At 44.6% G+C, this 72,089-nt stretch overlaps 1 pseudogene; it reads left to right on the forward strand.

The window, feature by feature from the left end:
• Window positions 1-9,446: 9,446 nt before the first annotated feature.
• Window positions 9,447-46,518, forward strand: LOC116779974 (annotated as a pseudogene).
• The last annotated feature ends 25,571 nt before the right edge of the window (window positions 46,519-72,089 follow it).

A 72,089-nucleotide genomic window follows, 5' to 3' on the forward strand; every position in this document is an offset into this window, starting at 1 on the left:
CGTCTGTCTCCCTTCCCCCTCCCCGTCTCTTTTCTCTACTCCTTCCCCTTTCTTTTCGCCCCCTCCGAGTCCGTTCTGCTAGCGGAGTTCTATCAAAACCACATTCTCGCTCTCTCTCTTCCTCCTCATCCGAGGACGATTCTAGTGGGGGCACGGTGGGCGATCGTGCCCTCCCACGTGAAGAGAAACTATCTCCCGGGGGCGCACTTGGAGTTATGCTGGGGGAGACTAACAAAGACACATCTTCCTCTGGTTCTGAAAACCGTATTTTCTGCTCTTGACATCCTATACATTTATCATCCAGTTCTTTCAACACCAACATACCACATTCCTTTTGCCATCCAGTCTTATGTTTCAAATAATAAAACAAATCTAAATACGGTATTTCATCCCACATCTCATTCTCTCGTAAATATTGCATCAAGGGGGTTATAATTTCCGAAGTTAATGTACCATTCCTAGGCCACTGCATTCCTTCTGTTTCATATTGAGGCCATACATTATTACAATAATCAATCGTCTCTTACTTAACTCCTGTCCGAAATTTCCTTCCTTCCAATGTTTTAACAAGCAACCAAGCGGAGAATCACTAGGAATATCATTTTCTGCACAAGATAGTGCCTTAAAGGTTTTAAAAGGCATCATAGTCACACACACTGTACATTCACACAATAAACAGTACAATACGAACAGCAAACAGTACAATACAAATAGTAAACAGTTCGATACGAACAGTATAAACCAATACCTTCCTATACCAACTTGTCAAGTCTCACTACGAGTGACAAGTGCTGGTTCAGCGCGGCTTTCGCCCCGTCTTACGACCAGCGCCTAGACTTCCCAATAAAACCTTTGCCCAACCCAGCGGGTAAACTCACGGTCCCGTCTTATGGGCAGGCTCCCAACCAACAAACCTGAAAGAATAAAGCACCTCCGGGCTTACCTGGATGGTTGTCCGGCGGGCGCGGGGTCGGGCACGGGTCGATGTCTCCCCAGAAATCACCTGGTTGCCGGCATGGAGTGGATCAGCTCGTGAGCCGCCCCAGCTACCCCCGGAGCCCCATCTCAGGTCGCCAGAAAACTGTTGCCCGTAACGAAAACACAAACCAACAGAGTGCCGGTTTATGGGTGCTTTATTTTAGGGCCCGGGAACCTGAGGACTAGCGTCCCAAGTCAGGATTCCAAAGACCCTCATTTTCAGTTCAGCTTTTATACCTTTACACAAACAAGTTTACGTGCAGTTTCTACATGAAAGCAGTTGCACTTAGTTACACACACAAACTCATATTTCATACTGATAACAATTAGTAATCATCTACTTTTAATCATAAATCTGTTTAAGTTGTCCTACTCCATAGAAACCCCATAGAAACTGTTCAGCAGACCCTTACTGTATCTAAGGTAACAAATCGTTATATACATGCTTGGCTAAATCTTTTTGATTATTGTTCCTACCTCTTCAGTACATTCCATTCTCACGAACAAGGCTGCTAACCTACTACTTTGGAGTGCTGCTCTCTAGGCCTACTCTCCTACTAAGCCTTAGCCATTCTACTACTAAATTTGAATCATTCTGCAACACAATGGCCCTTAAAAACATCCAAACCTGTTTAACAAGCTTTCTTAAACTAACATCCCCAAAGCAAAACAGAGACATTATAACCAGCAATAGCCCAGACATTTAACTCTGTTTCCATTGGACCCACTGAAATCACTCATTCTGTAGAGCAGAGACTGCCTCAGTCAAAGAGGAAGTCAATTAACAACGGATTTTTCCCAAAGGCAGCTTTATTACAGCTAAACCCAGAAGTGACCCAAAAAACAGGCAACCCTAAATTAATAAAACAAAGACCTTTCCTTAAAACAGAGGTGATGCATTTACACACACTACTAGAAAACCATATAAACACAGCCTTGCTATGTGCAAAAACCCTTTCACTAATCTATCAATCTCTCAAACCTAGAGAAAGATGGATTTTCATGCTTTTTACCCTGTCTCAGAGTGGGAAAAGATTAGAATTTTTGAAAACCCAAGATTTTACAACTTACTTTTTAGTTAAAGAAAAAGGGAAAAACCACTTCTTGCATAATTGCCTTTGCAAAAAAAGAAATAATGTTACCCCTCAAACATAATAATGGTTTCCTACTTAACAACTGGGTGGAATTAGATTTTGTCATCTACCACTATTCCTGTTCCTATAAAAACTTTCCTACTAACTCTTTGGCTAAACAAACAAGTGACTTGCCTTTTGGTGAGGAAAATGACAAACAAGCCCCTCTCATCTCACTCAAAATCTCCTTTCTTACATAATATGGGAAAAAGAAAGCAAAACATAGCGAACTAAAACTTTATTAACTATTCACTCATACCACTGCATTTTAAATTTTCAAGACAATATAAATTTTACTTGTAACATTTGTGAGTTTTTTTTGTTTTCAAATCAGTTTTCTTAAAAGTACTGTAAATTGTTTTCTTAATAGAAATAAAGGGTAGAAAATAGATTAAAAACATTTACATATGGAATAAAATTTAGTACCTCACCATTTTAAAGCCCAATATATTCATTAATTCGTATTTTTTAAATATAAAATTGGCCAATACAAAACTTTTGTTAAGTTTAACAGTTTCATATTCTTCTAGCTATGCTAAAGAATGCAAGATAAACCTTTTATCAATCAGTAAACAAAATTGCTACACATATTATAAAAACTGGAGCAATATAAGCAATTTACTAGGGAACTAAATTTGAATTAAATAAATTTACCCACAGATTGTTTCAGCATAAATTGCATGCTGATTACCAATCAATTGCTGGACTCAAGATGAAAAAGAAGATTTGAAAACTTCTGTTCTTAGTGTAAAGAGAGAGAAAAATTCTCTTTGTTGCCTAAAAGCTTTTGCTATTGCCTTTCACTATGTAAATTGGTGTCATATTAACCAAGAACATTTATCTCCACAAAACCAGGACACTACAGCTTTAAAATTTTTTTCCCTATTTTTTCATTAATTTCCCAGAAGCCTTACTTGAATTATTAAAAATAAAAGTTATTAAAAGTCATTAGATTCTCAAATGCATCCACATACACGCAATTATCATAACAATGTTATTCAAATAAGTATAAATCTTAAACATCCCCACATTTGTTACATTCAAACATTCTCAAAACATTTTGCTATTGCAGAACAACATACGTAATGTCAACAAGAGTGCAAAATAGCTGCTTATAAATCGCAACCACCTGAGAGACTGAATTAAACCTGGTTACAGTTGCTCTAACTGATATTATTAAGAAATGAGGACTGTAAAACATTCCAGAAAAAATTTAACAGGACCAACAGTGGAATCTCCAATACAAAGAAAACTACACAACAAAAAATCATCCTTAAAACCTTCAACCAAAAAACAAAAGACACTATAACATAGAGTAACTCACCGCTATTGCTTCAAAAACTACAGATTCACCTGATCCTCACATCTGTTCCTGCCCACTTTTCATCATCATCATCATCATCATGGCCAGGCTTCGCAAACGAAGATTTGGGAAGGGCTCTACCCACGTTTGTTGCAAGCGCGTTGGTGGCTAAAAAGGCCAATACGAGATAGGCATGACTGGTTGCAAAAGGCACAGCAGAAAGACTCCTTAGATGGTGTATTCTGCAAGGCACGATTCTTTCTGCGTTGTCTTTTTTCCTCAAGGGTGATCCTGCGTGCTTCCTCAAAAGCATCTGCAGCATTATAGATGGTGTGTCTCTAGGCCTCCCGATTTGAGGCCAGAGTAGACCAGTTATGGTGATCAATATGACCAAGGCTGAGATGTTGTTTCAGGGAGTCCTTGCATCTTCTCTTTGAGGCTACTCTCTTGTGGCAGCCAGTGGCGAGTTCACCATAAAGCAAGATCTTCGGGAGGCGGTGGTCCTTCATCCTGGAGACATGTCCTGCCCAACGCAACTGAGTTCTCAGCAACATGGCCTCAATACTTGTGACTGCTGCTTGTTCTAGAACAGATGTATTGGTCACATAATCTGACCAGTGGATGTTTAGGATTGTGCGGAGACAGCGTTGATGGAAGTGTTCTAGGAGACGCAGGTGGTGGCGGTAGATGATGCATGATTCAGATCTGTATAACAGAGTAGACAGCACTATGGCTCTGTAAACATTGATCTTTGTATTTTCTTCTGGTGTTTATTTCACCAAACTCTTATGAAGCTTTCCGAAAGCACTGTATGCCTTTGCTAATCTGTTGTCTATCTCTCCATCAGTCTTACCATCCGAGGAGATGAGGCTACCTAGGTAATTAAACTGCTGGACTGATTTCAGCTCTGATTGACCAATGGTGATATGGGGATGAAGGAAGTCTTCCTGAGGTCCTGGTTGATGGAGACCTTCTGTCTTCTTTAAGCTGACTTCCAGCCCAAAGAGCTCAGCAGCATCTGCAAAGCAGGATGTTAAACGCTGCAGAGCTGCTTCTGTGTGGGCAACAAGGGCGGCATCATCAGCATAAAGCAACTCCTGGACAAGATGATTTTAAGGTCTTAGTGTGGGCCTTCAGTTGCCTTAGGTTGAAAAGGCTTCCATCAGTACGGTACTGAATGTAGATACCGTCCTGATCATCAAGGTCTACCGTGGCCCTTTGGAACATCACGCTGAAAAAGATTGTGAATAGGGTTGGTGCTAGAACGCATCCTTGTTTCACACCATTAATTATTAGAAAGGACTCAGAAAGTGCATTGCCATATCTGACTCATCTGAAATAGACTGAACTGTTATTGACATATTTGCCAAAATTGTTTTAAAGGTAAAAAACGACTACAAGAAATAAGTAAATGGGACACTAAGACCATCTACATCTGGACCAGCAAAAGAAGACAATGGAACAATAAGGTACAAACCGTGGACTGGGACTCTATATAAGTTTTACAACTTACTCATATATGCAAGACATTTAAATTGTTTTGTAATTAACCTATGAATGTTATAATTGATTCATGTTATACTATAGAGTTACTTTCACATCTTGAAGCCTCCTTCCTTCGAGATTTCACTAACCCTCATTTACCCAGAAAAATAAACACCACATAATTCCTTTTTAGTCACACAAAATCTAACTCTTACATAATACACATCTGTCATGGGGTAAATTGTCGATAGGTCTTGGTCTGAGAAGAAAAGAACACACATGACACACAACAGGGTGATGAGACAGAGAGATGTCTGCCTGTTCAGCGTAGCAGGCAGCTTTTAGTCAGATCGCTCGCTTCTATTTTCTCACGCATATAATATAAACATATTCTTGCAAAAACATTTAAACATGCAGCACCTGCACTCAGCCAAACAGCTTTAACCTTGTACTCTTTATAACTCAAGGCTGTGTCCTTGGGAACTATCTAATTAGCTTTACTGTTCTCATGGAAAACGACCTAACACTTTGTAATATTCCAAACCCCTCAAGCTTCAAAGACTTCATGGGGCTGCGACTTCACCCCACACACACTTCAAATAGAGTAATACAACAACACACACTAGAGAAAAACAAAGGATACTACCAAATACTAACTTCATTGTTTTGCAATTTCTGAAATTCCAAAAACCATAAACACAAACAATGATCCTATATGTTGTTCAACAAAAACTAAAACATATCTCACAAATCAGAAGAAATTCCATTCCACAGGCATACCGCACTGACCCACAGGACAAGCAATTGTAGAAAGAGCACACCGTACACTAAAAGAAATGCTTCATATACAAAAAAGAGGGGAGTTGGTTCATAGCCCCCAGGAACGCTTATGGAAAACATCATATGTTCTAAATTTCTTAAACTGTGATGATACAGACCGTAGCAGGTATAAATACCAACATAAAACTCAAATACTTTAATCTTCCAAAGCACCAGTTATGATTAAAAATCTAATATCTAGGCAATGATCAGGACCAGTAGATCTCATCACTTGGGGGAGGGTATATGCCTGTGTATCCAAGGGTACCAAATTACAGTGGATCCCTTCTAAATGTGTCAGGCCTTATATTAGCCCTCCCCCACAACAGAAACAATCACCAGAAAAAATGAGTGAAGAAATTGGATTTGAAGAAACATAACCAACAATAGTAAAAGGAACACACCACACATTGAGAAACATGCTATAAAAACACAAAAAAGGGGACTAAAGAGATATGAGTCTGGTCCCTATATGTGTAAATCTACATGAACACTTCCTCAAAACAGGAACAATCACGAAGCAATAAATGATACAACAACCAAAAGAAACACACAAACAGTAACCAATACAAAACCAAAACTCCATGATTCAAACACAGTAAAGGGTTTAAGAATGCATGTGTGAGGAGAGAATGAAACGATGGCCACCGGAGTATGAATGAGAAAGTTGAGTGGAGATATGTACATGTGTGTGAATGCAAATACACTTTATGGCAAGACATCTTAAACACTACCACCACCAACACTACCTCAAACAACACTACCTCAAACACAACATCTACAACCCAACACATTTCCCTTTCAAATAAAAATGATGCCTTTACCTAATCACACAAAATCACCCTCAGATAAAAGGTTTTACACATCCACAAACCCTGGGTAAAGTTCCTTGAATATTGCACGAACCAATAAAGTTATAAACACTTCAATAAAGGCCTTGTGATGATAGGCCCTGGTTTTTATAAACAATTAAGATAAGATTGGTTATGACAAGAATGTTTAAAAAATGTATTGTTTTACAACTTGTTAATTATTTAGAGAAGGGGGAGATGTAACAAGGAATTATGGGAGTTGTAGTTTTTCAGGTTCTCACGCATGCTCAATCAATACTTGATTGTCATTGGTTGGAAGATCATGTGATATGTTTAAGTGCTGTATTTAAACCAAAGTGTTTTGTAATAAACCTTAATTCTACCCTGGCACTTGATTGTGTCACTGGTGGGGTTCGTGCCTTATTCACTACCTCAGGAAATTAGGGTAAAAAAGAGAGCTTACCAATTATGGAAAAAAAGACTGGCTACTCATGAAAAGTTTAGGAATATAGTTAGATCATGTAGAAAGAAAATTAGAGAGACAAAGGAACAATTTGAACTCAATCTAACCACTTCTATTAGGGATAACAAGAAGTACTTCTACAAATACATCAGTAGCAAAAGGAGGGGCAAGAAAAATATTGCTCCAGTCTCTCGTAGGCAAGACTCCAGATGGTACAGGAATGATGATACATCTGATCCTCTTGAAGGGACCTCCAGTTCATACTTACAAGAAGAGCACAATGAGTACCATGACCAGGACTAGGGGTGCCCTGCCTCTAACCAGGTAGAGGAGAGGGACAATCGAGTCTATTGGACAGTGTGGATTCGGTGACCTGGCACATCAGAGCCACAAAGATATAAGGCCTTAGAGAACACCAGCGCACAATGTACTTTAATGCCATCAAGATACGTAGGGGTAGAATCCATCTCTATCTCTGGGGTGACAGGGGGATCCCAACAACTGACTGTACTGGAAGCTGAAGTGAGCCTGACTGGGAAGGAATGGCACAGACACCCCACTGTGACTGGCCCAGAGGCCCCGTGCATCCTTGGCATAGATTACCTGAGGAGTGGGTATTTCAAAGACTCAAAAGGACTTCGTTGGGCTTTTGGCATAGCTACTGTGGAGACAGAGGAAATTAGACAGTTGAACACCTTGCCTGGTCTCTCAGAGGACTCCTCTGCTGTGGGACTGCTGAAGGTTGAAGAACAATTGGTACCGATAGCCACAGCAACAGTGCACTGTCAGCAATACTGCACCGACCGAGACTCTGTGACTCCTATACATAAGATGATCCGTGACCTGGAGACCCAGGGGGTGGTCAACAAGACTCGCTCACCCTTTAATAACCCTATATGGCCAGTGCGTAAGTCCAGCGGAGAGTGGAGGCTGATGGTGGATTACCGTGGACTCAATGAAGTCACACCACCCCTGAGTGCTGCTGTGCCGGACATACTGGAGCTCCAGTACGAGCTGGAGTCCAAGGCAGCCAAGTGGTATGCCACCACTGACATTGCCAATGCCTTTTTCTCCATTCCTTTGGCAACGGAGTGCAGGTCACAATTTGCTTTCACTTGGAGAGGTGTGCAGTACACCTGGAATCGACTGCCTCAGGGGTGGAAACACAGTCCCAGCATTTGACATGGACTGATCCAGACTGCACTGGAAAAGGGCGAGGCTCCAGAACATCTACAGTACATTGATGACATCATTGTATGGGGGAACACAGCGAGGGAAGTCTTCGAGAAAGGAGAGAAGATAATCCAGGTTCTCCTAAGAACTGGTTTTGCCATTAAATGAAGTAAGGTCAAGGGACCTGCTCAGGAAATTCAGTTCCTAGGAGTGAAGTGGCAAGATGGATGCTGCCTAATTCCAACGGAGGTGATTAACAAAATAGCAGCCATGTCCCCACCAACCAGTAAGAAGGAAACACAGGCTTTCCTAGGAGCTGTGAGCTTTTGGATGATGCATATCCCCGAGTACAGTCAGATTGTAAGCCCTCTCTACCTTGTGACATGGAAGAAAAATGATTTCCAGTGGGACCCTGAACAACAACAAGCCTTTGAACAAATTAAACAGGAGATTGCCCATGCGGTAGCCCTTGGGCCAGTAAGGACAGGACAGGACTGAAGAACGTGCTCTACACTGCAACCGGGAAGAATGGCCCTTCCTGGAACCTCTGGCAGAAAGGGCCTGGGGAGACCCGAGGATGACCGCTGGGATTCTGGAGTCGGGGATACAAAGGATCTGAAGCCAGCTATACACCAACTGAGAAAGACATCCTGTCTGCCTATGAAGGAGTTCGAGCTGCCTCAGAAGTGATCGGCACCGAAGCACAGCTCCTCCTGGCACCCCGACTACCAGTGCTGGGCTGGATGTTCAAGGGAAGAGTTCCTTCTACGCAGCACGCCACCAATGCCACATGGAGTAAGTGGATTGCTCTGATCACACAACGAACCCGGATAGGGAATCCTAATCGCCCTGGGATTCTGGAAATTATCACCAATTGGCCCGAAGGTGAGAGTTTCGGACTATCCTCTGAAGAAGAAGAGGAGCAGGTGACACGGGCTGAGGAGGCCCCACCATAGGACAAGCTACCAGCAGATGAAAGGCGATATGCGCTCTTCACGGATGGCTCCTGTCGCACTGTAGGGACAAACCGAAAATGGAAGGCAACCGTATGGAGTCCCACATGGCAAGTTGCAGAAGCGACCGAAGGACAAGGTGGGTCAAGTCAGTTTGCAGAGCTTAAAACCGTTCAGTTGGCTTTGGATATAGCTGAACGAGAGAAGTGACCAAGACTCTATCTCTACACTGACTCATGGGTGGTGGCCAATGCTCTGTGGGGATGGCTGGAGCAATGGAAAAAGGCCAACTGACAGCGCCAAGGGAAACCCATCTGGGCGGCAGAGATGTGGCAGGACATTGCTGGCCGGGTAGAGAAACTGAGCGTGAAAGTTGGTCACGTAGATGCTCATGTAGGCAAGAAACAGGCTAATGAGGAGCATCGTAACAACGAACAGGTGGACCAAGCTACCAGGATTAAAGTCTCTCAGGTAGATCTGGATTGGCAGCACAAAGGAGAATTATTTCTGGTTCGATGGGCCCATGATGCCTCCGGTCACCAGGGGAGAGATGCAACATACAAATGGACTCGTGACCGAGGGGTGGACTTAACCAAGGACATCGTCTCACAGGTCATCCATGACTGTGAGACATGTGCTGCCATCAAGCAGGCCAAGCGGGTGAAACCTCTATGGTATGGTGGACGATGGTTGAAATACAGGTATGGGGAAACCTGGCAAGTTGACTAGATCACGCTCCCCAAAACCCGCCAAGGTAAGCACTATGTACTGACCATGGTAGAAGGAAGTACTGGATGGCTTACACCCAGGAATGCAACACCTGCAGTTTGTTATACAACTCGACCTTGCACTGTCCAGCTCTCAGGGTTGTTTCTATGGGAATGTGCAGTTATCTCCACCTTTCTCAGGGGAACAGTCTCACTCCCCTCAGCGCCTCCAGCTCCTCCACTTCCAGGGGACCCGGGGGTTCCATGGACCTGCCATCTCCCCCCACAGTTTTTTTATAGGCGTATCGTGAAGTTGTAAGGTATCCAAGTTCCAAACTGGACTGGGTACCAGGGTCTTTTTTGGCTGGGATAAGGGAAATATAAAGTTCCTAAAAATTAAAATCTTTCTGGGCCATTTGGCAAATTCTGAACACAGGGGTTTCTTTTTCCCTCTGGACTAAGAACAAAGGAGGTCCATCATTTTTGACAGAGGACGCCTCACAGGCAATTGAAAGGAAGGGACAACCACTTTTTGGAGAAAAAGGAACCTTTTTAGGCAAAAATGAATATATTAAACTTATCTGAAAAAGAGTGGGATTTTGTAAAACTATAAAATGCATGAGATTTAAACCCAAGGGGTCTTTTCTCCCCGGAAACTTGGTGAGAGGAAGACCCAGTGCGCTGAATAAATTCTTCCTTGTTGATACAGTTTCTTTGTTCCATGAGTTTATGCCTTCTTTCTAAATTTAAAAGAGGAATTTTTTTCCCACACTTACGTTCCCCTGTGAGTTTTCCAGATGCTAGTAGTAGCTCAATCCCAGACCGGGCAGCTCGCTTAACCATTTCCTTCTCCGTTCTATCAAGTAATGTATCCACCATGACTTCCAGGTCATACCAGTCCGGATCTTGTGTTCTTATTGCTCTTTCCACATAATTAACCACCTTTTCTGGGTTTTATGCCCCCACTGAGGCCTTCCATTGTTGCAACTCAACCAGAGAAAAAGGAACTTTTATCAAGACTGGTCCTTGGTTACCCATGGCCTGTCTCAGGGGAGCCTCTATGACAGTTTTCTCCTTTCTTGTCCTCGTTCTCCTAGCCACTGGGCTTGGAGCCGACAGAGCCTCATGCACTCTTCTCCCCCTTCCCCCGGCAGTTGCTGTGGAAACCTTCACCTTTGTTTTTGGTTTTGCTACGGGAGCTTTTTCCTCCTCTGAGGTACTGTCTGATTCGTCATCAAAGGCTTCTGTACCTGTGTCAGTGAGATCACTGTCTCTAGTTTTGAATTTCGCACTCGAGGGGTAAAAGGCGGGAAGACCCTGCCTTTACCTCCTGTTGGAGGCTGAGAATAATCTGCTCTTCTTTGGCATACCCGTTCCCTGATGATATGGGGCAAAAGCTGGAAACGCCCCCGGGTACCGCCCCCCCTTTCAGAATGGGAAACCCTGCATATCAAGGGGGGGTAGTTGGAATGACCGCGCCCCCCCACGGACCCGGTGGGAGGGTATGGACCGTAAGGGAGTGGGAGGGGTAAAGGGGAAGAGGCGGTTCCAGCTCCCCCCATAATGGTTCCAGTGCCGATTGGGGCCGGGACCCCAGCTGCAGGCACCGCCCCCGCTCCTCTTCCTCCTGCAGCTCCGGTAGGAATTTTGTCCGTAGCTACCGAGGTCTTGTGGGCAACCGTGTCCGTACCGGTCGCAGCCAAGGGGTGGTCTGCACCTGCGCCTGCCGCGGTTCCCGCTCCGCCCGTTGGAGGCGCGGTAACTCCCATTGCTGGCGACCATTTGTCCCGTAGTGGTGGGTCCCACCACCGCCCCCGTGGAGATGGCTCCAGTAGCTGCCGTGGCCATCCCCACCAGTCCCGTAGCTCCTGCGATCCCTGTCGCTACTGCCAGACTCGCTGCGGTGTCTCCCATGCCAGTACCAGACCCTGGTGGTCCTGCGGCTGGACCCGTTCCCGCTACGCCGGCGGCAACTTCTACAGTCACGCCTGCAACCCCTGTGACCGCCTGACCAGCATTGGTAACCACCCCCTCCTGTCCTGCGGCACCCACTGGGCCTGCGGCAGGTCCTGGTGCCACTGCTCCGGCAACGCCCGTGGCGATCGCTCCAGCAGGAACGGCTCCCGGGCTTCCCCCTCGCAAATCGGGGGCCATTAAAAGATCTAAATCCTCGTCTGTTGGGCTTTTGACATAAACTTGACTGATGGGATCACATTTATCACGATCTTTCCTCTTTCCTCTCTCTAAAATAATTTCTGAGAGCTCTGCCTCTACCAGGGTTTTATCTAACTTATACTCTCTCTTCCATCCCGGACAGTTTAAAAAAGCCAAAAACAATTCAGCATACGCTACTTCGTTCCATTACTCCTCCTTATGAAGGGTCAACATAAGTTGTGTTCATTTGATAAGAGCCAAACTTCAGCCAAACCTCCCCTTTGAGCAACCCGTGCAAAGGCCACAAATTTATAGAGAGCCTGCATAATTCCTGCCTCTTAAAGATGTTTCAGGGTCAGTCAAATGCCTCCAGTGCCACAAAACCAGGTTAAAGGAGATCCTTTTGGGATCTCCTCCTCTTGGGACTCGACACAATCCATGATGACAACTACCAGGCAAGAAAAAACTTCCCCGCGCGAGATATGAACTCATGACCTCGAGTTTACCACGTGAGCTCCCACTCCAAACGCCACCGCCGACTTCAGACCAGGACGGGATATTTTAATACACGGAAAGGCATCCCTCTCCTCCCGGCTGTACCAAACCAATACGAAACCCCTGAGTAAACACAGTGGTAGGCTCCACTGTCCGTGCCCTGCCTTTACTGAAGCCGCAAGGGGGGGGGTCCTCCACCCACTCCCCTTTAACTGTCCTGGGCTTCCACCTGCAGAATTCCCCACCTGGGGAATTGGGACTTTGTTTTGTTTCTTCTGAAAGGTTTTGATTGCACCATTTGTTGTTTATTCACATTTTGTTAATAAAAAGCTGGTTTTTTTCCTTTTCCACACTTCCACATGAAGTTTCTTAATTTCTAAATTGTAATCTTGTTAAACTTAGACAAACAGCTACTGGAATTTTCAACAGAATGCTTCACCCTGTTATTGATATTAACCTTTTTACTTCTCATTCTAATAATTGTATTGTATATTAAAGTTTGGGTAAATATGAAACAATTAGCCCATAGGTTACCTCCACTAATACTGGATGATCCCCTATGGTATAAAATCATATCATATTGCAAAACTATAATTAGAATATTGTGGAGTTTGAGTGACTATAGTCATGGGGTAGAAATTGTAAGGTGATAGATAAGACCACACAAAAGAAGAAAAAGACTTCTGATAGTTTCCTGGAAAAACCCTGAACCTGGGGAGACAATCCCAGAAACTGATAAAAGGATTAAAACAAATAAAGGAGTGATATGGAGATAACATGGCCTTTTTTCCCAAACATCCTGGCTACTGGGAACTCAAGTGGACCCTTGGGCTTATTTCATCTGTCTATCACCCCAAAATTAGTTTATTGACTATAGCCACTCAAACTGCCCAAAGAAAAAGGTATAAAAAGAGATTGGATATAAGCAAAAGTTGGGGAGAAGTTCCATCAACTCTGCAGAGGTAACTGACGGGCTGCCTTTTTCTCCCTCCACCTTCTTGGGACGCCTTGGGTGAGCGATTGCTTTATACATATAGCCTAATTTTACTTTATCTCCATAGTACTTTAAAACTTTTACTTATTCTTTGTTAGTTCTTTTGCTTTAGGGCGTGTGCTTAAGTTTTTGCTTTACTTATTCTTTGTAAGTTGTCTTATTTGTAAGTTGCTTTTGCTTGAGAGCAAGTACTTAAGTTTTTCCTTTAAGTTTGTAAGTTAAGTTACTTCAGAGCATGTGCTTTGTAAGTTGCTTTGCCTTTGAGCATGTGCTTATGCCTGGCCTTGTTGTTGCTACATGGTTTCAGTATAACTTCTGCAGTTAAACGTTATCACCGATGACACAAACTCTATAAGTTGTCACACATTTGTATTAATAAACGTGTTATTTTGTGAACTGTTAGAGTGAATTAGTTTTTAGGTGCTGACAATTTCGTCGACGGCAAAATAACTCATAGGAGAAGCCTGCTGAGGGTTTTTCCTACCGCTATTAAGTGTATCAAAGGTATCAAATGTCCTGTCTGTCTCAGTGAATCTGTTAAGCGAAGGGTCTCATTAGGTGAGATGCTAACAGACTGTTTTGGACATTAAAAGGCTTTGATCTCCTGGGGGGACACACTGATAGACAAAAACATAAATTAATACAGGCTGGATAGAAAATTCTTCTTTTCTGCCCCTTTTAATGTGACAGTAAGTAATAAAAATCAGAACATGATAAAAAGAATCCAACATCACCAATAAAGCCCATTCCTCAAAATAATGAATATAGAGCATGTGTAAGAAAAAATACAGATCCTAAAAGCTATATTAATAATGAAAGAAGCTATTCAGAGAACAGAGACACAAAGAAACATAATCTTAAAAATAATTCAAGATATTTTAATCACAGACTTACAAATAACAATGAGCTTGTAAAAGGAAGCTTTACATTTGATTCCCCTCATTGTTGCATGACTATTGAGAGAATTCCTTATTGTTTTTCATGGAATGATTCCCTAAATTCTTTAGATTTTGATGGTGATGATGATGTTGACCTTTCAAGGGAGAAGGCAGAACTGAGAAAAGGAAAAGCAAAGAGAACCTGAAGACTGCACTATTATAGAACAGTCTTCAAATCAGCAACCAAGCAATAGGACACAAGTTTGTCAAAAACACCCAACAGGTCGAAGCCAACCTAAAGCTTTCTCAGTCAACTAAAGGTATTCCAGACAGAGGAGTAACTACAGATAAGAAAATGTAGAATTTTGCTATCAAAACCACACCTGAGTGTTTTTCTCACAACTCATCTCTTAGTTTCCTAAGTGATATTGATCAAGAAAACAACAACCAAGAAAGGGAACCTGCAAAACAAACTGAGACTCCTGATTCACAGATAAAATCAAATAGATCACAGACTTCTAGTTATGCACCTAAATCATTTCATGTTGAAGATCTCCTGTATGTTTCTCTAGAAACAGTTCTCTCAGTTCTTAATATTGACTCAGAAGATGATCTGTTGCAGCAATGCGTTAGTTCTGCTATACCTAAAAAGAAAAAACCCTCAAAAGTAAAGAGTGAAAATGAAAAAAATAATTCTAGAAATATGGGTGATATATTGATAGTTTTACTGCTGAATTTGAGAGACATACAGAGACCAGATTCAGAACATGGTTTCTCATCTGATTCCGAGAACTTTGATTGGAAAGCTATACAAGAAGGTGTAAATTCTATAGTTAGTAGCTTGCATCAAACCGCAGCTTCTGCATCACTGACCAAACAAGTTTCATCAGACTCTATCTTTTCATTAAAATCTGGTATTTCTATAGGGTTACCATTTCATCTTACCCCAGATCAAGAAGAAAAGCCTGTTACTTAGTAATAAAGGTCCAAGAATTCGTAAGCTAGGGGAGAAGAGTACATTGGAGTCTAAAAAAGAAGATTCTGAAAATAAGGGAAACAAAAGAGGAAAAAAGTACATAAAAGTATAATTACAGGAAGAGCTTGTTCTGATTCAGAAGATTCAAACCAGTTAAAGCAACCACAGCAAACAAGTACAACTTCAATTTCATGTGGTAGGAAAATGATTCATATTCCAGGAGTTAGAAATAGTTCCTTCTGTTTCCAAAAAAGGTCTCTCACTAAAAAACATAAATTCCAAGAGTCTCAATGAAGGCCAAAGTTTCATTAGTTCTCCAAGAGTGTTGCAGAATAATTCGAATTTAGTAGTAGAATGGCTAAGGCTTAGTAGGAGAGTAGGCCTAGAAAAACAACACTCCAAAGTAGTAGGTTAGCAACTTTGTTTGTGAGAATGGAATGTACTGAAGAGGTAGGAACAATAATCAAAGGATTTAGCCAAGCATGTATATAACGATTTGTTACCTTAGATATGGTAAAGGTCTGTTAAGCAGTTTCTAGGGGTAAGACAACTTAAGCAGATTTATGATTAGAGTGGATGATTACCAATTGTTATCAGTATGAAATATGAGTTTGTGTGTGTAACTAAGTGCAACTGCTTTCATGTAGAAACTGCACGTAAACTTGTTTGTGTAAAGGTATAAAAGCTGAACTGAAAATGAGGGTCTTCGGAATCCTGACTTGGGACGCTAGTCCTCAGGTTCCCGGGCCCCGAATAAAGCACCCATAAACCGGCACTCTGTTGGTTTGTGTTTTTGTTATGGGCAACAGTTTTCTGGCGACCCAGATGGGACTCCGGGGGTAGCTGGGGTGGCTCACGAGCTGATCCACTCCATGCCGGCAACCAGGTGATTTCTGGGGAGACATCGACCCGTGCCCGACCCCGCGCCCGACGGACAACCATCCAGGTAAGCCCGGAGGTGCTTTATTCTTTTAGGTTTGTTGGTTGGGAACCTGCCCATAAGACGGGACCGTGAGTTTACCCGCTGGGTTGGGCAAAGATTTATTGGGAAGCCTAGGCGCTGGTCGTAAGATGGGGCGAAAGCCGCACTGAACCAGCACTTGTCACTCGTAGTGAGACTTGACAAGTTGGTTTAGGAAGGTATTGGTTTATACTGTTTGTATTGTACTGTTTACTGTTCGTATTGTACTGTTTACTGTTCGTATTGTACTGTTTATTGTGTGATTGTACAGTGTGTATGACTACGATGCCATTTAAAACCTTTAAGGTACTATCTTGTGCAGAAAATGATATCCCTAGCGATTCTCCGCTTGGTTGCTTGTTAAAACATTGGAAGGAAGGAAATTTCGGACAAGAGTTAAGCAAGAAACAATTGATTGATTATTGTAATCATGTATGGCCCCAATATGAGACAGAGGGAATGCAGTGGCCTAGGAATGGTACCTTGACTCCGGAAATTATAACCCCCTTGATGCAATATTTACGAGAGAATGAGATGTGGGATGAAATACCGTATTTAGATTTGTTTTATTGTTTGAAACGTAAGACTGAATGGCAAAAGGAATGTGGTATGTTGGTGTTGAAAGAACTGGATGATAAATGTATAGGATGTCAAGAGCAGAAAATACGGTTTTCAGAACCAGAGGAGGATGTGTCTTTGTAAGTCTCCCCCAGCATAACTCCAAGTGCACCCCCGGGAGATAGTCTCCCTTCACGTGTAAGGGCACGATCACCCACCATGCCCCCGTTAGAATCGTCCTCGGATGAGGAAGAAACGAGAGGGCGAGAATGTGGTTTTGATAGAACTCCGCTAGCAGAACGGACTCGGAAGGGGCGAAAAAAAAGGGGAAGGAGTAGAGAAAAGAGACGGGGAGGGGGAAGGGAGACAGACGTTTCGCTCTCACCCCCTAGACTGATGGCCCCTTTGCGGGAAGCAGTTGGAGCGGATGGGGGAAAGGTTATGGTAAAGGTTCCTTTCTCACCTAATGATTTGTTAATTTGGGAACAGTCAGCTGGGATATACAGAGAAAATCCAGAGCGGGTGGCTCGTATTATAAAAATGGTTATAAAAACTCAAAATCCGGACTGGAATGATTTACAGGTATTGTTAGATACAATTCTAGATTCAACAGAGAAAGAAATGGTATTAAGGGTGATGGTGGAAAGAGCGAAAGAAAGAATTCACACTCTGCCCCGGGCAGTGCGGGGAACAGTAAATGATTTCGTGCCGCGGGAAGATCCCGAGTGGGATCCGAATGTGTCTGGAGATTATAAAAGGTTAAGAATTTACCAGGAATTATTAGTAGAGGGAGAGCTGACAGAATTTAGAATAGATACTGGAGCTAGTTTTTTGGCAATGAATAAATTGATGGGGTCATTAAGTGATTCAACTGCATGGGTGGTAGGAGTTTCAGGACAAATAGAGGAAAAAACGTTTCTACGACCCCTAGATATCAAATTTAGAGGAAAAGAATTAGATCATCAATTTTTGTACATGCCTAACAGTCCTGAATGTTTACTAGGAAGAGATCTGCTCTCAGCCTTGCAAGCTAAAATTATATTTGAAAAAGGGAGGGTCAAGATAGAAATTCCGGAAGAGAACTTAGCAAAAGTTTTTGTTGTGAAAGAGGTAGAAAAGGAAGAGATACCGCAGGAAATAGAACAGGCTGTAGTACCTTGGGTATGGGAAACAGGGGTCCCTGGAAAATCTAAAGCGGCTACTCCAGTTAGAATAGAACTAAAAGAAGGAGCACAACCCGTTAGGGTGCGACAATACCCAATTAGTTTAGAAGCCGGGAAAGGAATAGCCCCGATGATCACACAGTTTTTAATTTTAGGGATATTAAAAGAATGTGAGTCAGAGTTTAATACTTCCATTTTTCCAATAAGAAAACCTAAAGGTAAGTACAGATTAGTGCAAGACTTGAGAGCAGTAAACCTCATCACAAAAGATATCCACTCGGTTGTAGTTAACCCTTGCACCTTGTTAACATCTGTTTCTGAGAGATTTCAGTGGTTTACAGTGATTGATCTAAAGGATGCCTTCTTCTGCATACCACTGGCACGGGAAAGTTGGAAGATTTTTGCCTTGAATGGGAAAACCCAGAGACTGGACGGAAGCGACAGCTTACTTGGACTCAGTTACCGCAAGGATTCAAATATTCACCTACGATATTTGGTAATCAGTTAGCAAAAGAACTTGAAGAATGGAAGACTACTCAGGTAAAAGAATCTCCTTTTTCACATATAATACTGCAATATGTAGATAACATCCTTTTGGGGGCTACAGAACAAGGACTCTGTCTAACCATTGAACTATTAAACATGCTGGGGCAAGCAGACTACCGGGTTTCAAAAGAAAAAGCTCAACTAGTAAAGCAGAAAGTTATTTATCTGGGATGTGAAATTTTTCAAAGAGTCCAGCGTTTGGCCGCAAATCGTATACAAGCAATATGTGCTATCCCAGTACCCCGAAATAATCAAGAATTAAGATCTTTTCTAGGAATGGTCGGATGGTGCAGGCTGTGGATTCCTAACTTCGGAATAACTGCCAGACCATTATATGAAGCAGTAAAAGAGCCCAAGCTGACCTGGGGGACGAAGCAAGAAAAAGCGTTCCAGGAACTGAAAGGAGCCCTTCAGGAAGCACCTGCCCTGGGACTACCGGACCTAACCAAAGAATTCCAGCTCTATGTCTGCGAGAGACAACGAATGGCTCTAGGAGTACTCACTCAGCGGTTAGGATCCTGGAAAAGACCAGTTAGGAATTTCTCCAAACGGCTGGACGCAGTAAGTGGGGGATGGCCAGGGTGCCTCAGAGCTGTGGCAGCGACGGTTATTCTAATTCAAGAAGCACGAAAATTGACTTTGGGGAAACACATGGTAGTGTACGTGCCCCACATGGTCATAACAGTTTTGGAACAAAAAGGGGGGCATTGGCTCTCATCTAACCGCATGTTACAGTATCAGACTTTGCTAAGAGAGCAAGATGATGCTGAACTGAAAATCACTAACCATCTCAACCCAGCAGAATTCCTTAGGTCTACACAGGAAGAAGGTATCCTGGAACATGACTGTGTAGAGACCATTGAGCAAGTCTACGCGAGGAGAAGAGACTTGAAGGATGAGCCATTGACAGATCCTGACTGGGAGTTGTATACCGACGGATCTAGCTTTGTGGAAAATGGCACCAGGTATGCTGGGTATGCAGTGGTCACTCTACAACAAGTGATAGAAGCAAAAGCACTACCCCCAGGTACGTCTGCACAAAAGGCCGAAGTATGGGCATTAGTGAGAGCTTTAATATTAAACCAAGGAAGGAGATTTAATATATGGACTGACTCCAAATATGCCTTTGGAGTAGTTCATGTTCACGAAGCACTCTGGAAAGAGAGAGGACTTCTTACTTCTCAAGGGTCATCAATTAAACATCGAGAAGAAATTTTACAATTGCTAGAGGCAATATACAAGCCCTCTGCAGTGGCAATAATGCATGTCAGAGGACATCAGACTGATCCCGGACGAGAATTTCAAGGTAATCGACAAGCTGACCAAGCGGCTAAACGAGCCGCAAGAGAGGTATGGACTCAGATGGCTCTTTTACCCGTTCAGAATAATCCAGCAATAGCATATATGAAAGAAAAACCATATTATTCACAGGAAGATGAGAAATTAGCTCAAATAACAGAAGCAAGGAAAAATGTTAAAGGGTGGTACATCACTCCTGCAGGACAAGTAATTTTACCTGTCAGAATAATGAAAGCAGTACTCGAAACGGAACATAACAAGTGCCACTGGGGTGCAGAAGCAATGGTAAAATTTCTGAAAAATGAGGTTCTCTCAAACCAGATGTTAACACTAGCAAAAAGGGTAAATGCAATGTGTCCCATGTGTATAAAAAATAACCCAGTGGTCAGAAAACAGGTGCAAATGAGAAAGTTACAGATAGGACAGTTACCAGGAGACTACTGGCAAATAGATTTTTCTAAGTTGCCTAAGGCCCAATCCTATAAGTATTTGTTAGTATATGTTTGTACCTTTTCAGGATGGACAGAAGCCTTTCCATGTAGGACTAATCAAGCAAAGGAAGTGGTTAAGACTCTTCTAAGAGAAATTATTCCGAGATTTGGGATACCTCTAGGGTTATCATTTGATCGAAAGCCACATTTTACGGCATGGATAGTGCACGAAATATCCGTTGCATTAGGAATAGCGCGGAATCTCCATACATTATGGAGACCGCAATCCAGCGGGCAGGCAGAGAAGATGAATCAGACATTGAAAGGTCAATTAAAGAAAATCTGTCAGGAAGCAAAAATTCAGTGGCCCCAAGCACTACCACTTGCCTTGTTGAGAATCAGGATCAAACCCAGGGAGAGAATAGGAGTAAGTCCATACGAAATATTGTATGGCAAGCCCTATCATGCAGCTACCTATCAAGGGGATCCTCATGTGGTAGGTGATCAAACAGTGTTTAACTATGTGTTATCTTTAAACAAAACTCTCACAACCCTCAGAGGAGCACTGCAGCGGAGTCGACCTCTGCCCCTAGAGAATCCGGTTCATGACATTTCTCCAGGAGACCAAGTCTATGTGAAAAACTGGTCGGTGGAACCATTAAAGGAAACATGGGACGGTCCTCGCCAGGTGATAATGACCACTTACACGGCGGTGAAGGTCGAGGGAATCGACAATTGGATCCATTACACCCGAATCAAGAAGGTTCCAGTCTCGTGGTCGGTAGAACCTCTCTCACCTACAAGGATGGTATTTTGAGCCAACTATTGAGGATTGTAGTATTCCTGGGGTTAATGAGTTTAGCAGAGACCACCGTGAGAATTGAGACCCCAGATCCTTATTTATTTGTACCAGAGCACACTGATGTGAATTTAACCCGTTTATTTTCTGATGACCAGGGAGCTGAATTAAGAGATGTCAACGTCAAGTGGAGATGGAGAGATCAAGATCAAATCATGACAGAAGGAGTGACAACAGTTTGGGATGCTACACAACAAAAGGGTTACACCGTTCTGCAGGTACCCAAGGTGTCTAAAGCTATGGAAGGGACATATATGTGTGTAGTTTGGATTTGGGAAAGTTTTGATTATGGAGATATAGAATTACACACGATTAACACAACTCAGAAAACGGTGACCAAAGTGCGAGTTATGCCCACTAGGAAACAATCAGACATGTGGGATGGTCCTCCCTTAAAAATCAATTGTACCTTCCAATTTGATGATTGTCAAAAATCAGTTAAAGTAAAATGGTGGAAATTGAATATGGCAAATCAATCTTGGGAATCACAAAGTCAAGGAGTTAGCTGGTGGTCAAATAGTGAGGGAGGTAAGGGGTGGCTGAATATTTCTAATCCCAGAGTAGGAAAGACAGAAGGTACATTTCTTTGTGTGGTCTCATGTGGAAAAGAAAAAGATTACGGGATAAGGACAGCAGTAACCATATCACATCAAGGAGTGAGAGTCAGACCAGAATACAGTGTTTACCCGGCCCAGGAAGGAATAGATTTGATTCTAAGTTGCAAAATTCCAGAAGGACAGTACTCTGAATATGGGTGGTGGTTTAAGGGACAGAATTTGAAAGTCGGGAAGAGACATCAGATTGAAAAGAGGGCAGATGCAATAGTTTTGAAAATCAAAGAAATACGAAGAGGAGAAGATGAGGGCCAATATACTTGCTGGATAAGTAGAGATGACTGGTGGGATACAGGAATTACTGCCGTCTACATAAGGACTGAAAGAATAACCCGGCAAGTAAGTAACCTGCAGATTCCAGATAGAGAAGTAGAACAAGAAAACCTAGTCGTAGGCCTAATTCGTGATTTTGGGAAAGTACAGAATGTCACAAAAATCACTGCATGTCTCCCTATGCCTCATGCTGCAGGAGACCCAATTCCATGGGGAATAATTCCAGTACCAGAAATCCCTAGAATGTTTAAGAATACTACATGGAATTGCAGATTTGTAACCAAAACATGGAATGAAATGACAGATGCATGTTTATTAAGGGACAAAATGGCTAAGAAACAATGTGAACAAATGCCTGGATATTTCCGTTGGATAGAAAGTGGGAAAATCGGAAAGTTAAAAGGGAACTGTTTAGTCTCAGGTTCAGTGATCTACCCATGTTCTAAAGTACAAGTTCAAATAAAACAAGAAAACCAAGAAGAGGTATGTCAAAATATTACTAGCTCTACAACCATGGAAGAATGGCAAACAATTTGGGGACCCAGCCTACTAGAGACTTATAGTTATATTGGAAAAGTACAGTGGTGTATTCACTGGAAAGGGAAAAAGAATCAAACTTATTCTACAGGAAATAGAGGAAATCATAATTGGAGGACAGAAACACGTACAAAGGAGAATTGGAATTGTGCTCGAATATATACATGTGACACCCCAGATGACGAAATAGGATTAATACCAGTCAGGACCCTCCTGCAGTTAGGATGTGAGTGTCGAGGATATAACCATACTATTAAAGGACATGTGAAAAACATTGATTGTCACACTACTACAGTTAGAAGTCCAGGAAACCTAGTATGGGTCATGGGACATGGCCAGTGGACCACCCATATGCCCATAGATGGGCCAGTTGTACCTGTCACATTAGGGATACCTACTCTCTGTCCATTTTGGAAGCAGGATAAGTTAACATCAGTAGAAATACAACCACGAAGAAAAAGAGAAATTAGTAAAAATATTGATGACTTGGGATTAGGAGATTGGCATGAACCATCAGCAGGAGTTAAATTTGGATGGACATTGGAGTCTTTGTTTACACCAATCTCAACATACCGTAACAGGGAGATGTTGTTTAAATTAATGGGACAAACCGAAAGGTTAGCAGCAGTTACTAAGAAAGGATTTAAAGATTTAAATTTGCAATTACAAGCTACCACTAGAATGACAGCACAGAATCGAATGGCTCTAGATTTAATCCTATTAAAGGAACATGGAGTCTGTGGATACCTGCATGCAAAGGACGAGCATTGTTGTGTGCACATCCCAAATGTCACTCAGGAAGTAGAGAAAGATATTAGTCAATTAGAACAAATTGACGAGAATGTTCATGAACTACAAAAGGAAGCAGAACACAATTGGATAGGAGAATTATTCAGCTCCCTAGGTCTTCATGTGTCAGGATGGATATCTTCTGTTATCCAGTACGGAATATTGATTGTAATAATTATTGTCATAGCCATGATTGTTTATAAGTGTCTTTTAGGAATGATTGTAAAAGAAGGTCAACATACAAGATGCATCATGAAAGCTATAACAAGAAAAGAAGTAATCTCACCGCAAAATGGATCACCTCCTGTCTATCAAGAAACTGCAGCCTGAAGATTGCTACATTTGAGCATCCTTGCAGGAAAAGCCTGAAGAATGCTCAAAAGGGGGGACATGTTGCAGAATAATTCGAATTTAGTAGTAGAATGGCTAAGGCTTAGTAGGAGAGTAGGTCTAGAAAAACAACACTCCAAAGTAGTAGGTTAGCAACTTTGTTTGTGAGAATGGAATGTACTGAAGAGGTAGGAACAATAATCAAAGGATTTAGCCAAGCATGTATATAACGATTTGTTACCTTAGATATGGTAAGGGTCTGTTAAGCAGTTTCTAGGGGTAAGACAACTTAAGCAGATTTATGATTAGAGTGGATGATTACCAATTGTTATCAGTATGAAATATGAGTTTGTGTGTGTAACTAAGTGCAACTGCTTTCATGTAGAAACTGCACGTAAACTTGTTTGTGTAAAGGTATAAAAGCTGAACTGAAAATGAGGGTCTTCGGAATCCTGACTTGGGACGCTAGTCCTCAGGTTCCCGGGCCCTGAATAAAGCACCCATAAACCGGCACTCTGTTGGTTTGTGTTTTTGTTACGGGCAACAAGAGGAGTGAAGTCATAGGTGAAACCTGAGTCCACTCCTGCAACTAGGCAATCATCTCAACAGAGTGAATCAAGTAAAGGATGTTCTAGATCAGGATCTAGAGACTCCACTCCTTCTAGACCTGAACAGCGGACATTAAGCAGGCCTCTGCAATCTCCACGCCAAAACTCAATTTCCCCAGGAAGAAATGGTATAAGTCCTCCCAGCAAACTGTCTCAGTTGTCAAGGACGTCTTCTCCTAGTACAACTTCAACTAAATCTTCAACTTCAGGAAGAATGTTATATACAGCACTAGGCAGGCAGATGAGCCAGCAAAACCTTGCAAAGCAAATTGCCTTACCTAAGAGTACCAGTAACATTCCCAGAAGTGAGTCTACTTCAAAAGGATTAAACCAAATTCTCAATAGTGGTGGATCAGACAAAAAGGCTGAACTATCCAGAGTGTCATCCACAAAATCTAGTGGAAGTGAATCTGACAGATGTGAAAGACCTGTTCTGGTTCATCAGTCAACTTTTATTAAAGAAGTTTCGAGTTCAACTCTAAGACAGAAATTAGAAGAGTTTACTTCATTTGAATTTCTGTCTCCTTACAGGCCAGGCTCTCCCACTAGGTCCCAAATACAGACTCCAGTTTTAAGTCCTTCTCTTCCCAATATGTCTTTATTCACTCATTTATCTGCCCAGATTAGTGGTTCTCAAAATTTACTCCCTAATCTGAGTTGTTATGTAGAATATGATGGGAGAGCAGCGAAACGTTATGACATAGCCTGTAAACATAAAAGATATCAGAACAGATGTGCAGAGAGACTGTGGGAAAGTAACACTGAAAGAGTCAACCTATCAACCATGAGATTGTGTTGCTGTGTTTGAAATTAACCTATCTATAAAGAATACATGTGCCTAAGAAATGGATAAAAGGAGTTGTAAAAGTGCAAGCTGGGTTTCTTCTATTCTCTTCAATAAACCTTTCTAGTGGATATTCAGTGTCGTGTCCGTTCCAACAGTGACATCTGGTGACTTCGACACAGTATTTCATCTACGTGGAAATCGGACGGCAGAGAAACCGATACGGGCAGTGGGGGAACAGCCGCGGGAACGGAGCTCGGTGCAGTTTTTGAGAGCAACGGAGAAGTTGCCAGAGGCCAGCCTAGACGAAAGACACCTGGACCAGGTGAACCATCGAGAAACATGAGGACTACTCTTAGCAAAGAGGAATCTAGTGTTGTATCAATGTGGAAATCTATCCTGCTTAAATGGGGGGAGAAGTTAGACGAACTGGTTTTGGGAAAGATGTTGCTTTGGAGCAAGGGCCAGGGATTTGAAGCAGATACTGTTACTTGCTTTTAGTGTTTCTATCTGGAAAGAAATTGGTGATAAACTCTTTGATGCTGCCTCCAGGGGAGAAAAGGTTACTGCTTCCCTTCTTACAACTTGGCAGTTGTTATATGAAACAGTAAAAGATCTTAAAACACAGACTGTTAAAGATAAGACGGAACCTTCTGATCCTAAACCTGTGAGTGAGGTGCCTTCTGCCGATATCCCTGCACGCTCCCCGCCTTCCCCTCCTGTGCCTCCTCAACAGAATGCTCAGTATGCTCCTGCAAAAGATAAGGCACCTGCAGGGGACTCAGGAAGGAGCAAGTCACCTCAGACCCGGTATAGGTCTGCCCTTTGGGGGGAGGACAAGGATGGCATGTATGGGAGAGGGTCGATAGCAGTCAGCAAACGAACTTATAAGATGCCGACTCAGTCTATCCTTCCTGTAGCACCACTGCCCCCCTCTGACGAGGAGGATGAAAATGAGGAGAGGGAACTGCCCCGAGGGGATTGTGTACCAGTGGGATCAAAGTACCACCCCCCCCCCTCAAGACAACTGGGATGGGGGTGATCCCATGACAGGGGAGACGTCAGGACAAGAACCAGTTTCCCTGGCCCTGGAAAAGTGCTGCGGATAAACTCGAGTCAGGGAGGGCCGGTATGTCGCCAAGAACCTGGAAAACAGCAGATACTCCGACAGTGGGAGTTTCCCCTCTCCTGAGTTACCCTTCAACCTAAGGATCCAGTTAAATTTTGGCAGAAAATAAAGCAACAAGCCCTTATGGTAGGCAACTGGGACCTATCAGAAGCTGTCACAGTACCCCTCACTGAGGGCAGTCCTAATACTACAACTGATGATCCTATGGCCTTTCCAGTGGTGCAAGGAGATTCAGGTAGAGGAGTTGCAGATGAACACCGACCCTGGGCTTGGAAAGTTATTCAGGATTTGTAAACATGTGTAGCTAAATATGGCCCTAACTCACCTGCAGTGATGCAATTGTTACGCCTTATTACTATGGATGAAGTCACACCCTATGATATAAGAATGCTTGCACAAGTAATGTTTCCACCTGTACAATTCAATGTATTTACTACTATTTGGTAGCAGTTGGCAGATGCCCAGGTCATAACTAATTTACAGTTTCCACAAGATGATGTACGATTTGGTAATGGGGCTGATGTTTTAACAGGATCTGGTAATTATTCTAATCCACAGCATCAGGCACTGTGGGACCCATTAGTTTTGGAGCAGGTAAAATCTATAGGCCAGCAAGCATTATTGTGGGCTGCAGAGTTAGCAGAACCCAGAGCAAGATACACCACCATACGCTAAGGTACCCGGGAACCATTCTTGCAGTTTGTGGAAAAGCTACAAGCGACTGTAGAGAAGCAGGTTTTTGATAGTTGCGGAGGCTGTTGGTTACGCAATTAACCAGAGATAATGCCAATACAGACTGTCAAAAAATAATAGAGGCATTGCCAGGAGAACCTACCCTTGATGCAATGATACAAGCATGCGCTAAGGGGGGGGTCTATAGACCATAAAATGGTTGCGCTTGCAACTGCTATGGCAGCAGTGAAAACCTCTGATCAAAGATGATTTTCATGTAACCAGTGTATTGGGACGAAGTTGTGATGATATTTTTGGTCTGTGTTTGGCCTTAACCACCTGCAGTAGTTTATAGTTCTCCCTGCCAAGTTCACTGATAAAACAGTGAATTTGCCCTTGGAGGGAGAACTTCTGTATAAACTGTTTTAATTGGTCTCCTGTGATTGGTTAGTGGCTCGTCAAGGGCATTTGGAGGAGAAAGTGATGATGAGATGAGGAAGGTTCCCCCCAGACTCAATTGGGAAAGACCCCCAGTACACACTGCGCATGCGTGGGGGAATTTCCAAAGTTCTCACGCATGCGCAGAAGGGGTGCACTTACATAACCAAGGGGGAGGGATGGAGAACCCCTGATGGGGCGGTGCTGGCCACACCTCAGAGGTTGTCGTCTCTCAATTAATTGTTTAAAAAGCATATAGTGCTCTCTCGGAGGGAGTTAGCTTTACTTCAAGGACAATGTTGCCTTCTGGCGGGGACGCTTGCCAGCTTGTTAGCTTATTGACTCTCCGAGGATGCCACTTCTGCTATGGGAAATTATAGGTATGCTAGGTCGGTAAGATAACTTTATAGGCAACAACTGGGTAACTGGGGAGGTCCCGCTGGGGCTTATTCCTCTCCTCGTTCCTCCCTCTTGGGTTTGTTCATTTTCTTGGCCACCTTTTGTAATAAATATTGGGTTTTTTTGTTGAGCTAGCAACAGTGTCTCTTTTTTGTGTCTGTATATCTCGAACCTTCCCTGATAAAGTAACCCCCCTCCCCGATACAAACCAGAAAGGGCATTTGAAGGCAGACTGCCCAAAGAAAGGCAAAAATAAAGTCTTAACAGAAACAGCTACGCTTGTGTGTCGTCGTTGTGGGAAGAATGGTCATTTTGCCAAACAGTGCCGATCTAGATATCACCTTGATGGTCAACCTTTACCTGCAGGCCAGGGAAACGGCAGGAAGAGCGCTAACTGGTGCGCGCAGACACAAGTACCTGTCATGTCTCCCAACAATTCCTTTACCAGCCGTCCACCCTGTCGTAACATAGAAATTGTGTGAGCAATTTCTTTTGCATTTCTGTGTGTTTCACCTTGGCATAGCTGAATGATGATAGTAAAAATTACTGCACCACTAAGATGGCTACAGGACCTAAAGTTAGAACAAAGGTGGATTCATGCCAGATGCCAAGGAGGAGTTTTGGCAAAGTGAATAAGGTGTTCTCATCTCCTATGACCACCTGTTGTGGTCCAATTAGAAGTGGACAGCAGAACATGTTTTCCTTATGTAACCAATGTTGTGTGAACAAGAAACTAAGCGTCGTGAGCACTATATAATCTGTCTTTCTCCTAATAAATCCGACATATTGCTTGATCATATTGGTCTGAGAGCATCTGTCCGTTCCCTTCCATCGACATTTGGTGCCTGAAAAGGGACTCAAAGTTCGTCAGTTCTCTGGGACGTAAGGCAAATGGAAGAGCCGAAGGAAGCAGCTGTTACAGGCAGCACGGAGCCCCGGTGCTGTGAACAAATCCGTGCACGGTCAAAATTGGAATCTCGCCTTGGCCAGGTGAGTCAGCTGGCAGGAGCATGGGGCCCACGCTTTCCAAAGATGAAGAAGCGATGGAAAGACTCTTGCAATCTATAGTCTTTCTAAGAGAACCAAATTATGATGAAAAAGCCCTGAAAGGCTTAGTTGATTGGGTGAGAGCGAAGAAGCTAATCCCATCCGCTCAAACCGCCTTTGAGGTATCTACGTGGGATACTATAAAGGAACAGTTATGGGATGAGATCTCTAAGGGATCAAAGGACGCTAAAAAATACCCTGCGACTTGGCGTCTGATAATCAATTCATTGGAAAAGTATAATGCTATGAAGCGAGCATCTACAGCAGCAGAGGCAGCTGTAAAGGCAACTTTCCAGGGAAACAGTGAGATCGTGGAGCAAAGGTGCGTAGAGCAGTTTGTTTTCGGGGAGGTTTCGGCGCCTGCGCCTGCAAAGACGCGCTCAGTGAAAGTTTTAAAAGCCGCGGGTTTGTCTCGGTTCAGCAGTGTGCCAGTGCTGGCAGAAAAAGCGGAGCCCGCAGAGAGACACGCTGGCGCTGTGCCATCAGCACACCCTTCTACTGCGCCTGCTCAGCTAACACTACCATCTTCTACTGAACCTGCGCAGTCAGCAGCCCCTCCTCCAGCTGCACCTGCTGTGGGCACTGAGTCACCGGCTGTTTCTACACATGCACCGCCCGGAACAGAGCTGCTAGGAGCCTCTGCGCTGCTAGATGTCGCTGCACCGCTGCCACCTGGAAGTACCATGTCGCCTGAATTTACGTCATCAAGAGCTGACGCCTCTGAACCCGGAAGACACCCTCAGAGTCTTGCTACTATGGCAACTGGATCTATTTTGAAAAAAGCTGCTGCTACCCCGATTGAAGTCGCCGCGGGAGAAACTGCCAGCTTCGTACCAACGCTGCAGCAAAGGAAGAAAGAAACACTGTATCATGACAACGTGTACCAGCGATTGCCCCCACTCCCGTCACCCAGTTTATCTTCTGACGAGGAGAGCTCGGAAGATGAAAGCGACAAGATTGCTATGCTTGCAACAAAAGATCAAGTGAACAAGTTGATACACTGTTTCGAGGAGCTTAAGTCTCATTTCACAGAGAGACAGTTCGTGCCGCAAAATCCAGGTTTTTCCCCGGTTCCAACCAGCATTACCTCCTCCAAACCCCTCTCCTGGGATGCCTGGGGTGGAAACTTCTGGTTTAGGGGTTCCAGCCTTGCCGGGTGGAGGGAGGAGAAAAGGGGGTGTGAGTGTTAATCCAGCACAGAATTGGAAAAACATTATACAGGCTGCTGCCTCTGAAGGGGATTTTAAACTCTTAGAATCTAGTGCCTTTCCTGTATTTGTAGATAATGCAGGAAATAATTCCTGGGAAGCTATAGATTGGAAGATCATCAAAGAGGCAAAGGTAGCTGTTTCACAATATGGGTTAAAAAGCAGTTATTCACAATCAATAATACAACATCTTTTTTCTGCACATTTGTTGACACCATATGATACTCGTATGATTATAAACACGTTTCTTTCTCCTTCCCAGCAATTACAATTTTTTAGCAAATGGAATGCCAACTGCGCAGCGGCTGCTGCACAGCCTAGGCAACAAGGGCATCCTCTCTACGGTGTTACCTCTGATGCACTCATGGGTCTTGGTCAGTATGAAAAAGCAGATGTACAAGCACAGTTTCCAGATGAGGTATTACAAACTAGTCAGGATTTAGCTTATAAGGCATTGCTTATAGTAAGGGATGCAAAGTCAGGACCCCCATGTACTTCAATCAAACAGGGACCCAATGAGTCTTATAATCAGTTTATAGATCGCTTGCATCAGTCACTGGATGCAGATCCAGATATGGATCAGGATTTAAAAGCAAGATTTCTGGACTTGTTGGCTTATGATAATACCAATGATAAGACCAAGCAAGTTTTAAGCACAATGCCAAGGGGTGCTGGTACAGCTCAACTCCTAGAAACTGTGTCAAGGATGATTAAGCAGGAGGACGCAACCTATCTAGCTACTGCAGTGGGTGCGGTGGTAAAACCTCTTATGGCTAGAAGAGGAAGGAATTCTAAGGGAAAAAGAGGAAAGATATGTTTTGCTTGTGGTCAGAAGGGACACGTCAGGACTCAGTGTCAAGCATTTCCTTTGCCAGGAACTGCTCGTCCTGCAATAACAGCAGGACCTTCTGTTACAGTAAGAGGTTCAAAGTGGTGCAGTAATTGTCAAATGGATAATCATAACACAAATGAGTGCAAAAGGCAGGGAAACTCCAGACGGAACGCGATGCACTCTCGCGCGATGACAACAAATCGGGGTGCCTGGAACGCTGCCGTGCAGCCACCGCAGGAAACACCGGCGTGGACCTGGTAACAGCAGTAGATACTATGCTTGAGACTCAAGAAGTGTATGTGATTGAGTCTACATTGCAGGGACCTTTAGGTAGAGGATTGAGTGCTCATTTGGTAGGACGTTCATCTTTGTCTCGTCGGGGAATTTTTGTGGTGCCAGCAGTCATAGATGCAGATTCTACGACTGTAATCAAGATCATGGTACACACTCTAACACCACCAGTTTTTATTCCTGCTAATAGCAAAATAGCTCAGTTAGTGCCTTTCAAAGCAGAAGTGCTTAATGCAGAACCAGTAACACGGGGAGAGGGAGGCTTTGGTTCAACAGGTTCCCCTGATGTGTTGTTAGCAGTAGATATAAAGCAGGAAAAACCCAAGGAAAATGTAATTTTACGGCATCCTAATGGTCAATCCAGCACTATGACTATGCTTCTTGATACGGGAGCTGATATTTCGATCATTCCCAGGCATAAATGGCCTCAAGCATGGCCTGTGGAAATGGCACCTACAGGAGTTAAAGGTGTAGGTGGTGTACAGCAGACATGGATTAGCAAAGATGTGATAACCTTTCAGTTCTCTGATGGGGCAATAGTGGGAACACGTCCTTATGTGTTGTCTTTACCAGTAGGCCTGATAGGTCGAGATCTGTTGGGGCAAATGGGAGCACGTCTGGTTACTTCTCCTTTTCAGATGCGGCCATTGATAGGCAACCAACCTTAAAACTGCAATGGAAAACAGAAAAACCAGTATGGGTAGATCAGTGACCGCTGAAGGAGGAGAGGCTGCAAATAGTTCAGCAATTAGTTCAAGAGCAATTGGATGCAGGACATATTGTTCCATCTACAAGTCCATGGAACACTCCCATATTTGCTATTCCAAAAAAATCAGGAAAATGGAGATTATTACATGATCTGCGAGCTGTCAACGCAGTCATGGAGGATATGGGAGTTTTGCAGCCTGGTCTACCTTCTCCTATGATGATCCCCCATGATTGGGTCATACTGGTAATAGATTTAAAAGACTGTTTTTTCACAATCTTTTTGCATCCAGAAGATGTTGTCAGATTTGCCTTCACAGTGCCTTCAATTAACAAAGCAGAACCAACACAGCGTTTTCACTGGGTAACTCTTCCCCAGGGGATGAAAAATTCACCCACCTTGTGTCAGATCTATGTTGCATGGACCTTGCAGTCATTTCGGACTCAACACCCTGACTTATTAGTGTATCATTACATGGATGATGTTCTGATAGCGGGAAAAAATCTAAATGTGCCAATGCTGTTACAGCAGTTAGAACAAGAGTTGAGTCATCGAGGCCTACAGATTGCCCCCGAAAAGATTCAGAAGCAGGAACCATGGCAATACCTTGGTTGGACCATCACAAAAGGAATAGTGAGACCACAGAAGTTAGTTATTAACACTGCCATAAAACCCCTGACTGATGTACAGAAGCTGATGGGTGACATACAGTGGGTCAGACCTGTGTGTGGAATAACCAATGATGATCTAGCTCCTCTGATGCCTTTACTAGGGTCAGTTGCTCAGGTAGGACTTCATAGAGAATTGTCAGAAGATCAAAAGACAGCTATAGTTAAGATCTCTGAAAAGATAGCTGCGGGATATGCCTGTCGAATAATACAGGAACAACCAGTGCAGTACCTGATTGTTAATTCTGGAGAAAACAAAAAGCATCCATTGGGTATCATCTGTCAAATCGCAACCAGCATAAGAATTTTGGAATGGGTATTTTTACCATATCAGTCCAAAAAGACAATCATGACACGACCTGAATTGTTTGCACAACTTGTCATAAAAGGGCAATGGAGAATTTGTGATTTAATTGGCAAAGATCCATCTGTAATATTTGTACCGGTCGCCCAGAACTATTTGGAGTGGTTACTTGAGAAATCAGAACCATTCCAAATAGCCATGGCAGATTTTGAAGGTCTGGTCACAAATCATTATCCCTCAGACAAATTGTTGCCTTTGTTGCAACATCAAACAACTAAACAGCTTGTATTGCGTTCAGATGATCCAGTTGATGGGATTACTGTTTTTACAGATGCTGGAAGAAAATCTCAACAAGCAGCAGTTACTTGGCAGGAAGGATCAGAGTGGAAACATAAACTGCTTCCAGGTGTTTCAGGTGACACACTGCAAACCCTTGAACTGAGAGGTGTAGTGTGGGCCTTGAACTTCTGGAAGGAAGAACCCGTTAATGTAGTTTCAGATTCACTTTATGTAGTAGGTACAGTACAACGAATCGAACGGGCAACGGTCAAAACCCTGAAAAATAAGATCTTAGCAGCACTCATGACACAGTTGCTGCATTTGCTAGATCAGCGCACACAACCCTATTTTATCACTCACATTAGAAGCCATCAACAACTAAATGGTGGTTTAGCAATTGGAAATAACAGAGCAGATAAATTGGTAGCACCTGCATGGACTGGTCCTGCAGTAAATAAGTTTCAGCAAGCAGTTCTGTCTCATGAATTTTTTCATCAGACTGCAGATGTATTAACCAGGCAGTTTGGACTCACTTCCACAGATGCACGAGGGATTGTACAGGCCTGTTCAACCTGTCACAAGAACGGGCTGGGCATTGGCTTGGGAGTCAATCCTTGGGGGTTACAAGCATTGCAGCTTTGGCAAATGGATGTCACTCATGTTGCTGAGTTCGGGAGGTTGAAATATGTGCATGTATGCATTGATACCTTTTCTCATGCCATATGGGCCTCTGCCCAGGCTGGGGAAGGTACCAAATATGTCATTCGTCATATGTATGCATGCATAGTAGCCCTTGGGATCCCCACAGAACTTAAAACTGATAATGGATCTGGTTATACCTCACAACATTTCCGAAGGTTCTGTATGAATTGGGGTATTTCTCATGTTACTGGTATAGTTCACTCTCCTACAGGTCAAGCTATTATTGAACGAGCTCACGGAGTTCTGAAAACACTTTTGCAAAAGCAGAAGGGGGGAGAAGAGCTAACCAGTCCACATGACCGACTTGCAAAAGTAAGTGTTATATGTGCTGAATTTCTTGCGGTTGACGGGTAATAGAACAGACCCTCCCATTGTTATTCATAACACTTCCTTGCAGTCGGGTCTGGTAAGTCAACAAGCAATAACCAAAGTGCAATATAAGGATCCACAGACAGGGGAATGGAAAGGGCCTGCAGAAGTGAAGATGACTGGAAGAGGTTATGCTTGTATCTTAACAGACACAGGTGTTCGCTGGCTACCTGCACGATGGGTAAAACCTTGGAAAGAAGCTGGTTCTTCAGAACATGGTTAATGCTCTTCCTGTAGGTAACAGTGGCACTATCAGAAGCTGTTGTATATAATAGTTTTTTCAGTATTACAAAAGCATAATTTTTAGTATTATGAGCACAATTTTTTATATATTTTTAAAAAAACACATAAGTTTAAAAAAGCACATAATTATAGAGGTTAAGAATTTAAGAGAGTGTTTTGTACGAATTTTGAATTATTCACTGAGTGTTGGTGAAGGAAAGTTTATAAGAAGTTTTAACATTATAAGGTGTTAGAGAATTATGGCTTTTTATCTTATAGAACACGGTGAAATGGAACTTAAAAGTATGTCTGTGTGAATGTATGTCTAATTGGTGGCCACCGAATGAAAGTGAATGGATGAAAGTGTATGCATGTATGGGTGTGATAGTGAATGGAGCTCCATTTGTAGAAGTGTTCTATATTGAATAAAAAGTTTTAAGAATAAGTTCTATATTTAGAAGCACTTTTAAGCAAAATTTAAGAGCACAAACCTTGAAGTTATTTAGTTGTTAAGTTTGTTAATGTACTATTATTGTTATATGTAATCATGTTTATTGATATGTTATTGGTACAATAAAGAGTGATACAGAAATGCAAACCAAATTGTTCAGAAACTGAAAAAGGGGATTTGTTGTAACATAGAAATTGTGTGAGCAATTTCTTTTGCATTTCTGTGTGTTTCACCTTGGCATAGCTGAATGATGATAGTAAAAATTACTGCACCACTAAGATGGCTACAGGACCTAAAGTTAGAACAAAGGTGGATTCATGCCAGATGCCAAGGAGGAGTTTTGGCAAAGTGAATAAGGTGTTCTCATCTCCTATGACCACCTGTTGTGGTCCAATTAGAAGTGGACAGCAGAACATGTTTTCCTTATGTAACCAATGTTGTGTGAACAAGAAACTAAGCGTCGTGAGCACTATATAATCTGTCTTTCTCCTAATAAATCCGACATATTGCTTGATCATATTGGTCTGAGAGCATCTGTCCGTTCCCTTCCATCAACACCACCCATGCAAGCCTTTGTGACCAGTTATCAGGAAAAACCCGTGGATCCGCAGGCATGGATGTATCCACCGCCGACACAGTAACTATAACAACCCACCAAGTGCACAAAGTCCCTTTGGACGCATGGGGACCTATTGGGAGGGGACTCAGTGCCTTATTAATAGGCAGATCTAGTGCTATTCTCCAGGGTATTCTAATACATGTAGGAGTAATTGACGCTGACTTTGAGGGACAGATTTCTGCCATGGTATCTACTCCTACTCCCCCAATTACGATAGAAAAGGGAACTCGAATTGCTCAACTGGTGCCTTTTCTGAGTTGTGTCCCTAGGACTGAACAGGTGACTCTGGGTACAGGTGGATTTGGATCTACAGGACCTCCGCAGGTGTTATGGACTCAAACGCTGATGGATAGTTGCCCACTGATGACTTGCATCCTCTCTCAACACAACACTACGCCTGGAAAACTTAAGGTATCTGGGCTGCTAGACACTGGGTCGGATGTCACTATAATTTCACAGAAGGACTGGCCTCCTACCTGGCCTGTAATTTCTTCCATTCAAGGTGTGGTGGGTCTGGGAGGTTTAGCACAAAGCTTGATGGCTGCCCAACCAGTGACTGTTACTAACACTGAGGAACAGATAGCAACAGTATGTCCTTTTGTCACAGCAGCACCTCTGAATCTATGGGGCCGAGACTGTCTCTCACAATGGGGGTTGCGCATTACTACGGATTTTCAATAGGGACCACTGTGTTGCAGGGTGCGAAGAGACCCACATTAGCCCTCAAATGGCTGACTGACAAACCAACTGACAAACTGACTGCATTGCGCTGAATTGTTGGCAAGAGACCCAGCACACATTGCTGTGCCAGTCCAAGTTGAGTACTTTGAGTGGTGTCTGACCAACAGCTTGGCGCTGCAAGCAACGCTGATGAATTTTACTGGGCAAATTACTTATCATCTCCCTTCTCATCCACTGTTGAAACTGGCAAGTCAAATATCATTTGCCCAAAAACAACTCAGTTCACGGGACCCCGTGTTCGGTCCCACCATTTTTACAGATGGATCAGGAAAAACAGGAAAAACTGCCATAGTGTTGTATGCCGATTCGCAGTGGCATCACATTGTAGAGCGACAAGAAGGCTCTCCACAGGTTGTGGAACTGCGTGCTGTTTTGTTAGCCTTTCAACATTTTAATGATGCTGTAAATATTGTTACTGATTCTGCTTATGTAGCTGGTTTGGTTCAAAGACTTGACAAGGTTGTTTTGGGGGATGTATCTAATGCCCTTTTGTTTGGTGTTATGAAGTTTTTATGGTTGACCATTCAGAAACACTTGCATCCTTATTATATTCTACACATCAGGAGCCATACTTCTCTCCCAGGTTTTTTCACTGAAGGTAATGCACGAGCGGACCACTTGGTTTCTGCACTAGCATTAGGTCCAGTTCCAAATTTGCATCAACAGGCTGTTGAATCCCACCATTTTTTCCATCAAGGTTTTCGAACCCTGATGAAACAATTTCGACTTTCAGCAGGTGATGCACGATCCATTGTTACCTCCTGCCCCGATTGTCCAGATTATCATGTTCCTGCTTTTTATGGCACCAACCCACGAGGGTTCCAGGCCCTGCAAATTTGGCAATCTGATGTAACCCACATTCAAGAATTTGGCCTTCTTAAATATGTTCATGTTTCTATTGATACCTTTTCACAGGTCATCGTTGCTACCGCCCATACTGACGAGGCCGTCCGAGATGTGATCCGCCATTGGCAACAAGCATTCACCTTTTACGGAGTTCCCAGTTGTGGTGGTTTGAAAAACCTTTTCTCTGAGGTAGTAATGGTTTGCCCCACTGATATTACTGGACCAATCAATAGTTCACGTGCACCCTAAGGAAATTACATACCCACAGAAGCAGAAAAGAAGGGGGTGAAGATAGTTTAGAAGGTAGGTAGCCATGATCTGAGCCAGGAGGAAGTAGGAGACCAGTGAGCCCCTCTGGGGGTCAAGGGCCCCCAGCCCCCAACTGAGGCTACGGGAGACCCGGTATAGTGTCAAAGCTGGACCAGGTCCCGTAATCAAGAGCTGGAAGAGTTTCCTTACTGTCAGTAACAGCAGAAGACATTGAAAGTGGCAACGGAGCAGTCCTGAATAGAGACAACGGTGGCTAAAAACCAAAAAGATAGCCAGTAGCAGTGAGATAACATGAAGCCGACTGAAAGATGCAGAGATATTCCTGCAGGACGGAGAACTGGCAACGAAACAGAGGAAAACTCAACAGAGTTGGTTTGGGGTAAGACTGTATTACTTTCCCAAAACCCAGAAACTTCCTGAAGAGGGGTGGACTTCCAAACCCTTAGGGAGTCCCGAAATGCAGCAGCAGTTAGAGAGAGAAAGGAGCTGAAAAACCCAGAGACGTCCTGAGAACTGAGCCAGGACGGAATGCAGAGGAGGTGACCGTGCCCTCTGCTGCTGCTTCTATCATGCTGGCGAACTGAGCCAGAGCAGAGGAGCTCTGGTAAGACTGAACTGAAAGCTACCTTAAATGTTCTAACCCAAGAGAAGTGAAGGTCTCCAAGGAAAATCCCCCGAAGGCTCGGGCTCAGGGTTGGAATTTCCACAAAGTAAGAACAAAAATCCTGACTGCCATACTTAAATCTGCTGCCTCAAGAAAATGAAGGACACTAACCAGTGCCACAAAAAACTGAAATGAAGGAACTGTGACCTGAGGAGTGACAGAAAGACTTTGTTCTTCTTAGACTTTTACTGAAGGAAAAGAGGAATTTAATTCAATGTAAATATATATGTGTGTGTGTAAATAAACCTTTGTAAATATTTTCCCCTTCCCCCAATAACGGATGGTTGTGTTTTGTCTGATGATGCCTTAAGCCCCTATTAGTTTTTTATTTTTCTAATTTTTGTAGGCTTTATAAGTTTTATAAGTAGTAGAAGTAGATTTTAAAAGCAGCAGCCCTCGTTCCCTTACCCTGTAGCACAAGTAGCTTACACATTCCTCAACCCTCTTACCCCATTCCATGCACCCTATATCAATCCTACCCCCGAATCCAGAAATGTTTAGTCTCTTGTCAAGGCAAGGCCTATACTGTTTAGAGAACACCCATATCTAGGCCTGAACAACAGAACAGAGTCAAGAACTAGGTGACTATGTACCCTTTGTGCTCTGAGGATGATGAAGAATGATGAAGTAGGTGGTCCCAAAGGCCCCCAGACCCAATTCTCAGGGGATGGACCCAAGGCGGACCTGACCAAAGACTACAGGGTGGACACACTTGGGATTGGACGGATGGTATTATAAAATGTAACATCTCGGGCACAACTGGGCGCCCGTCTTGTAACATCTATTGCCTTGGCACAATTAAACCCTTTCCCTATCTCACCCCTAATTAACTGCTCCTGAGTTATTTTTTAGCATCAACATTCCACGGCATCACTGAAAACTCTCCACATGAGGTGAAAAAGATATCAAGTCCATACCATCACTAAACCCTCTCACAGGGGAAAACTGTGGGAGGGGGGCTTGAACTTAGAAATTACATTCTTGGGAGTTTCAAACCACCACACCAGTCAACTTAAGACCGACAATGACTCAGCTTATAAATCAAACAGTATTTCACTGTTTCTGCAGCAATGGGGTGTTACGCATGTTACGGGCATCCCTCATTCTCCTACAGGCCTGTATCGGGGAGGGGGGGTTACTTTATCAGGGAAGGTCCGAGATATACAGACACGAAAAACAGACACCGTTGCTAGCTCAACAAAAACCCCCCAATATTTATTACAAAAGGTGGCCAAGAAAATGAACAAACCCAAAAGGGAGGAATGAGGAGAGGAATAAGCCCCAGCGGGACCTCTCCAGTTACCCAGTTGTTGCCTATAAAGTTATCTTACCAACCTAGCATACCTATAATTACCCATAGCAGAAGTGGCATCCTCGGAGAGTCAGTACGTTAATAAGCTGGCAAGAGTCCCCGTCAGAAGGCAACGTTGTCCTTGAAGTAAAGTTAACTACCTGACAAGAAAGCACTATCTCCATTTTTAAACAATTAATTGAGAGACGACAACCTCTGAGGTGTGGCCAGCACCGCCCCGTCAGGGGTTCTCCATCCCTCCCCCTTGGTTATGTAAGTGCACCCCTTCTGCGCACGCGTGGTTTTCCCTGCGCCTGTGTACTGTACTCAGGGGGGTCTTTTCCAAATGAGTCTGGGGGCGTCCTTCATCATCCTCCTCCTCAGTCTCTCCTTCAAACGACCTTGGAGGACAACTAACCAATCACAGAATACCAATTAAAACAGTTTATACAAGAAGTTCTCTTCAAGGACAACTTTCCCGTTTATCACTGCTTGTTTTCCCATAACTTGACAGGGAAAGAGCAAAGGTTTCACAGGTGTCAGGGTCAAACACAGACCAAAAGTATCAGCATAAATTCACCCTGATACAAGGCCAAAGTATTGTTGAACGTGCTCATGGCACTCTCAAACGTTTCCTTCAAAAACAGAAAGAGGGAATGATGGGTGAATCCCCTGAGGCAAGATTAAATAAGGTAACATATGTGCTTAACTTTTTGCATAGTGCAGAAGGTTTTCAGGAACCTCCCATAGTTTGCCATTTCGCGTCTCTGACACGAAATTCAACTGTTTCCCCCAGGGCCAAGGTGCAGGTAAAAAACTTGCAGACAGGGCAATGGGACATTGTTGGGGAATTATTAACTTGAGGCAGAGGTTATGCTTGTGTCTCCACAGATGAAGGGCCACGTTGTTCTGCATTGGGGTGATCGCTGCTGATGCATCCTACGGAAGAGGAGCTAGACCGAATTAACCCATGGAAGGACCGCAATGTCTGGGTGACCTTGATGAAGGCCTTGAACCAAACCACCTTTTGTGCCTCACTTGCACAACCCAAGCAGCCTTTTCATACCTGCCTGGTAGGGGTTCCATTAAATGGCAGTGAGGCCAACCTTATAGTGGTTGGCCTTAGACCCCTAACAAAGTCTTTTTGCAAAGTTATGCGGCAGTGTACGGACAACTGGGATTTGTGGGATCATTCTCTCCCACGTGCTTTGCTACCTCAAGAATTAGACATCTTGGGGAGTTTAACAACTGAGAACTGTGTTTTCTTTAACCATAGGTTTGATTATGAGCTATATGACGATGGTACAATGGTCCCACTAGGAGAAGGACAACTCCAATCCCAAACCCGGGCAGATGGAGCTCACTTAGCCCTGTAAGGCCATCCATCTAAGAGAAGGTCACTCTAATCAAACCTACGTCCTGAGGACCTCACTGCCACCGTCCAAGCTTGCTTGGCCCTGGCAGATGAACCTCGGGATTAAAGGGTGGGTTCAGTTCCGCGCACACTGAGTCTCAACTAAAAAATCCATTGCGCAGGCTTGAAGGCTTTACCCACATGCAAAAAGTCCTGTAGCGACGGGCGAGGGTCGAAACGGCAGGTGAAAGGTGCACTGGAAGCCGCAGACCCAACCCTGCATGCAGGCGGTTCAGGATATTGGTCATTTGAGACTGACCAGAGATGACAGTCTCTTGGGGCAGCACCCTGAACGACCAAGCAGCCTTTTCAAGGACAACACTGCTTGCTCCACTCGGAGAGGGGCCTAGAAAAGGTGGCCTAAACAAAGCTCATCTCCACTTTCACCCGGTTGGTTAACCGCAGGCCAACGGGCATCTTCTTCCAATGCGGTCGCACAAAGAGCAAAAGACAAAGGCATGCACCTGCCTCCAAAGGTGTACCTAAATTAACTCTAGCATGTTGGAATATCAGAACCATGCTCGATTCTGCGGATAGCGGACGTCCTGAGCGTCGGTCTGCCCTAATTGCCCATGAACTGGCTCGTCTCAACATCGACATCGCCACTCTCAGTGAAGTTCGCCTTCATGAAGAAGGCAGCCTCAGAGAACATGGTACCGGCTACACACTCTTTTGGTCAGGCAAGCCCAGAACCGAAAAACACCTCTCAGGAGTCGGCTTCATGATCAAAAACTCCTTTGTTCCTAAACTCGAAAATCTGCCGACAGGTCACTCTGACCGCATTATCTCCCTACGCCTTCCGCTAAACAACAAGCAACATGTTGTCATCTTTAGTATATATGCCCCAACTCTCCAAGTTGACCCTGCTGAAAAAGATAAATTTTACACTGACCTGCGCCTCCTTACCCAAAAGGTTCCTGCAGACGATAAGATCATTATCCTTGGTGATTTCAACGCCAGAGTAGGCAAGAATTTTGAAGCCTGGAAAGGAGTATTAGGCAAACATGGTGTTGGAAACTGCAACGATAATGGTCGACTTCTGCTAGAATTCTGTGCAGAGCAACAACTCACCGTCACTAATACTATCTTTCAGCAGAAAGATAGTCTGAAGACAACCTGGATGCACCCCTGTTCTAAGCATTGGCACCTCATTGATTATGTCTTGGTGCGACAGAGAGATGCCCGCGATGTCCACCATACCCGCGTGATGCCCAGCGCAGAATGCCAAACAGACCATCGGCTTGTGCGCTGTAAACTCAATTTCAAGCTCAAATTCAAACCAAAAAGGGGCAACATCCCAAGGAGAAGACTCCAAGTTAACAATCTCCAATCAACCACAGTAAGAGACAGTTTCCAGGCAAACCTTCAAACCAGGCTCGAAAACATTCCCACAGCTTCTGCAGATTCCTCTCCGGAAACAATCTGGCACCATATTAAAAACAACATCCTGCAATCCTCTGAAGAATCCTTAGGGTTCTCCTTCAAGAAGAACAAGGACTGGTTTGACGAAAACAACCAAGAAATCCAAGACTTGTTGAGGAAGAAGAGAACCGCCCACCAAGCACACCTTGCACTGCCATCCTGTCACGCAAGAAAAACAGCCTTTCGTCTCGCATGCAACAAGCTCCAACAGAAACTCCATGACATCCAGAACAAGTGGTGGATCGATCTAGCTGAAAAAACTCAATTATGCGCAGATACAGGTGATCACAAAGGTTTCTATGAGGCCTTGAAAACAGCATACGGACCTACATACCACGTCCAAAGACCTCTACTCAGCGCTGATGGTCAAACCCTTCTAACAGATAAAACCTCCATTCTGAATCGATGGTCTGAACATTTTCAGACTCTTTTCAGTACCAACCGTGTAGTCCAAGATTCAGCAATTCAGTCCATCACACAACAACCAGTAAAGTATGAATTGGATACTGCCCCCACTTTAGGAGAAACCCTCAAGGCCACACAGCAGGTGAAAATCGGCAAGGCAACTGGGATTGATGGAATTCCACCTGAAGTCTGGAAATATGGGGGTCTTGCGCTCCACACCAAATTTCACGAGTTTGTGGTGCACTGTTGGCGAACTACCTTCAGACCTTCGTGATGCTGTCATCATCACTTTGTATAAGAAGAAAGGTATTAAATCAGATTGCTCAAACTACCGTGGTATTACTCTGCTCTCCATTGCTGGCAAAATCCTGGCAAGAATACTCTTGAACAGACTAATACCCACTATAGCAGAAGGAATTCTACCTGAAAGTCAGTGTGGTTTCAGAGCCAACAGGAGCACCACAGACATGGTATTTGTTCTGACAACTGCAAGAGAAGTGTAGGGAACAGAACAAAGGTCTCTATGTAACCTTTGTCGACCTCACCAAGGCTTTTGATACTGTGAGTAGAAAAGGTCTGTGGCAGATTTTGGAACGTTTAGGTTGTCCCCCCAAGTTCCTTAAAATGATCATCTCACTCCATGAAGATCAACACGGCCAAGTCAGACATGGCAACGCACTTTCTGAGCCCTTTTTAATTAAGAATGGTGTGAAACAAGGTTGCGTTCTCGCTCCTACCCTATTCACCGTCTTCTTTAGCATGATACTCCAAAGGACCTCGGCAGACCTCGATGATCAGGACGGTATCTACATTCGATATCGTAGTGATGGAAGTCTATTCAATCTAAGGCGACTGAAGGCCCACACCAAGACCTTAAACCATCTTGTCCGGGAGCTGCTTTATGCTGATGACGCCGCCCTTGTTGCCCACACAGAAGCAGCCCTGCAGCGTTTAACATCCTGCTTTGCAGATGCTGCTGAACTCTTTGGGCTGGAAGTCAGCTTAAAGAAGACAGAGGTCCTCCATCAACCTGCACCTCAGGAAGTCTTCCATCATCCCCACATCACCATTGGCCAATCAGAGCTCAAATCAGTCCAACAGTTTAACTACCTTGGTAGCCTCATCTCCTCAGATGGTAAGATCGACGGAGAGATAGACAACAGGTTAGCTAAGGCATATAGTGCCTTTGGAAACCTCCACAAGAGAGTATGGCGTAATAAACACTTGAAGAAAAGCACCAAGATCGGTGTTTACAAAGCCATAGTGTTGTCTACTCTCCTATATGGTTCCGAATCATGGGTCATCTACCGCCACCACCTGCGTCTCCTAGAACGCTTCCATCAACGCTGCCTCCATACAATCCTTAACATCCGCTGGTCAGATTATGTGACCAATACATCTGTACTAGAATGAGCAGCTGTCACTAGTATTGAGGCCATGTTGATGAAAACACAGCTGCGATGGGCAGGGCACGTCTCAAGGATGAAGGACCACCGCCTTCCTAAGATCCTGCTCTATGGTGAACTTGCCACTGGCTACCGCATGACAGGAGCCCCGAAGAAAAGATTCAAGGACTCCCTGAAACAACATCTCAGCCTTGGCCATATTGATCACCATAACTGGTCTACTCTGGTCTCAAATCGGGAGACCTGGAGACATACCATCTATAACGCAGCTGTCTCCTTCGAGAACACATGCAGGATCACTCTCGAGGAAAAAAGGCAACGCAGAAAGAACCGTGTCTTGCAAAATACACCATCTAAGGAGTCTTTCTGCTGTGCCTTTTGCAATCGGATATGTCTGTCACGTATTGACCTCATAAGCCACCAGCGTGCCTGTAGCAAAAGTGGATAGTGCCTTCCCAAATCTTCGTTCGCGAAACCAAGCCATGACAACGGTCCCACAAGATGTATCGCCTAGTGTACCTTTCTATCAGAATCATTCTAATTGGTGCCAACACCTAGGGTGCAATAAAATTGATCCTGCTCCAGGGGTCAATGTTGCGAGACGATTGCCCTCTGTGGAGACAGAACCTGGCCAGGAATTCCCAAAAAAATAACAGGGGGACCTTGTACCATAGGTCGTCTAGGACTGTTAACACCTTCTCACAAAGTGCTTTTTAACCACACCCATCTATCTAGCCACTCTCGTGTTAAATGTACCTTAACTATTGATTCTAAGTGTGACAATTCTGTTAACCTGTGGAGTCGTGGGGAAATAGTAGCTGCCTCAAGCATTAGGGACTTTGAACAAGTTAACCTGCTGGGTTACAAAACAAACCAATCGAACATCTCAAATTTTATATCCATTAGCCACAGATGTTTATAGTGTTCCTCATGCTACTTTACAAAATAGAACGGCTATTGATTTTCTGCTTTTAGTTCACGGACATGACTGTCAGGAGTTTGAAGGAATGTGTTGTATGAATTTATCTGACCATTCTCAATCTATTTATAAACAGATTGCGAAGTTACAGGAAGAAACTCAAAAGATTACTCAGGACACAGGGTTTTTTGGATTAGATAATGTGTTTAAGGGATGGGGGTTACTGATATGGCTTCTTTCTTGCCTCAAGACAGGACTTTTTATCATTGTTATAGCTGTAGTTGTGCTTCTGATGTCCCCATGTATTGTGTCACTTGTACAAAGGACCCTGCAGAAGACGGCACAGGCAATCTTTGTCGCACAAATACAGAAAGGGGGAATTGTGGGGAATTTCGGCTGGACCGAGACCCTAACATGTAATGAGAATATGACTGAGAATGAAGGCGTTAGTCCAGACAACATATCGATGTACCCTGAAGGAAGGGAAAAGCACCAGGAGGAAAGCTGTCCGTGAGAAACAAGAACTTGTTTTGGATAAAGTGACTGAGCAAGATGTATACATAAAAGATATCAGATGTGCAGAGAGACTGTGGGAAAGTAACACTGAAAGAGTCAACCTATCAGCCATGAGATTGTGTTGCTGTGTTTGAAATTAACCTATCTGTAAAGAATACGTGTGCCTAAGAAATGGATAAAAGGAGCTGTAAAAGTGCAAGCTGGGTTTCTTCTATTCTCTTCAATAAACCTTTCTAGTGGATATTCAGTGTCGTGTCCGTTCCAACAGCGACAATAACCCATTCTCATTCTGAGAGTCTATCTAGATTGACTACTAATAGATCAGAAACATGGAAGCATGAACACAGTAAGCATTCCTCATCACTTCCTTGTGTAAGCACTTGGTGAAGAACTGAAAGTTCCTCCTCAGTTCTATCAGCTTCTTCAGAATCCAGTGAAAAGGCAAAAAGTGAAGATGAAAACCAACATGGAAGTTCTGTTTCTAGACACAAACAAAGAAAAGAAAGTCAAACACCAGCAAAAGGTACTTATAGAAAAATAAAAGTAAATGAAATTCCTCCAAAAATGAATGATCCTCAGTATTCTTTCTCAGGTGCACCAGATGACTCTGATTCCAAGACTCTAATTTATCATATAGCACAAACTGTCTCTAAGACAGAGGATGTGTGGGTGAGGATAGAGGACTGCCCTTTTAATAAACCGGGATCTGGAAGATCCCCTATTGGAAATACTCCCCCTGTTATTGACAGAGAAAAGGAGTGTGAATGGTAAAGATTCTAAAGAGGCTAATGAAAAAAACCATCCAGGGAATGGAAATGTTCATACCATTGGTTTAGAAAAATGTCCAAACTCTTTTTTTCAGATAGACAGTTAAGACAATAAAGGAACAGAAGTAAAATCTGTACAGAATTATCCTGTTCCTGCACCAGAAAATAATGAAAGTACTGTTAGTGAGCATACACCATTCTGTTCCAGTAGCTCAAGAAAATAAAACTCCCCCAGTGGTACTGTTGCAACAAGAGTGACTCCTTTCAACTACAGTCCAAGTCCCAGAAGGAGTAACGTGGACAACAGTTCTGCTCAGCCATCACAAATACCAATGCCAATAAATAACAGCACAAAGAAACATGACTCAAAGACTAAAAATACAGACTCCAACAGAACTCAGAATCCTAAATGTCATTCTGGTTCTTACCTGGTGACTTCTGTTTAAGTACATTAAAAATAAAAAAGCAATTGATGCATTATATACAGTAGCTATTTAGAAATGTTGTTTCAAATGAAACTTTAAAAAACTGGGTGTTGGTTTTCTTTGCTATTTTTATCTTTTGTAGATAGGTTTGATTCTTGTTAAAGGGTCCTTGTTCTGGAAGTCATATTTGATAGTATACTTTGTCTTCACCGGTAATATTTTGGAGGAATGCCTAATTGACAGCTTGGAATAAAATTGCTAATGCAATTATATTTGTACAGTATGTTTAGCATATTTAATCAGCATCCTATCCCATAATCCTTTAAGCATTGCTTGTCTTGAAATCATGACCATTAAATTGTCCTGGTTTGGGCTGGGGTAGAGTTAATTTTCTTCACAGTGGCCGGTATTGGGTTGTGTTTTGGATTTGTGCTGAACACAGTGTTGATAATACAGGGATGTTTTTGTTATTGCTGAACAGGGTTTACGTGTGATAGGGCCCTGCTCTCCTGGAGATGGTTGAACACCTGTCTGCCCATGGGAAGCAGTGAATGAATTCCTTGTTTTTCTTTGCTTGTGTGCACAGCTTTTGCTCTCCTTATTAAACTGTCTTTATCACAACCCATGAGTTTTTTAGCTTTTACTCTTCCAATTCTCTCTCTTATCTTACTGGTGGGGGAGTGAGTGAGCAGCTGCATGGTACTTGGTTTCTGGCTCAGGTTAAACCACAACACAGATAGAGATGATACAGTCATATTGCTTTATCAATTGTTTATGGCTTACAGACTGACTAAACTACATCAGGGAAGAATTGATATTATTTATGCAAAAAAAGTAACTCAATTTTACTATTTCTGAGTTCTTCTAACACAATAATTAATCATGTGGCTGAGAAATTCACAGTACTGTGGTTTCATCTGAACAAGCCTTCCCAGACTCCTTTTCTCCATTAATAGAACTGATGGTTCATTTTCTGAAATAATGATTAACATTTCTGTAGTCACATAATATGGCAATGCACTTTCTGAGCCCTTTCTAATAACCAATGGTGTGAAACAAGGCTGTGTTCTCGCACCAACCCTATTCACAATCTTTTTCAGCATGATGCTCCAAAGGGCCACGGCAGACCTCGATGATCAGGACGGTATCTACATTCGACACCGTACTGATGGAAGCCTTTTCAACCTAAGGCAACTGAAGACCCACACTAAGACCTTAAAATCATCTTGTCCAGGAGTTGCTTTATGCTGATGATGCCACCCTTGTCGCCCACACAGAAGCAGCTCTGCAGCGTTTAACATCCTACTTTGCAGATTCTGCTGAGCTCTTTGGGCTGGAAGTCAGCTTAAAGAAGACAGAGGTTCTCCATCAACCAGCACCTCAGGAAGTCTTCCTTCATCCCCACATCACCATTGACCAATCAGAGCTGAAATCAGTCCAGCAGTTTAATTACCTAGGCAGCCTCATCTCCTCGGATGGTAAGATTGACAGAAAGATAGACAACAGGTTAGCAAAGGCATATAGTGCTTTCGGAAAGCTTCATAAAAGAGTTTGGAGTAATAAACACCAGGAGAAAAGTACCAAGATCAGTGTTTACAGAACCATAGTGCTGTCTACTCTCTTATACGGATCTGAATCATGAGTCATCTACCGCCACCACCTGCGTCTCCTAGAACGCTTCCATCAACGCTGTCTCTGCGCAATCCTAAACATCCACTGGTCAGATTGTGTGACCCAATACTTCTGTTCTAGAACAAGCAGCAGTCACAAGTATTGAGGTCATGTTACTGAGAACACAGCTGCGTTGGACAGGGTACATCTCCAGGATGAAGGATCACCGCCTCCCGAAGATCTTACTTTATGGTGAACTTGCCACTGGCTGCCACAAGAGAGCAACCCCAAAGAGAAGATACAAGGACTCCCTGAAACACCATCTCAACCTTGGCCATATTGATCACCATAACTGGTCTACTCTGGTCTCCAATCGGGAGGCCTGGAGACACACCATCTATAACGCTGCAGATGTTTTTGAGAAAGCACGCAGGATCACCCTTGAGGAGAAAAGACAACTGTCGCTGGGTATCTGTCGAAAGGCCTTGGTCCTGTGGGGGAAGAAAGACACGCGACACACACACACTAGGATGAAGAGACACGCTAGGATGAAGAACCAGAGAGATGTCTGCCTGCTCAGCGCAGCAGGCAACCCTTTATTCAGTTCTCCCACTTCTGCTTTTCCACACACACAACACAAACATATTCCCACAGAAAACACCGAGGAATGCCACACCTGCACTTCAGCCGCACAGCTCAAGGCTGTGTCCATGGGAACTATCTAATTAGCTCCACTGCTCCCATGGAAAATGACCCAACACTTTGTAACACTCCAAACCCCTCAAACTTCAGTTGTGGGGCTGTGACTTCACCCCACAATTCCCCCTATTCTGTAGTTGAGCAACAAAGACTGCCCGTATCGTTTCCTGCAGGGCCCTTTGCAGGAACGACACTAAATAAGGCAACATCAGCAACACAACTACAACCACCAACTTTTTAGATGTACAAGACCCCCCCTAATGGCTGCGCAGGGATTCCTGGCTAGATTCTATCTTCATACAGAAGAAACACTCCTGTAGGGAGTCGACAAGGTGCACTCACTGCTGGAGTACTCCAAGTCCGATTCTTACCGACACCAGAAGGAACTATTTCTATAGAAAGACGATTCAGGGAACACATCCTGTACCATAGACTCACCACGTACTCGTTCTATGTCATAACCTACAAGATGATTAAAATACACACAGTCTTTTACAAACAGTGACTCTAAAATACCTAACTTTTGAAGTGGAGTGTTAACAGACAACACATCATCCCAGCTATCAACATGATCAAGACACCCGCGCACAGTATGACAGTCCCGTTTCAATAAGTCACATTGTCGGACGACATCCTGCACCAGGAGAGATGCTTCCATGTCACTCAGAGGAACACCAACAAGACAGGTGTGAAATGGTTGCTCTGGATACGCCAGTGATGCACAAAAGGTCGTGTGGTTCAGTTCCTTCATTAGAGTCACCCAAACGTTTTGACTATGCCATGAAGTGAACTTTGACAGGTCAGGAACTGCACTGACGACTTCCAGGACCAACAGCAGGACGTACATACCGCACAGGTATTCAGCGAGGACTATTATCTGTAGAGACAAACATATCCCTTTCCCCAAGTTATCAAGTCATGTGGATCAGACCATTGACCAGAGACAAGGTCTGCATCTGCATACTGTGTTCTGTCCTCAGCTCTCACAGGGATCACAAGATTATCAGTTTGGAGGAGGCTTTTTGCCAAGCACAGCATATTTTTCCTGAAACTCTAAAAGAAGGTAAATAAAGACAATCGCCAGAGAAGGTCAAAAGGTTTGAGACATACAGAACTTTGTCTAGCCTAGAGACTGAGGGGGTTATCCCCTCATTCCCCCTTTCTGTTCTTGAAGCAAGTGCTTCAGGGCACCATACACTCTCTCCACCATAACGTGTCCTGTAGAAGAATGTGAAATAGCCGTAACATGAGTGACCCTCTACAAAGCAAAGAAAATTTGGACAGATTTACAGACATAAGACAGCTTATTGTTCATCCACACTTGAGCGGGTGCCCCAGATGTAGCAAAAGCACAACGGAAGTGTTTAATGACATCATGGTTTTTTTGTCTAGTATGTGCATTAGCAATCACCACATGGGAAAACATGTCAGTGGACACATGGACATTCATTGACATGAGTGTCATCCGATTGCCACATCTGTAAGGCCTTAAAGTCTCGAGGGTTAGTGCCAAAATAGACAGGAGTATAGGCATTATGACAATCTGGACAAGAGTATAGGCATCATGACAGTCTGGACAGGAGGCAACAATTAAGTGAGCAATAGAATGAGTCAAGCCAAATCGACATCTGAAAGCTTCTGCACCTTGATAATAAAAAAAACTAATGAGACAAGACAGCTTGTTGGTGAATGTTAGGAACAAGTCTCAAAGCAACAGCAAAAACAAAAGCATCTGCCCAGGCATTACCCTCTGTGAAGAAATCTGGCAAAGAGGTATGACTACAAACATGTAACACAAAATAAGGAACAGGCCTCTGCAAAAGAGTTCTCTAGAGCTTGAACAAAACTTGAAAAATAAGACCTGGAGATGGACAATACAACATTGCCTGATAGAGTTGCTGTAATAAATTAACAACATATGCAGAATCAGTAATAACATTTAAAGACCGATTAGGAAATAACTGAAAAGCAAGAGTTACAGCTCGACGTTCCACAATTTGAGGAGAACCCTCTTGATGAACAATTTGATGTTGCCATCCACATTCTGCTTTCCATGGTACCGCAGCTTCACTTGTCTTCGTCAAACTGTCTGCAAAGACTGTAAGGTCATCAAGGGGTTCTGCGCTGCGTAGTGTTTTTGTCCAATTGGAATTTCCCTAAAAAAATATCTTAAGAAGGGGATGTGAAGGTAAATGATAAGAAATTTGACTGTGGAACCCAGCTAAAGCAGCTTGCAATTCACATTTGTTTTCAAGGCACCACTCAAAGTAACGAGATTGTACAGGTACAACAATGCACGCTGGATTTCTGCCAGAACACTCTACACACCTTCTTCTAGCCTCAATGATGATTTGAGCTATGAACTCAAACAATCCAGGAGCAGTTTTTGAGCCCAATAAGGCAAAAAAAAATAGCCACTCTATGATGTGCAGTAGATCAGACCAATGGTCAAACCACTGTACCAATGCCCCAAAAGGAACACTGTGATCTGCAAAAATAAAAAATTAGACAATTTGACAATGATCAATTTGTGAAACAAATTTAGAATGTAAGGCCTACTCCACTTGCTGGATGGTTTGAACTGCTCTTTTAGTCAGTTCCCTTGGTTCCTGAGGATTGTCAGAATGTTTGAGCAGGTCAAATAGAGGTGCCAGCTAGGTGTTTGCCAATTCCAAATAGGACCTAATCCAATTCAAAGACTCTAATAGCTTTTGTACATCAGTAAAAGTTTTTACATCAATATCCAATTGAACTGGCTGAGGAATAACTGCTTTCCATGTAATTTTGAACCCTAAATACTTCCAGGGTTCCTCTCGCTGCACCTTCTCAGGAACAACTACTAGGCCAAAGGATTGTAGACTCTTTCTGGTTTCAGCTTCCAACACACCCAACTGATCCTCAGTAGCCACAACCAGCAAAAATATTACCTATATAATGACAACAAAAGACAACCAGAAAATTACAGGAGATAATGTTGGAATCATAAACCACCGACAAATTTCCTGGGAGAGGGTTTTCTATGTATAACACTTGTAAGGTTCTGCATGACTAATAGATGGAACTGAAAATGCAATTTGTTTTCTCTATAACTGGGGTCTAACTGGATTGTGAAAAAACAACCTGTCAAATTAATAATAACAATGGGTTATTCAGCAGAAAGCATAGAAGGGGTCAATAAACCAATGCTGACATGGTAACCATGACCGCACCACCCGTCTGAGACCATGCAACAGTCTTCATTTCACAGATTTTTTCTTTATCACAAAGACGGGGTGATTAAAGGATTCTGAGATGGTTCAATGTGATCAACATCAAGCTGGTCTTTAATAAGCTGTTGCAGAGCCAACAGCTGTTCTGTAGGTATGAGCCACTGCTGAAGTCACACAGGATCTATATATTCTAAAAGAAAATTCTGAGCAGTACCTCCTAGTCTCACAACCCAAACCCCTGGCATGACCACAGACCAGGAGGTCAACCAGGATGTCCGTGCAATGATAGTTACATCAGGTCCCGAATGCAGAAGTTTGTCCGCCTGGACAACTGACAGCAAACTTCAAGTATCGTAGAGAGTGCAGGTCAGCTGTGGACGTTGTGCAGAGATCGGCACTGACCAAAAGACTTGTGGTGCATCAGTAGAACCAAATCCTCCATCCCAATGCTCACGAGACTCTGCTTGGGGAACACAACTCAGAAAAGATACAAATTGAGCTATTCGTGTCCCATTAGGAATTGTCACTGAAGGATAAGGTGTGGAGACCATAGCACAAATCTGCCTTGTATAGTTAGCATCAATGACTGCAACATGAACAAAAAATCCCAAAATCCCGCAACTGTACTACTAGAATGGCTGATTAACAAGGCACTTAACCCACGCTGCCTTCGTACAATGCTAAACATCCACCAGTCAGATTATGTGATCAATACATCTGGTATAGAACAAGCAGCAGTCACAAACATTGAGGACATTTTTCTAAAAACACAGCTGCCATAGGCAGGACACGTCCCAAGGATGAAGGACTAACTGTTTTACAATGAATATTGCCACCAACTGCCGCATGAAAGGAGCCCTGAAGAGAAGACACAAGGACTCCCTGAAACGACATCGCAGCCCTGACCACCCTGATCAACATAACTGGTGTACTCTGGTCTCCAATCAGGAGGCCCTGAGACACACTATCTATAACGCTGTTGATGCTTCTGAGAAAGGACGCAGGATGGCCCTGACAGCCTGCAGGCCCCCCCGCAACAAACTGATCAAGCAGGGCAGCAACATCAACAACCCTTGATTTAAACCCTGGAAAACACAGAAAAGCTCAAACGACTCTGCCTCCTGCACAGCCCACACAACTACAGCCCATGGGCAGCATGACACATGAAAAAAGAACAGTACCAGAGGAAAGACTCCACCTGAGATTTAACCTCTATAAACCTCTGAAACAAGGCTGAAAAAGAACACCAAATTTGTGTAAGAACCTCTTATTTAACTTCAGTCCTGATCATATGGCTAGCCAGACAGGGCTAGTCTTGAAATAACTAAAACCTCACCAGTTTTCATAAGAGTGGAATTACTCATGGTGGGAATTTGAAGAGTTCATATACCATTCAGAATAAGGAGTCACTATGGTTCAACGGAATTGTGTTACACATCTCTGTAAAATCTTGACACCGGCTGAAAGTATTTTTAAGTTTACACAGTTACACATTCATGTAGCTTTTCTCTTTCACACAGTCTTTTTCCAATCATACATTTAGGTGGCCACCTCAAACACTCTCCTCAGTCACACACAGATTTCAAGCAGTTATTGGCTGTGTAGTTCTCATCAGTCTCATAACTTAAAGGGAATTTATGGCATATTTGCTAATATTAACTTGTAAATCTTGTACAACTCTCCATGCAAAAATACGACAGGAACGGACAGGATATTTTCAACCTTGGAAATTTTCAACCTTTTTCATAGAGCAAGGACACTCTATTTGTCATAACGGCAACAGAACCACTCCTGCATTTTGTCTTCCCTTCTTCACCTCTTCCCACCCTCTGCCCCCCCTGCGTCCTCTGTTTCTCTTGAGCACTCGCCCCCCCTGGAAGTAAGTGTTGCTTCGTTAAGGGGGCTTTCACTAGCATTTGTAGGAAGACGGGGGAGAGGGAGGGAGGGAGGGGGAGGAGGGGGAATAGAGGTTGGGTTCATTCGGAGAAAAATCAGGAAGAGAAGTCAAGTTGCCTTTGCTCTCCTTACGTCGCAAACTAGCTACATGGTCCGCTGAGAAAGAACGATACATAGGAGGGAAGGAACAGCTGCAGATGGACACGTTCCGGGGAGGGGGGGGGGGGGGGGCGGGGGGGGGGACTCGGGGGGTGTAAAACAGGGGAGAACACAGACAGCCCCCCCACTGCACCGCCTAACACCGCGGCCGCCGCTGCCAGCCCGCTACCCCTCCAGGGTCAGCGCTGCTGCAGGCACGTTGCAAGGGAGAGGAGGGTTGCCAGGGGAAACACCCGCCGCGGAGTAGAATTACTGAAGAAGGGGGAGGGATATCGCCCCGAGCCGAGGGCACCGCAATCACGCACGGAGCCGCTGCCGATGCCGCCAGCCCGCCGCACCGAGGCCGGGGCCGCTCCGCCCGGAGCCGGCGCCTGGGACCGCAGCTGGTACCAGTCTGCTGGCACCCAGGGCAGCGGTCGTTGCCGCGGGGGCTGCAGCACGGCTGCCGCTGCCCACACGGGCACAGATGGACTCGGCGGCGCCGAAGCCGGACACGGCGCCACCCCGCAGGCACCCGCAGCGGGTGGACCCAACACGGTTGCGCAGGCACCCAGCGTCCGGTACACAGGCACGGCACCGTCCGGAGGAGACGTAGAAAGCTCCTAAAGGTGAAATTCAGCCACTATGGTCACAAGATCGTCTCCCGGGCCATCAGCAGCACATTCATGCCGTAGCTGTCCTTGATCATCTTGGACAAGTGCTGCCGAGTCGCTAGCAGTGCATCCATTTTGACGGGGTCGCTTGGTTGCCCCCGACCCCGCTCCGGTCCCGCTTCGGCTCCCTTCGACTCCGCCCGGCCCCTCTTCTTTAGCACTCTAATGTCCTCCCAGGCAAAGCAGCCTTTCTCTCAGTCCGAAGACACAAAACTAACAAGCCACATAACCTAGCTTCGTCGGTCTAACACCAAAACGCCGTAACAAAGCTTTCCAGGCGATAAACATATGCCTTTCGTTTGCACACATGGTCTGCCCCCATGGTGACTAGGAAAAAGTTCCCAGGAGCTCACCTGCACCTTACCAAGTGCCAGATGCACCCAGGCAACTTGTACCTTCCAAGTGTGGCAGAAACACTTGCCTGCAGGTGTAGAGAACAATCGGACCCGGGTCCTGCAGCACCCCGTTGCTTTAACAGCTCCTGAGCACCAAGACCTCGCTGCACCTCGCCCCGCAGCTCACCTGCCTCCGGTCGCGATACCCCTACGACCCAGGCAATACTCGACAGTCTTTTTTCTTTTCTTCTGGTTCACACGGGGCACCATTGTCGTTGGGTATCTGTCGAAAGGCCTTGGTCCTGTGGGGGAAGAAAGACACGCAACACACACACACACTAGGATGAAGAGACACGCTAGGATGAAGAGCCAGAGAGATGTCTGCCTGCTCAGCACAGCAGGCATCCCTTTATTCAGTTCTCCCACTTCTACTTTCTCACAGACACAACACAAACATATTCCCCCAGAAAACACCGAGGAATGCCGCACCTGCACTTCAACCACACAACTCAAGGTTGCTCCCATGGAAAATGTCCCAACACTTTGTAACATTCCAAACCCCTCAAACTTCAGTTGTGGGGCTGTGACTTCACCCCACAAACAACGCAGAAAGAATCATGCCTTGCAGAATACACCATCTAAGGAGTCTTTCTGCTGTGCCTTTTGCAACCGGTCATGCCTATCTCGTATTGACCTTTTTAGCCACCAACGTGCTTGCAACAAACGTGGGTAGAGCCCTTCCCAAATCTTCGTTCACGAAGCCTAACCATGAGTCACATAATGTGCGTACATAGCTATGGTGTAACAATTTACATTTTCTTTGTGCTTCACAAAAAAATGGCAACTTTGTAACTGTAAAACCTTGAACAAAATTATTTTACCTGAACTAGATTTTATCTTAAAGTAAGTAGAATATTTTTTGCTATGCTGTAACTTGTTATATATTCTGGTACTTGAGGTGAGGTGGCTGTTCTTTTGGTAATGAGACATGAGTGATATCTCAACAGAGACTAAAATGAACGTTCCAGAATAAATTATTACTGTATGTAAATTGTATGTGTTACTTCTGCTTTACTTAAAAACACAGTATCTTATTTGGAGATGTGACCTTATAATGTGTTGTATAATACACTTACACTCATTTACCAGCAGTCCTGGCTAACTAGGGAGGTCCCAGCTGACTGGAAGTTAACCAGCATGATGCCCATCTACAACAAGGGTTGAAAGGAGGATCCCAGGGACTACAGGTCTGTCAACCTGACTTTGATGGCAGGGAAAGTCATGGAACAGATCATCTTATCATCTCATCAGCTCATCAAGTCATATGAGGAGGAGTTGGAGGAGCTGAAGGAGCTGGGGTTGTTTAGTCTGGAGAAAAAGAAGGTTTAGGGAGAACCTTATTGTTCTCTACAGCTACCTGAAAGGAGGTTGTAGCGTGGTGGGAGTTGGTCTCTTCTACCAGGTAACAAGTGACAGTACTAGAGAAAAGGGCCTTCCCCCACCTGGGGAAGCTTAGATATTAGGTAAAATTTCTTCATTGCAAGGGTGATAAGGCATTAGAACAAGCTTCCCATTAACCATCACTTGCCGAGATGAACAGGTCGGTTTCAGGCTCGTCCCACAGCGGAGCAGGGTATGGCGGTGAGCAGGGCTAATTTCTAGTGCCAGGGGAACCACAGGAGAGCACTGAGATCCACATGGAGATGGTAGTTTGCCCTAGAGCAACTGACTCAGTGTGAGCAGAGCCAGCAGTGATGGTGGCTGTTCCCACTCTCTCATAAGCACCCCCAGGGAGCACAAGTAACCAGGAACTCTGGGAACAGAGCAGGCAAACAGGATGTGGCATGTCAGCCAGGACATGGAGCGGCAATTTGCACAGCAGTTAGCGCAGACAGGGAGAGCAGGAAGAGCTCCTCTCTGACTATTTGGGAGCAGCCAATAGAGGCAACAGACGCCGTAGTTGGTGAAGAAGGGCACAAGATCTTTTCATCCCCAATCTTACTAGCATACGGTCCCTCAGGTATGGTGTTGACACTTCACAGAATTCATTTCCCTGTAGCTGCAGGAGCCATGTCAGAGGCTTCCACCCAGACAGACCTGATGGTAGATGCAGCTCTCCAGATCTCAGGTTGCTGAGAGTACCTGATGCCTCTCTGTGAGGTTGGGGCTGACAATCATTCCTTTTGCAGAAGGTGTGTTATTGTCAATGAGTTGTGTCACCGGGTGAAGGAACTACAGGAGTGTGAGAATTGATATGCATGCAGGTGCCCCAGATACCAAACCACAGCTAAGGTATCAAAGAAGATTTCTTTTAAAATTGAGAACACTACAATACGCTACAAAGATACTGCAGTGGGCAAACAAGAAGTAAGCAGGAAACCTGTTTTGGTGCTTTTATAACAACACCTTTCGCATGTGCATAACTTTTCAAGGCTGTATTCTCCCCTGTGTTTTATGACCTGCCTGACTCCCAGCAAGGGCCCCTAGGTATGCCTGTGAGAATCTTATCTCTTCTTGAAACAGGGGAGTTACTTATCGTCATAGGTTTACTTGTTCTAAAAACCAAGTCGGGAATTTTTCTTTCCCCTACATCACTGTGAAAGAAAGATATTGAATGAGGGAGGGGGAGGGTGGTTGGCTAGGGTGATTGACACACACAAAAGAAGTAACCAGCAGCCTTACATTCCAAGCTAATGGGCCTCAGAAGACTGGGGAGGGGGGGTTGTGAGGTTTTTTTTCCTCTACTCAAGAAACGGCACACACTTCACTTTTGCCCTGACTCAGGGAAGGTGTGTGTGTGGAGGGGTTCCGAAATTCATTTTATTTTTGGCCAGGTCATTTAGCTGCTCCTGGCCCCAGTTTGCCTCCATTCTCCTGCACCCTGTTCTGCCCCCAGCTCAGACCTGCTCGGATTTCATCAGAGAAGCTAGGCCCATCTGCAGCAGAACCTTTGAGGGAAGAGGCCACCCCTTCCCTCCTCTGCTCCTATGTTGGCAACAGTTTGTACCCATCGACTAAGGGGGGGTAATCCCAGCCAGAGCCAGCTGTCGACAGCGTGAGTCCATAGGAAGAACCCTTTTTTTCTTCCCTTTTTCCCTTTCCCATTCTCAGTGGGGGGAGGAATCTCCATTTTGGCTTCTCCCACACACTGGGGCCCCCACGCAGTGACCACCAGAGCCCAACAGTGCCCCCTGCCGGCCACCACAGAACAACTGCAGGCTCTGCTCCTCCAACACCACCCCCTCCTGATCATGGTTAGAGTTGCGCCAAAAGGCAGAAAGCACTGAACTGTTTTTTTTGAGGCAACTTTGGGTGCAGGATTATTGTTTAGTTGTTTTTGTGTTCTTTTGTTTTTCTGTCAATACACATATATCCTTTAATAAAAGGCTTTTTTTTCTCTGTACTTCCTCAGTTGGAGCCTCTTAATTTTGGATTTACGATTGCTTGGAGGGAGGAACTTGGTCTTCCTCATGACTCATCCTCCTTAGCAAAACACTTCAGTCTCAATAAACTGAGACATAATTGGCACCCAATATGGGACTCGAAGAGAGGAAAGGTGGAAAAGAAATAACTACCCTTTTGTGATTTACACGCATTTTGAACCTGTAGGCACCATGATGCTAGGGGTTGTTGCTTTCCTCTGGCACATAACCATGCCAAGATATCTGTCCCATCTGTCGATGTGTTTCAGTTCAGATATTAAGACCCTCATTGCGAGAAGTACCTTCGAGTTTGTGCATTGGGTTTATGACATGGTAAACTCAGCACATGTGATTTTCATCCGGAATATGTCCTCAAGGATGCACTACTGCTCTAACCTAAGCTGCTTCCTCTGGGGATTTAAGGATAATGACACCCATCCCTATGGAGAAATGCAGGGGTGTAAATTTGCCCAACCCTCCACCCGTTTTTCCTTTGGATCCAATACAATTGCCTCTGGGAAGTTTAAATTTTCTTTAGATGTCAGAGACGTATTACTTTTTGGGCTTTTTGTGCAAGGTTGTACCATTATGGTATACCTAATATACGAAGCTAGGGCCAAGAATTATTGAGAACGTGTCCAGAAGCCTGCCCCAGGGGTGGAAAACCTCGAGTGGCATGGGTTATGGGAGGATATGGATAAATTCCTAGAAAGTTGTTCAGCTTTGGAAGCTCACCCTTGAACAGCTCCTAAACCCTACAAAAATAATGAAAGCCATGAGGGAGAGAGGTCGTGATAGATTCATGGAGAGGCAGTTGGCAACTGCATGTGGGGTTTTGGCCATTGCCTACAGGAAACTGCTTGGTATCATGCAACACTTCCAGGGAAAAGGAAAAGACGAAAACATGATGCCTGATACCATGGTGACTCAGGATACAGCCAAATCGTAAGCCCTCTCTATCTGGTAACCCGCAAGAAGAATGATTTCCATTGGAACCCTGAACAACAACAAGCATTTGAACAGATCAAGCAGGAGATTGCCCACGCTGTAGCCCTTGGGTCAGGCAGGACAGGACCAGATGTGAAGAATGTACTCTATTCTGCAGTCAGGGATAATGGTCTTTCCTGGAACCTCTGGCAAAAGGTGCCTGGCAAGACCCGAGGCCCTCCACTTGGATTCTGGAGCCGAAGCTACAGAGGATCTGAAGCCAACTACACCCCAACAGAGAAGGAGATCCTAGCGGTTTATGAAGGAGTACAAACTGCCTCAGAGGTGATTGGCACAGAAGAACAACTCCTCCTGGCACCTCAACTACTGGTGCTGAGTTGGATGTTCAAGGGAAAGGCACCCTCTACGCATCATGCCACTGATGCTACATGCAGTAAGTGGATTGCCCTGATCATGCAGCATGCCCATATTGGAAATCCAAATTGCCCTGGGATCCTAGAAGTCATCACAAACTAGTCAGAAGGTGAGAGTTTTGGTCTAGCAGATGAAGAAGAAGGAGAACAGGTGGTACGGGCTGAGGAAGCCCCACTATACAATCAACTACCAGAAGAAGAAACATGCTACGCCCTCTTTACTGACAGTTCCTGTCGCATTATAGGGATGAAACGTAAATGGAAAGCAGCTATGTGGAGCCCCACACAACGAGTTGCAGAAGCTACTGAAGGAGCATTGCAACAATGAACAGGTAGACCGAGCTGCACATGCCAAGATGTCACAGGTGGACCTGGACTGGCAGCAAAAAGGAGATTTGTTACTAGCACAATGGGCTCATGATACCTCAGGCCATCAGGGCAGAGATGCTACCTATAGATGGGCACAGGACCAAGGGGTGGACTTAACCATGGACACTATTTCCCAGATTATCCATGATTGTGAGACATGCGCTGCCATTGAACAGGCTAAGAGACTGAAACCCCTGTGGTATGGTGGACGTTGGAGTAAGTATAGGTACAGGGAGGCCTGGCAGGTTGATTACATCACACTGCCACAAATTCGCCAAGGTAAGCGCTACGTGCTAACCATGGTGGAAGCCACCACTGGATGACTGGAGACGCATCTGGTGCCCCACGCCACTGCCCAAAATACTATCCTGGGCCTTGAAAAGCAAGTCCTGTGGCGACACGGCACCCCAGAGCGAATTGAGTCAGATAATGGGACCCATTTCAAGAACAGCTTAGTTAGCACCTGGACAAAGGAGCATGGCATCGAGTGGGTGTATCACATCCCATACCATGCAGCAACCATGGGGAAGGTTGAACGGTGTAATGGACTGTTGAAAACCACCCTGAAGGTGTTGGGTGGAGAGACTTTCAAGCACTGGGATCAGCACGTAGCAAAGGCTACATGGTTAGTCAACACTAGAGGCTCCATCAATTGAGCCGGTCCTGCCCAATCAGAGTCCCTTCATGCCGTAGATGGAGACAAAGTCCCAGTGATTCACGTGAGGGGTATGTTAGGTAAAATAGTTTGGATTAACCCTGCCTCAAGCAAAGAAAAACCTATTTGTGGCATTGTTTTTGCCCAAGGACCCAGTTGCACATGGTGGGTGATGCAGGAAGATGGAGAAACCTGGTGCATACCTCAAGGGGATCTTATCTTTGGATCAACTGACCATAACTCTGTGCCTGTATTTGTATCTACATATTTGTGAATGTGTATATAGGTAGAATAATGCATATATGTATGTAGTTCAAAGGTTTAATTTGATAGAGTCGATGGGCTGAACCTGTCTTCCCCACCCCCATAAGGATGCCTATTGGGTAAGAAACATATTCTATGCATGTTAACTGCTGTTATTAGTATCAGAGCTTGTGCTTGCTTTATAGTATTAGTAGATTACTTTAAATATGTTTTTGCAGTTAGACACTATCACCGATGATCAATGAACCTTATTAACCTGTCACAATTTGTATTAGTAAAGAATGTTATTCCATAAACTGTTAGAGTCAGTCCTTTACAGGTGCTAATAGTTGCTGACTGTCGATAACGTGTTGGGAAGACCTGTTGAGGGGTATCCATGCCGTTTGCCCCAAAAAGAGCTGTCAAATTGCCCTCCAATCTTGTGAATCTGTTTGGTGAAGGGTCCCCTTATGCTGACAGCCTGGTCAGACATAAGGGTTTCGACTTTCCTGGGGCACTGACAGACAAATAAATTACTAAGGATGGACAAAAACTCCCCTCTCTAAGGGTCAGGCAACCCCCTTTTGCCCCCCCCCCCTTTCATGTGACAGATACTAAGTAAGTTTGATGATACCAAATTGGGAGGAAGTGTTGACTCTCTGGAAGGCAGAGAGACCCTGCAGAGAGACCTCAACAAATGAGAGGATGACTGTATGAAGTTCAACAAAGACAAGTGCTGGATTCTGCACCTGGGACAGAGCAACCCTGGATGTACGTACAGAGTGGGGAATGGGAGGCTGGTGAGTAGCCCCACAGAAAGGGATATGGGGGTCCTGATCGTCATCATCATGGTTGGGTTTCGCAAACGAAGATTTGGGAAGGTTCTATCCACATTTGTTACAGGCACGTTGGTGACTTATGAGGCCAATACAAGACAGACATATCCGATTGCAAAAGGCACACCAGAAAGACTCCTTAGATGGTATATTCTGCAAAACACGGTTCTTTCTGCGTTACCTTTTCTCCTCAAGAGTGATCCTGCGTGTGTTCTCAAAGGAGAAAGCAGCATTATAGATGGTGTGTCTCCAGGCCTCCCGATTTGAGGCCAGAGTAGACCAGTTATGGTGATCAATATGGCCAAGGCTGAGATGTTGTTTCAGGGAGTCCTTGAATCTTTTCTTCGGGGTTCCTCTCTTGCAGCAACCAGTGGTAAGTTCACCATAAAGCAAGATCTTAGGGAGGCGGTGGTCCTTCATCCTGGAGACATGCCCTGCCCATCGCAACTGTGTTCTCATCAACATGGCCTCTATACTTGTGACTGCTGTTTGCTCTAGAACAGAGGTATTGGTCACAAAATCTGACTAGTGGATGTTTAAGATTGTACGGAGGCAGCGTTGATGGAAGCGTTCTAGGAGACGCAGGTGGTGGCGGTAGATGACCCATGATTCGGAACCATATAAGAGAGTAGACAGCACAATGGCTCTATAAACACTGATCTTGGTACTTTTCTTCAAGTGTTTATTATGCCATACTCTTTTGTGGAGTTTTCCAAAAGCACTGTATGCCTTTGCTAATCTGTTGTCTATCTCTCTGTCAATCTTACCATCCGAGGAGATGAGGCTGCCTAGGTAATTAAACTGCTGGACTGATTTCAACTCTGATTGGCCAATGGTGATGTGGGGATGATGGGGGAATTCCTGAGGTGCATGTTGATGGAGAACCTCTGTCTTCTTTAAGCTGACTTCCAGCCCAAAGAGCTCAACAGCATCTGCAAAGTAAGGATGTTAAATGCTGCAGAGCTGCTTCTGTGTGGGCAACAAGGGCGGCGTCATCAGCATAAAGCAGCTCCCGGACAAGATGGTTTAAGGTCTTAGTGTGGGCCTTCAGACGCCTTAGATTGAATAGGTTTCCATCAGTACGATATCGAATGTAGATACCGTCCTGATCATCGAGGTCTGCCGTGGTCCTTTGGAGCATCATGCTAAAAAAGACTGTGAATAGGGTAGGAGCGAGAACGCAGCCATGTTTCACACCATTCTTAATTAAAAAGGGCTCAGAAAGTGCATTGCCATGTCTGACTTGACCGTGTTGATCTTCATGGAGTGAGATGACCATTTTAAGGAATTTGGAGGGACAACCCAAATGTTCCAAAATCTGCCACAGACCTTTTCTGCTCACAGCATCAAAAGCCTTGGTGAGGTCGACAAAGGTTACATAAAGACCTTTGTTCTGTTCCCTACACTTCTCTTGCAGTTGTCTGAGAACAAACAACAGGTCTGTGGTGCTTCTGTTGACTCTGAAACCACACTGACTTTCAGGAAGGATTCCTTCTGCTATAGTGGGTATTAGTCTGTTCAAGAGTATTCTTGCCAGGATTTTGCCAGCAATGGAGAGCAGAGTAATACCACGATAGTTTGAGCAATCTGATTTAATTCCTTTCTTCTTATACAAAGTGATGATGACTGCATCACGATGGTCAGATGGTAGTTCGCCGAGTTCCCAACAGCGCACCACAAACTCATGAAATTTGGCGTGGAGTGCAAGGTCCCCATGTTTCCAGACTTAAGGAGGAATTCCATCAACCCCAGTTGCCTTGCCGATTTTCACCTGCTGTATGGCCTTGAGGGTTTCTCCTAAAGTGGTGGCAGTATCCAATTCATACTTTACTGGTTGTTGTGTGATGGGCTGAATTGCTGAGTCTTGGACTACACGGTTGGTACTGAAAAGAGTCTGAAAGTGTTCAGACCATCGATTCAGAATGGAGGTTTTATCTGTTAGAATCATTTGACCATCAGCGCTGAGTAGAGGTCTTTGGACATGGTATGTAGGCCCGTATGCTGTTTTCAAGGCCTCATAGAAACCTTTGTGATCACCTGTATCTGCACATAGTTGAGTTTTTTCAGCTAGATCGATCCACCACTTGTTCTGGATGTCACGGAGTTTCTCTTGGAGCTTGCTGCATGCGAGATGAAAGGCTGTTTTTCTTGCGTGACAGGATGGCAGTGTAAGGTGTGCTTGGTGGGCAGTTCTCTTCTTCCTCAACAATTCCTGGATTTCTTGATTGTTTTCATCAAACCAGTCCTTGTTCTTCTTGAGGGAGAAGTCTAAGGATTCTTCAGAGGATTGCAGGATACTGTTTTTAATATGGTGCCAAATTGATCCAGGAGAGGAATCTGTATAATCTGTAGAATGGTTTTCGAGCCTAGTTTGAAGGTTTACCTGGAATCTCTCTCTTACTGTGGCTGATTAGAGATTGTTAACTTGGAGTCTTCTCCTTGGGATACTGTTCCTTTAAGGTTTGATTTTGAGATTGAAGTTGAGTTTACAGCTGATAGTCTCTTTGGCATTCTGCACTGGGCATGAAGCGGGTATGGTGAACATCGTGGACATGTCTCCGTCGCACCAAGACATAATCAATGAGGTGCCAATGCTTAGATCTGGGATGCATCCAGGTTGTCTTCAGACTATCTTTCTGCTGAAAGATAGTATTAGTGATGGTGAGCTGTTGCTCCGCACAGAATTCTAGCAGAAGTCGACCATTATCATTGCAGTTTCCAACTCCATACTTACCTAATATTTCTTTCCATGCTTCAAAATTCTTTCCTACTCTGGCATTGAAATCACCAAGGATAATGATCTTATCATCTGCAGGCACATTTTGGGTAAGGTGGCGCAGGTCAGTGTAAAATTTATCTTTTCCAGCATGGTCAGCTTGGAGAGTTGGGGCATATACTAAAGAGGACAACGTGTTGCTTGTTGTGTAGTGGAAGGCGTAGGGAGATAATGCGGTCAGAGTAACCTGTCAGTAGATTTTCAAGTTTAGAAACAATAGAGTTTTTGATCATGAAGCCGACTCCTGAGAGGTGTTTTTCGTTTCTGGTCTTACCTGACCAAAAGAGTGTGTAACCGGCACCATGTTCTCTGAGGTTGCCTTCCTCGTGAAGGCGAACTTCACTGAGAGCAGTAATGTCAATGTTGAGACGAGTCAGCTCATGGGCAATTAGGGCAGAACAACGCTCAGGACGTCCGCTATCCTCAGAATCAAGTATGGTTCTGATGTTCCAACATGCTAGAGTTAATTTAGGTACACCTTTGGAGGCAGGTGCATGCCTTTGTCTTTTGCTCTTTGTGCGACCGCATTGGAAGAAGATGCCAGTTGGCCTGTGGTTAACCAACCGGGTGAAGGTGGAGATGAGTTTTGTTTAGGTCACCTTTTCTAGGTCCCTCTCCGAGTGGAGCAAGTAGTGCTGTCCTTGAAAAGGCTACTTGGTCGTTCAGGGTGCTTCCCCAACAGACTGTCATCTCTGGTCAGTCTCAAATGACTAATATCCTGAACCGCCTGCATGCAGGGTTGGGTCTGCGGCTTCCAGTGCACCTTTCACCTGCCGTTTCGACCCTCGCCCGTCGCTACAGGGCTTTTTGCATGTGGGTAGAGCTTTCAAACCTGCGCAGTGGATTTTTTTAGGTGAGATGCAGTATGCGCGGAACTGAACCCACTCTTTAATCCTAAGGTTCATCTGCCAGGACCGAGTGAGCTTGGACGATGGCAACAAGATCCTCAGGACATAGGTTTGATTAGAGTGACCTTCTCTTAGATGGATGGCCTTACCAGGCTAAGTGAGCTCCATCTGCCCGGGTTTGGGATTAGAGTTGTCCTTCTCCTAGGATGACTGCCAGAAGGCTAACGAACTCATCCTTCCCAATAATGTATTAAATCTGACCCTACGTTTTTGACCTGTCTGGCATGGGTGACTCTGCCGAAGGCATGTACCATTGCCAGTATAGCTTGCAACCACATAGGGGTACACAGGTTACGTTCCTATTAGAACAATTTGGGCAAGTCTTTCATTTCTTACTTTACTATCACCTATCTATATACAATCTCAAGGAGATACCCAGGAACAACCCTTTGTCCTGTCCACCCTTTCAGGATGTAACAGTGCAAAGCGAATATATCCAGAACATGCCGAACCTGGGCAGTAGCGGCAGGTAAACCAAAAACAAACAGACAAACAAACAAACCAACTGTTCTGGCCCTTGTACCCATCCAAGGCTGGGGTGCCTTTCAAGGCCCCAGCCTGGTTGGGACCCCCATCATTCTGAAAGAACCCACTATCCACCCTGACCTTATCCTTCCCCCACTGTGTTACCACAAACTTCAGGCACACTGCTCACCTGCGACATTTTATACAGGACTGCCCTGCTCTCCCACCCGCCAGTCAGAGGACCCCCACGGCCCGCTCGACACCCTTCCCCTCTTTCCCCCCCCTTCCCCTCCCCCCCCCAGCCTGGAACGGCAAACCTCTGTGTGCTCCGAAGTTCCCCTCTCCTCTTCCCGGGGGCGCGGTACTCGCCTGCAAGGTTCGCCCTCTCTCTCCTTTCTCCCGTTGTGGCCGCGCCCAGGGGCACGAGGCCTTCTGGGCAGCCCAGGGCCCTGTGCAGTGTGCGCGGAGACTTCCAGGCAACCAGGGGCCCCGCCGCAACCTGGGTCCATGCAAATTAAATCCCTACAAATGTCACCCGAAGATCAGGGACTGAAACCTGGATGAGAATAAAGGAAAGGACAGAAGGGATCCTGTTCCGGTAGTGATTCGCAGTTGAACTGGATGGAAAGTACGTTAAATTCGTACCTCTCTGTTGGACAGAAGGTAAGCGACTGAGGAAAAGAGTTAGTTCAATGCCTGGAGGCCAGAAAAGAGCCTCCCTATCAAAAAAAAGGGCTGTTTAAAGTGTCCTGGGGTCAAAAAAGAGCCCAGGAACAAAACGACTGGTAGATAAGTGCCCAGAACAAAAGACTGCTTAGGAAATGGGGTCTAAAATGTCCTCAGAGCAAAAGACAGTTTACGAAGTGATGAAATGCCTGCTTAAACAACGTGGGTTCGAAATAGATTACCTTTCTTTGCAAAACTTACTGCTATGGGTGTGAGAAATATCTCCAATTAAAATTTTGGAGACGGCCAAATAAAGTGAAACAAAAAACTTTATTAACAGTGTGCTGGGTGCACCAAACTGGTGACCAGGTTCGAGCACACCCGGATGGGAGGGGCAAGCCCTTTTAAGACCCTTCAGTTAGCATAACCACTCCCGTGCTCCTCCCATGCCAAGCCTCACTCTTTTCTTCCTTAAAAGGCAATCTTTGCCTTCTAGCACAGTCCACTGGTTGTCTTCATCCACCTATCAGGTTGTTTCCCTGCCCATGGCCGCATGGTTCCCTGGCAGTGAGCCCACCCTGGTCTCACCACCTTGCATTCTTCCCGGTTCGCCTTTGCACTGTAACAGTAAGCAAGTAGAACAGTAAGGAACAATAAGTAGTAGTAATCAGGCAGAACTATAAGCAGAGCAATAGGCAACCTCAAGCAGAACTGTATGTAGCAGCAAGTAGGCAGCAACAATAAGCAACTTCAAGCAGAACCACAAACAGTCCACTAGTCCCCGACCACAAAATAGTTCCCCAGTCCTTCAAACAAAATGACTCCCAAGTGCCCTGGTACGAGGCAACCATGGAAACCCCTGCTTGTAATAAAACCATCCTATTTATTTCCTACAGTGAACACTACAGAATCATCCTGGATTGGGGGAACCCGGGCCCGCAGGGGGCTTGGCACCTACTTGAATGAACCTCGGCAGCTGCCGAGCGGGTCTCGGGGACACATCGCTGCCGAGCACACACTGCCCCGGCAGGACCATGTAGGATCGAACTGTGGCTGTGGCCCGCCTCGCGGCCCTTCAACTTCCAGCCCCTCCACAGCCTACTACCGCTACCAGTAGCAGCTGCCACCCAGCGGGGGTTGCACACCTCCCAACCTGCCAGACCCGCTCTCCAACCAGGAGAACTACCTGGGTGGGCTCCAGGTGCCGAGCGGGTCTCGGGGACACATCGCTGTCGAACACATGCTGCCCCAGCAGGGTCGTGTGGGATCGAGCCGTGGTTGTGGCCCACCTCATGGTCCTTCAGCTTCCAGACCCTCCACCGCCTACTACCCCCTCTTATTAACCAGGTGGAGGCTTAAATCTCTCTGACCAGAGAATATATATACTGCCGCCGCCGCCCCGCCGATGGCTGGTTCCCTCGTCAATATACCCTAACTCAGCAAGGTTTAAACTACCAGTTTCTCATGGTTGGGGGGAGGAGGATTCTTTTGTCTTCTGTCCCTGTTCTGTGGTGGGGGAAAAGTAAAACTTTCCTGCTTTACAAAAATTGCGACTCTGCAACTTTCTGGTTGGGGAAAGAAGTTCTTTTGTCTTGCAGTTTGGGGGGGGGGACACAAAAGGCACAGTAAACTGAAACCTCTCTTATTCTGAATTTCTCTGCCTTACAGGATGGGGGGGAAGGCGAGGCACTGCAAACTGAAATCCCTTCCATCACTCAACTTAGCTCCCTTATCAGTTGCTTGTACCACTGTTGGGGGAGGGAAGTTTCCTGTTTTAGCTGAACTGTTTTTGACTTTTCTAAACTGTCCAGAATGGAAGAGAGAATATAAGTTAGATAAAGCCCTGGCAGAGGCAGAGCTCTGAGAAATGCCTTTAGAGAGAGGAAAGAGGAAAGATCGTGGTAAATGTGATCCTATCAGTCAAATTTATGTTAAAAACCTGACAAATGAGGATTTAGATCTTTTAATGGCGAGGGGGAAGCAGAGGAGCTGCGGGAGCTGCTCCTGCTGGATCAGTCGCAGCTGGTACTGCAGGACCAGTGGCGCCGGGTCCTGCCACAGGTGCAGTGGCCGCAGGTCTCGCGGGACAGGAGGGGGTGGTTGTCGGCGCTGGTCAGGCCGTTGCAGGGGCTGCAGGCGTGGCTGCAGGTGCTGCCACCAACGTTGCTGCTGGCGTAGTGGGAGCAGGTCCAGCCGCGGGACCGCCAGGGGTTGGGACAGGCACAGGAGTCGTTGTGGTTGCTGCCGGAGCCATCGACGCAGGACCCGCTGCTACGGGACAAAGGGTTACAAATGCAACCGCCAACGCTGCAACCTGCACGGTCACTGGGGCGATGGGAGTTGCCACAAGTCCGACAGACGGGACGGCGGCTACAGTAACCAGGGTCATGGCAATGGGAGCTGCTGCGGGTCCGATGGATGGAGTGGGGACCGCGGCAGGTGCAAGTAGCACCCACCCAGCTACCCACAATATCTTGGCAACTACAGTCAAAATGGCCTCTGTCTCTGCAGGAGGAGGAGGAGTGGGGGTGGCACCTGCAGCTGGGATCCCCACCCCAATGGACACCGGTGCTTCTGACTCGGCCATTGTAGGCAGAGCAGGAGTTGCCTCTTCCCTATTAAACCTCCCAGTCCCTTATGGTCCTTACCCTTCCACGCGTCTAAGCTCATCTTCTAATAGGCAGTCCGTGTCCCTTCGCGTGCTGGCAAATCTCAGAACAACACCTGTTATTTACTGCAGTTCTTCCTCCTTTTCTACTTTCTCACTCTCGATGTTTACATTCTTTTACAACCTCACAGTTGTAACTGCTCAAATTCAAGGTCTAAGTTGTCTACAGCCCAGGTCTAGTTTTACTACTTGTTTGATCCAGGCACTAATACCCCATCCATTCAACCACCCATCAATGCCCAAAAATCCTGTGTCCTGGATTATCTTTTGAGTTGCTGCCTGCAAGTCTGATATGCTCTTATATATGTATTTGGAATGGTCTGATAGATTCATACAACACATTCCCTCAAAATCTTGACACCCATTCCCATGTGCTAAAAGCAAAAAATCAACAGCAGCTCTATTTTGAAGCATGGCATGGTGTACACTATCTACATCTGTTGCCAATTGGTACAAAACTTGAGGGGTTTTATTTGCTTGCTTGATTACCCAACAAGCCATTCTATTTAATGTTCCTAACACTTTAGCTGCTGCTGCTCCAGGGACAAGCAGTGAAGAAGCTACAACCTCGCCGTGATTCCACAACCGTATGTCGCCTTTACATGCAGGTGTCAATACTAAACTATGCTTATATTGTGTATGTGCGTGAAGGTGAGTGTGGAGTCAACAGTCCTAGGCAAGTGATGGTACAAGGTCCTCCTTTTATTTTTTCGGGAATCCCCAGTCAGGCTTTATCTCCACATTTGAGGAACAGGCCACGAGGCAATTGTCTTGCAACAGCAATTCCTGGGACGGACCTTGTTTTATTGCATCCCAGGTGTTGACACCAAGCAGAACTATTTTGGTAAAGGGTTATGCAAGGGGAAACATCTTGCAGAATTGTTTCCTTCTTTTCCTGTGTGTCATGGCCATCAATATAGTTAAAATAAACACAGTTTTCAGCTGGTAAACTCCTAATATGTCTATTTCCTGGGGTTCTAAGGTAACCGGAAGGTTGTCGTTCCAACTATCCCAATTTTCTGTACAATTCTTCATTGTCTTGCAAAAGGTCATCAAGGTTCTCCAGGTCCTGTGCTGCAACAACCAAAAAACTACTCACTCAGTAAGTTGTCAGGCAAGGCACAACGAACACTTTGTTTACAGTAGGCTTAGTTTTATAGTCTTTTTCTTCTGTCCATGCACAAATATAATATATATCATTGGTTAAGTGTTCTTGTTCACGCATCTAAGCTCCTTTTCCGATAGGTGGTCAACATTCCTTTGTGTGCTGGCATCTCAAAACAACACCTGTTATTTACTGCAGTTCTTTCTCCTTTTCTGCCTTCTCATCCTCGATTGTTTACATTCTGTAAACAACCTCACAGATGTAACTGCTCAAATTCAAGACCTAAGCTATCCACAGCCCAGTCGTTTTCCCACAATTTCCCCTTTTTGTTTTTAAACTGAAAAACAAAGGCTTGGGAGAAATTCTGACCAATCAGTCATTGAACACAAGACATCAAACAGGGAACACATAATAAAATGCACAAAACTCAAAATAATGTTACATTGACTATCCTACCAAATCTAGCACTAACATTAAAAACATTTAACCAATCAAAAAAGACTATCAAACCTTTGTTGAATGTAGAAAGGCAAACAAGGAACAAATGTAATAAAATTTCCAAATAATGCCAAACCAAATAACCATGGATCAATATAAAATACTGTAATGGTTTTGAGTTTAGGTCTTTCTTCCTGGTTGCCAGGAAGGAAGGAAGGAAGTATTCCATCTGTCTCAGTTTGAAGAGACTGGAATGTTTGCTAAAGAGGATGAGTTATGAGACAGACCAAACTCCTCTCTCTCAGCAATTGTAAATTCAAAAATTAAGGGGCTTTAATCGAGGAAGTGTGGAAAAAAAAAAAAAAGAAACAACAACCCTTTATTAAAAGATATATGTATATTGGTAAGAACAGTAACAGAACATAAAAACAACTAAACAATAGTCCTGCACCCAGAAGTTCCCTTCAAACAAAAGGAAAAATGTCTGAATACTTCTCTGTCTTCTAGTGCAGTTCTAATTACAGTTGGCAGGGGACGCTGTTGGATCACTGGATATGCAGAGCCTGCAGTTCTCTGTGTTGACCTGCAGGGGGCGCTGTTGGATCACTGGAGGTGTAGAGTCTGCAGTTCTCTGTGTTGACCTGCAGGAGGCGCTGTCGGGCTCTGGCGGTCACTGTGCAGGAAGGGGGTCTGGGGGGTGGTCTCGAATTGTGGGAGAAGCCGAAAAGAAAATGGGGACCCTTTCCCCAATGGAAGAAAGGGGGAAAGGAAAACAGTTCACATCCACGAAACTCACTGTTGTCCTCAGATGACGGTGTCCCAAGACTTCTCCTTTCTTCTCCCGGTGAGCATAGAAACTCTCCAATGAGAACGCAGCAGGTCCGGGCTGGAGACAAAGACAACCTGTCCGCAAGTCGAGGCCAGCAGTCAGGGCTGACCAGGGCGGGAAGCCAGAAAGCCCGGTCTCCAGGTCTTCTCTCCAAAAGCACACACGCAAGGCCCCCGTCTCTGTCCCAGAGAGAGAACTCTGCAGTCTCATCTCTCCCCTCTGAGGAGTGCCAGCAACCCTCCAAAACTCCTCCCTACCTTCCCTCAACCTTCGATGGGCCATTGGTTAG

Source organism: Chiroxiphia lanceolata, chromosome W (assembly GCF_009829145.1).
Source record: "Chiroxiphia lanceolata isolate bChiLan1 chromosome W, bChiLan1.pri, whole genome shotgun sequence".
Lineage (NCBI taxonomy): Eukaryota > Metazoa > Chordata > Aves > Passeriformes > Pipridae > Chiroxiphia > Chiroxiphia lanceolata.